This window comes from Phyllobates terribilis, unplaced genomic scaffold (genome assembly GCF_046119375.1).
Source record: "Phyllobates terribilis strain yellow unplaced genomic scaffold, ASM4611937v1 Scaffold_4__5_contigs__length_816908805, whole genome shotgun sequence".
Lineage (NCBI taxonomy): Eukaryota > Metazoa > Chordata > Amphibia > Anura > Dendrobatidae > Phyllobates > Phyllobates terribilis.
Genome location: NW_027362764.1, coordinates 329937705 through 330009793, shown reverse-complemented (window position 1 = coordinate 330009793; position 72089 = coordinate 329937705).

Here is a 72089-nt window from a genome sequence, read left to right as displayed (position 1 = left end):
TGGCATGGGGGCCCCAAGTGCGTGCCCCATATCATGGGGGCCCCAAATGCATGCAGCATGTCATAGGGGTCCCACATGCATGCCGCATGGCATGGGGGCCCTAAGTGCGTGCCCCATATCATGGGGCTCCCAAATTCATGTCGCATGTCATAGGGGCCCCAAGTGCATTCCGCATGACATGGGGGCCCCAAATGCATGCCGCATGTCATGGGGGCCCCACGTGCATGCCGCATGTAATGGGGGATTCAAATGCATGCCGCATGTCATGGGGGTCCCACATGCATGGCGCATTTCATGGGGGCCCTACATGCATGCCGCATGTCATGGGGGCCCCAAATGCATGCCTCAAGTCATGGGGGCCCAAAATGCATGCAGCATGTCATAGGGGCCCCACATGCATGGTGCATGTCATGGGGGCCCCACATGCATGCCTCAAGTCATGGGGGCCCCAAATGCATGCCACATATCATGGGGGCCCCACGTGCATGTCGCATATATTGGGAGCCTCAAATGCATGCCGCATGTCATGAGGGCCCCGCATGCAAGCTGCATGTCATTGGGGCCCAACGTGCTTGCCGCATGTCATGGGGGCCCCACGTGCATGCCTCATGTTACGGGGGCCACGAATGCATGCCGCATGTCATAGGTGCCCCACATGCATGGAGCATGTCATGGGGGCCCCAAATGCATGCGGCATGTCATAGGGGCCCCACGTGCATACCACATGTCATGGGGGCCCCAAATGCATGCCGCATGTCATGGGGGCCCCACATGCATGCCACATGTCATGGGGGCCCCAAATGAATGCCGCATGTCATGGGGGCCCCACATGCATGCCACATGTCATGGGGGCCCCAAATGCATGCCTCAAGTCATGGGGGCCCCAAATGCACGCAGCATGTCATAGGGGCCCCACATGCATGGTGCATGTCATGGGGGCCCTACATGCATGCCACATGTCATAGGGGCCCCACGTGCATACCACATGTCATGGGGGCCGCAAATGCATGCCGCATGTCATGGGGGCCCCACATGCATGCCACATGTCATGGGGGCCCCAAATGAATGTCGCATGTCAAGGGGGCCCCACGTGCATGACGCATGTCATGGGGCCCCACATGCATGCCGCATGTCATGGGGGCCCAAATGTTTGCCGCATGTCATGAGGGCCATAAATGCATGCCGCATGTCATGGGAGCCCCACATGCATGCCAAATGTCATGGGGCCCCCAAATGCATGCCGCATGTCATGGGGGCCACACGTGCATGGCGCATTTCATGAGGGCCCAAATGCATGCCGCATGTCAAGAGGCCATAAGTGCATGTCGCATGTCATGGATGCCCAAAGTGCATGCCTCATGTCACGGGGGCCCCGCAGGCATTCCACATGTCATGGGGCCCCAAATAAATGCCGCATGTCAAGGGGGCCCCACGTGCATGACGCATGTCATGGGGACCCACATGCATGCCGCATGTCATGGAGGCCCCCATGACATGTGGAATGCATTTGGGGGCCCCACATGCATGCCGCATGTCATGGGGGGCCAAATGCTTGCCGCATGTCATGAGGGCCATAAATGCATGCCGCATGTCATGGGAGCCCCACATGCATGCCACATGTCATGGGGGCCCCAAATGAATGTCACATGTCAAGGGGGCCCCACGTGCATGCCGCATGTCATGGGGGCCCCAAATGCATGCCGCATGTCATGGGGGCCCCAAATGCATGCCGCATGTCATGGGCCCCCCCAAATGCATGCCGCATGTCATGGGGGGCCAAATGCTTGCCGCATGTCATGAGGGCCATAAATGCATGCCGCATGTCATGGGAGCCCCACATGCATGCCACATGTCATGGGGGCCCCAAATGAATGTCACATGTCAAGGGGGCCCCACGTGCATGCCGCATGTCATGGGGGCCCCAAATGCATGCCGCATGTCATGGGGGCCCCAAATGCATGCCGCATGTCATGGGGCCCCCCAAATGCATGCAGCATGTCTTGGGGCCCACAAATGCATGCCGCATGTCATAGGGGTCCCACATGCATGGCGCATTTCATGGGGGTCCCACATGCATGGCGCATTTCATGGGGGCCCCAAATGCATGCCGCATGTCATAGGGGCCCCACATGCATGGCGCATGTCATGGGGGCCCCACATTCATACCGCATGTCATGGAGGCCCCAAATGCATGCCGCATGTAATCGGAGCCCCCATGCATGCCACATGTCATGGGGGCCATAAATGAATGTCGCATGTCAAAGTCGGCCCCACGTGCATGCCGCATTTCATGAGGGACGCAAATGCATGCCACATGTCATGGGGCCGCCAAATGCATGCAGCATGTCTTGGGGCCCACAAATGCATGCCGCATGTCATGGGGGCCCCACGTGCATACTGCATGTCATGGGGGCCCCAAATGCATGCTGCATGTCATGGGGGCCCCAAATGCATGCCGCATGTCATGGGGGCCCCACGTGCATGCCGCATGTCATGGGGGCCCCGCAGGCATTCCGCATGTCATGGGGGCCCCAAATTCATGCCGCATTTCATGGGGGCCCCACGTGCATGCCGCATGTCATGGGCCCCCCCAAATGCATGCAGCATGTCTTGGTGCCCTCAAATGCATGCCGCATGTCACAGGGGTCCCACCTGCATGCCGCATGTCATGGGGGAACCACCTGCATGCCGCATGGAATGGGGGATTCAAATGCATGCCGCATGTCATGGGGGTCCCACATGCATGCCTCATTTCATGGGGGCCCCAAATGCATGCCGCATAACATGGGGGCCCCGCAGGCATTCCGCATGTCATGGGGGCCTCACGTGCATGCCGCATGTCATGGGGGCCTCACATGCATGCCGCATGTATTGGGGGCCCCAACTGCATGACGCATGTCTCAGGTACCCCAAATGCATGCAGCATGTTATTCATTCCCCAAATGCATGCCGCATGTCATGGGGGCCCAAATGCATGACGCATGTCATGGGGGCTCCACGTGCATGCCGCATGTAATGGGGCTCCCAAATTCATGTCGCATGTCATAGGGGCCCCACGTGCATTCCGCATGACATGGGGGCCGCAAATGCATGCCGCATGTCATGGGGGCTCCACGTGCATGCCGCATGTAATGGGGGACTCACGTGCATTCCGCATGTCATGTGGGCCCCACGTGCATGCTGCATGTCATTGTGGCACCACGTGCATGCCGCATGTCACGGGGGCCCCGCAGGCATTCCACATGTCATGGGGGCCCCAAATAAATGCCGCATTTCATGGGGGCCCCACATGCATGCCGCATGTCACGGGGTCCCCGCAGGCATTCCGCATGTCATGGGGGCCCCAAATGCATGCCGCATTTCATGGGGGCCCCACGTGCATGCCGCATGTCATGGGGCCCCCCAAATGCATGCAGCATGTCTTGGTGCCCTCAAATGCATGCCGCATGTCACAGGGGTCCCACCTGCATGCCGCATGTCATGGGGGAACCACCTGCATGCCGCATGTAATGGGGGATTCAAATGCATGCCGCATGTCATGGGGGTCCCACATGCATGCCTCATGTCATGGGGGCCCCAAATGCATGCCGCATATCATGGGGGCCCCGCAGGCATTCCGCATGTCATGGGGGCCTCACGTGCATGCCGCATGTCATGGGGGCCTCACATGCATGCCGCATGTATTGGGGGCCCCAACTGCATGACGCATGTCTCAGGTACCCCAAATGCATGCAGCATGTTATGCAGGCCCCAAATGCATGCCGCATGTCATGGGGGCCCAAATACATGACGCATGTCATGGGGGCTCCACGTGCATGCCGCATGTAATGGGGCTCCTAAATTCATGTCGCATGTGATAGGGGCCCCACGTGCATTCCGCATGACATGGGGGCCGCAAATGCATGCCGCATGTCATGGGGGCCCCACGTGCATGCCGCATGTAATGGGGGATTCAAATGCATGCCGCATGTCATGGGGGTCCCACATGCATGCCACATGTCATTGGGGCCCCGCAGGCATTCCGCATGTCATGGGGGACTCACGTGCATTCCGCATGTCATGTGGGCCCCACGTGCATGCTGCATGTCATTGTGGCACCACGTGCATGCCGCATGTCAAGGGGGCCCCGCAGGCATTCCACATGTCATGGGGGCCCCAAATAAATGCCGCATTTCATGGGGGCCCCACATGCATGCCGCATGTCACGGGGTCCCCGCAGGCATTCAACATGTCATGGGGGCCCCAAATAAATGCCGCATTTCATGGGGACCCCATGTGCATGCCACATGTCTTGGGGCCCACAAATGCATGCCGCATGTCATAGGGGCCCCACATGCATGGCGCATTTCATGGGGGCCCCAAATGCGTGCCGCATATCATGGGGGCCCCAAATGCATGCAGCATGTCACGGGGGCCCCACGTGCATGCCACATGTCATTGGGGGCCCACATGCATGCCGCATGTCATGGGGGCCCCACTTGCATGCAGCATGTAATGGGGATCCAAATGCATGACGCATGTCATGGGGGTCCCACGTGCATGCCGCATGTCACGGGGGCCCCACATGCATGCCGCATGTCATGGGGGCACCACTTGCATGCAGCATGTAATGGGGGATCCAAATGCATGACGCATGTCATGGGGGTCCCACATGCATACCACATGTCATGGGGGAACCAAATGCATGCCGCATGTCCTGGGGGCCCCACATGCATGACACATTTCATGGGGGACCCAAATGCATGCCGCATGTCATGGGGTCCCCAAATGCATGCTGCATGTCATGAGGGCCCCACGTGCATGCTGCATGTCATGGGGCCCCACTTGCATGCCGCATGTCATGGGGGCCCCACGTGCATGTCGCATGTCATGGGGGCCCAAAATGCATGCCGCATGTCATGGGAGCCCCACATGAATGTCGCATGTCAAGGGGGCCCAACGTGCATGCCGCATGTATTGGGGGCCCCAAATTCATGCCGCATATCATGGGGGGCCCAAATGCATGCCGCATGTCATGTTGGCCCCACATGCATGTCGCATGTAATGGGGGGATTCAAATGCATGCCGCATGTCATGGGGGCCCCAAATACACGCCTCAAGTCATGGGGGCCCCAAATGCATGCCGCATGTCATGGGGTCCCCACATGCATGCCGCATGTCATGGGGGCTCAAATGCTTGCCGCATGTCATGGGGGCGATAAATGCATGCCGCATGTCATGTGAGCCCAACAAGCATGCCGCATGTATTGGGGGCCCCAAATTCATGCAGCATGTCATAGGGGCCCCACTTGCATGCAGCATGTAATGGGGGATCCAAATGCATGCTGCACGTCATGGGGGCCCCACATGCATGCCGCATGTCATGGGGGCCCCCGCAGGCATTCCACATGCCATGGGGGCCCCAAATAAATGCAGCATTTCATGGGGGCCCCACGTGCATGCTGCATGTCATGGGGCCCCCCAAATGGATGCCGAATGTCATAGGGGCCCCACATGCATGCCGCATAACTTGGGGCCCACAAATGCATGCCGCATGTCATGGGCGCCTCACATGCATGCCGCATGTCATTGGGGCACCAAATGCATGTCGCATGTCATTGGGGCCCTCAAATTCATGCCGCATGTCATAGGGGGCCCACGTGCATGGCGCATGTCATGGGTGCCCCACATTCATACCGCATGTCATGGAGGCCCCACATGCATGCCGCATGTAATGGGAGCCCCCATGCATGCCACATGTCATGGGGCGCCAAATGAATGTCGCATGTCAAGGGGGGCCCACGTGCATGCCGCATGTCATGGGGGCCATACATGCATGCGGCATGTCATAGGGGCCCCACGTGCATACCACATGTCATGGGGGCCCCAAATGCATGCCGCATGTACTGGGGCCCCCACGTGCATGCTGCATGTCATGGGGCCCCAAATGCATGCCGCATGTCATGGGGGCCCCAAATGCATGCCGCATGTCATGGGGCCCCCCAAATGCATGCAGCATGTCTTGGGGCCCACAAATGCATGCCACATGTCATAGGGGTCCCACATGCATGGCGCATTTCATGGGGGTCCCACATGCATGCGCATGTCATGGGGCCCCCAAATGCATGCCGCATATCATGGGGGCCCCAAATGCATGCCGCATGTCATAGGGGCCCCACATGCATGGCGCATGTCATGGGGGCCCCACATTCATACCGCATGTCATGGAGGTCCCAAATGCATGTCGCATGAAATGGGAGCCCCCATGCATGCCACATGTCATGGGGGCCCCAAATGAATGTCGCATGTCAAGGGGGCCCCACGTGCATGCCGCATGTCATGGGGGCCCCAAATGCATGCCGCATGTTCAGGGGGCCCCACGTGCATGACGCATTTCATGGGGGCCCCAAATGCATGCCGCATGTACTGGGGGGGCCCACGTGCATGCTGCATGTCATGGGGCCCCAAATGCATGCCGCATGTCATGGGGGCCCCAAATGCATGTCGCATGTCATGGGCCCCAAAATGCATGCAGCATGTCATAGGGGTCCCACATGCATGGCGCATTTCATGGGGTCCCACATGCATGCGCATGTCATGGGGGCCCCACGTGCATGCCACATGTCATGGGTCCCCCCAAATGCATGCAGCATGTCTTGGCGCCCTCAAATGCATGCCGCATGTCATAGGGGTCCCACATGCATGGCGCATGTCATGGGGGCCCCACATTCATACCGCATGTCATGGAGGCCCCAAATGCATGTTGCATGTAATGGGAGCCCCCATGCATGCCACATGTCATGGGGGCCCCAAATGAATGTCGCATGTCAAGGGGGCCCCACGTGCATGCCGCATGTCATGGGGGCCCCAAATGCATGCCGCATGTTCAGGGGGCCCCACGTGCATGCCGCATGTCATGGGGCCGCCCAAATGCATGCAGCATGTCTTGGCGCCCTCAAATGCATGCCGCATGTCATAGGGGTCCCACATGAATGCCGCATGGCATGGGGGCCCCAAGTGCGTGCCCCATATCATGGGGGCCCCAAATGCATGCAGCATGTCATAGGGGTCCCACATGCATGCCGCATGGCATGGGGGCCCCAAGTGCGTGCCCCATATCATGGGGCTCCCAAATTCATGTCGCATGTCATAGGGGCCCCAAGTGCATTCCGCATGACATGGGGGCCCCAAATGCATGCCACATGTCATGGGGGCCCCACGTGCATGCCGCATGTAATGGGGGATTCAAATGCATGCCGCATGTCATGGGGGTCCCACATGCATGGCGCATTTCATGGGGGCCCTACATGCATGCCGCATGTCATGGGGGCCCCAAATGCATGCCTCAAGTCATGGGGGCCCAAAATGCATGCAGCATGTCATAGGGGCCCCACATGCATGGTGCATGTCATGGGGGCCCCACATGCATGCCTCAAGTCATGGGGGCCCCAAATGCATGCCACATATCATGGGGGCCCCACGTGCATGTCGCATATATTGGGAGCCTCAAATGCATGCCGCATGTCATGAGGGCCCCGCATGCAAGCTGCATGTCATTGGGGCCCAACGTGCTTGCCGCATGTCATGGGGGCCCCACGTGCATGCCTCATGTTACGGGGGCCACGAATGCATGCCGCATGTCATAGGTGCCCCACATGCATGGAGCATGTCATGGGGGCCCCAAATGCATGCGGCATGTCATAGGGGCCCCACGTGCATACCACATGTCATGGGGGCCCCAAATGCATGCCGCATGTCATGGGGGCCCCACATGCATGCCACATGTCATGGGGGCCCCAAATGAATGCCGCATGTCATGGGGGCCCCACATGCATGCCACATGTCATGGGGGCCCCAAATGCATGCCTCAAGTCATGGGGGCCCCAAATGCACGCAGCATGTCATAGGGGCCCCACATGCATGGTGCATGTCATGGGGGCCCTACATGCATGCCACATGTCATAGGGGCCCCACGTGCATACCACATGTCATGGGGGCCGCAAATGCATGCCGCATGTCATGGGGGCCCCACATGCATGCCACATGTCATGGGGGCCCCAAATGAATGTCGCATGTCAAGGGGGCCCCACGTGCATGACGCATGTCATGGGGACCCACATGCATGCCGCATGTCATGGAGGCCCCTATGACATGCGGCATGCATTTGGGGGCCCCACATGCATGCCGCATGTCATGGGGGCCCAAATGTTTGCCGCATGTCATGAGGGCCATAAATGCATGCCGCATGTCATGGGAGCCCCACATGCATGCCAAATGTCATGGGGCCCCCAAATGCATGCCGCATGTCATGGGGGCCACACGTGCATGGCGCATTTCATGAGGGCCCAAATGCATGCCGCATGTCAAGAGGCCATAAGTGCATGTCGCATGTCATGGATGCCCAAAGTGCATGCCTCATGTCACGGGGGCCCCGCAGGCATTCCACATGTCATGGGGCCCCAAATAAATGCCGCATGTCAAGGGGGCCCCACGTGCATGACGCATGTCATGGGGACCCACATGCATGCCGCATGTCATGGAGGCCCCCATGACATGTGGAATGCATTTGGGGGCCCCACATGCATGCCGCATGTCATGGGGGGCCAAATGCTTGCCGCATGTCATGAGGGCCATAAATGCATGCCGCATGTCATGGGAGCCCCACATGCATGCCACATGTCATGGGGGCCCCAAATGAATGTCACATGTCAAGGGGGCCCCACGTGCATGCCGCATGTCATGGGGGCCCCAAATGCATGCCGCATGTCATGGGGGCCCCAAATGCATGCCGCATGTCATGGGGCCCCCCAAATGCATGCAGCATGTCTTGGGGCCCACAAATGCATGCCGCATGTCATAGGGGTCCCACATGCATGGCGCATTTCATGGGGGTCCCACATGCATGGCGCATTTCATGGGGGCCCCAAATGCATGCCGCATGTCATAGGGGCCCCACATGCATGGCGCATGTCATGGGGGCCCCACATTCATACCGCATGTCATGGAGGCCCCCCAAATGCATGCAGCATGTCTTGGTGCCCTCAAATGCATGCCGCATGTCACAGGGGTCCCACCTGCATGCCGCATGTCATGGGGGAACCACCTGCATGCCGCATGTAATGGGGGATTCAAATGCATGCCGCATGTCATGGGGGTCCCACATGCATGCCTCATTTCATGGGGGCCCCAAATGAATGTCACATGTCAAGGGGGCCCCACGTGCATGCCGCATGTCATGGGGGCCCCAAATGCATGCCGCATGTCATGGGGGCCACAAATGCATGCCGCATGTCATGGGGGCCCCACGTGCATACTGCATGTCATGGGGGCCCCAAATGCATGCTGCATGTCATGGGGGCCCCAAATGCATGCCGCATGTCATGGGGGCCCCACGTGCATGCCGCATGTCATGGGGGCCCCGCAGGCATTCCGCATGTCATGGGGGCCCCAAATTCATGCCGCATTTCATGGGGGCCCCACGTGCATGCCGCATGTCATGGGGCCCCCCAAATGCATGCAGCATGTCTTGGTGCCCTCAAATGCATGCCGCATGTCACAGGGGTCCCACCTGCATGCCGCATGTCATGGGGGAACCACCTGCATGCCGCATGTCATGGGGGTCCCACATGCATGCCTCATTTCATGGGGGCCCCAAATGCATGCCGCATAACATGGGGGCCCCGCAGGCATTCCGCATGTCATGGGGGCCTCACGTGCATGCCGCATGTCATGGGGGCCTCACATGCATGCCGCATGTATTGGGGGCCCCAACTGCATGACGCATGTCTCAGGTACCCCAAATGCATGCAGCATGTTATTCATTCCCCAAATGCATGCCGCATGTCATGGGGGCCCAAATGCATGACGCATGTCATGGGGGCTCCACTTGCATGCCGCATGTAATGGGGCTCCCAAATTCATGTCGCATGTCATAGGGGCCCCACGTGCATTCCGCATGACATGGGGTCCGCAAATGCATGCCGCATGTCATGGGGGCTCCACGTGCATGCCGCATGTAATGGGGGACTCACGTGCATTCCGCATGTCATGTGGGCCCCACGTGCATGCTGCATGTCATTGTGGCACCACGTGCATGCCGCATGTCACGGGGGCCCCGCAGGCATTCCACATGTCATGGGGGCCCCAAATAAATGCCGCATTTCATGGGGGCCCCACATGCATGCCGCATATCATGGGGGCCCCGCAGGCATTCCGCATGTCATGGGGGCCTCACGTGCATGCCGCATGTCATGGGGGCCTCACATGCATGCCGCATGTATTGGGGGCCCCAACTGCATGACGCATGTCTCAGGTACCCCAAATGCATGCAGCATGTTATGCAGGCCCCAAATGCATGCCGCATGTCATGGGGGCCCAAATACATGACGCATGTCATGGGGGCTCCACGTGCATGCCGCATGTAATGGGGCTCCTAAATTCATGTCGCATGTGATAGGGGCCCCACGTGCATTCCGCATGACATGGGGGCCGCAAATGCATGCCGCATGTCATGGGGGCCCCACGTGCATGCCGCATGTAATGGGGGATTCAAATGCATGCCGCATGTCATGGGGGTCCCACATGCATGCCACATGTCATTGGGGCCCCGCAGGCATTCCGCATGTCATGGGGGACTCACGTGCATTCCGCATGTCATGTGGGCCCCACGTGCATGCTGCATGTCATTGTGGCACCACGTGCATGCCGCATGTCAAGGGGGCCCCGCAGGCATTCCACATGTCATGGGGGCCCCAAATAAATGCCGCATTTCATGGGGGCCCCACATGCATGCCGCATGTCACGGGGTCCCCGCAGGCATTCAACATGTCATGGGGGCCCCAAATAAATGCCGCATTTCATGGGGACCCCATGTGCATGCCACATGTCTTGGGGCCCACAAATGCATGCCGCATGTCATAGGGGCCCCACATGCATGGCGCATTTCATGGGGGCCCCAAATGCGTGCCGCATATCATGGGGGCCCCAAATGCATGCAGCATGTCACGGGGGCCCCACGTGCATGCCACATGTCATTGGGGGCCCACATGCATGCCGCATGTCATGGGGGCCCCACTTGCATGCAGCATGTAATGGGGATCCAAATGCATGACGCATGTCATGGGGGTCCCACGTGCATGCCGCATGTCATGGGGGCCCCACATGCATGCCGCATGTCATGGGGGCACCACTTGCATGCAGCATGTAATGGGGGATCCAAATGCATGACGCATGTCATGGGGGTCCCACATGCATACCACATGTCATGGGGGAACCAAATGCATGCCGCATGTCCTGGGGCCCCACATGCATGACACATTTCATGGGGGACCCAAATGCATGCCGCATGTCATGGGGTCCCCAAATGCATGCCGCATGTCATGAGGGCCCCACGTGCATGCTGCATGTCATGGGGGCCCCACTTGCATGCCGCATGTCATGGGGGCCCCACGTGCATGTCGCATGTCATGGGGGCCCAAAATGCATGCCGCATGTCATGAGGGTGCCGCATGCATGCCACATGTCTTGGGACCCACAAATGCATGCCACATGTCATAGGGGCCCCACATGCATGGTGCATTTCATGAGGGCCCAAATGCATGCCGCATGTCATGGGAGCCCCACATGAATGTCGCATGTCAAGGGGGCCCAACGTGCATGCCGCATGTATTGGGGGCCCCAAATTCATGCCGCATATCATGGGGGGCCCAAATGCATGCCGCATGTCATGGGGGCCCCACATGCATGTCGCATGTAATGGGGGGATTCAAATGCATGCCGCATGTCATGGGGGCCCCAAATACACGCCTCAAGTCATGGGGGCCCCAAATGCATGCCGCATGTCATGGGTCCCCACATGCATGCCGCATGTCATGGGGGCTCAAATGCTTGCCGCATGTCATGGGGGCGATAAATGCATGCCGCATGTCATGTGAGCCCAACAAGCATGCCGCATGTATTGGGGGCCCCAAATTCATGCAGCATGTCATAGGGGCCCCACTTGCATGCAGCATGTAATGGGGGATCCAAATGCATGCTGCACGTCATGGGGGCCCCACATGCATGCCGCATGTCATGGGGGCCCCCGCAGGCATTCCACATGCCATGGGGGCCCCAAATAAATGCAGCATTTCATGGGGGCCCCACGTGCATGCTGCATGTCATGGGGCCCCCCAAATGGATGCCGAATGTCATAGGGGCCCCACATGCATGCCGCATAACTTGGGGCCCACAAATGCATGCCGCATGTCATGGGCGCCTCACATGCATGCCGCATGTCATTGGGGCACCAAATGCATGTCGCATGTAATGGGGGCCCCATGTGCATGCCGCATGTCATGGGGGCCCCAAATGCATGCAGCATGTCATTGGGGCCCTCAAATTCATGCCGCATGTCATAGGGGGCCCACGTGCATGGCGCATGTCATGGGTGCCCCACATTCATACCGCATGTCATGGAGGCCCCACATGCATGCCGCATGTAATGGGAGCCCCCATGCATGCCACATGTCATGGGGGCGCCAAATGAATGTCGCATGTCAAGGGGGCCCCACGTGCATGCCGCATGTCATGGGGGCCATAAATGCATGCGGCATGTCATAGGGGCCCCACGTGCATACCACATGTCATGGGGGCCCCAAATGCATGCCGCATGTACTGGGGCCCCCACGTGCATGCTGCATGTCATGGGGCCCCAAATGCATGCCGCATGTCATGGGGGCCCCAAATGCATGCTGCATGTCATGGGGCCCCCCAAATGCATGCAGCATGTCTTGGGGCCCACAAATGCATGCCACATGTCATAGGGGTCCCACATGCATGGCGCATTTCATGGGGGCCCCACATTCATACCGCATGTCATGGAGGTCCCAAATGCATGTCGCATGTAATGGGCGCCCCCATGCATGCCACATGTCATGGGGGCCCCAAATGAATGTCGCATGTCAAGGGGGCCCCACGTGCATGCCGCATGTCATGGGGGCCCCAAATGCATGCCGCATGTTCAGGGGGCCCCACGTGCATGACGCATTTCATGGGGGCCCCAAATGCATGCCGCATGTACTGGGGGGGCCCACGTGCATGCTGCATGTCATGGGGCCCCAAATGCATGCCGCATGTCATGGGGGCCCCAAATGCATGCCGCATGTCATGGGCCCCAAAATGCATGCAGCATGTCTTGGGGCCCACAAATGCATGCCGCATGTCATAGGGGTCCCACATGCATGGCGCATTTCATGGGGTCCCACATGCATGCGCATGTCATGGGGGCCCCACGTGCATGCCACATGTCATGGGTCCCCCCAAATGCATGCAGCATGTCTTGGCGCCCTCAAATGCATGCCGCATGTCATAGGGGTCCCACATGCATGGCGCATGTCATGGGGGCCCCACATTCATACCGCATGTCATGGAGGCCCCAAATGCATGTCGCATGTAATGGGAGCCCCCATGCATGCCACATGTCATGGGGGCCCCAAATGAATGTCGCATGTCAAGGGGGCCCCACGTGCATGCCGCATGTCATGGGGGCCCCAAATGCATGCCGCATGTTCAGGGGGCCCCACGTGCATGCCGCATGTCATGGGGCCGCCCAAATGCATGCAGCATGTCTTGGCGCCCTCAAATGCATGCCGCATGTCATAGGGGTCCCACATGAATGCCGCATGGCATGGGGGCCCCAAGTGCGTGCCCCATATCATGGGGGGCCCCAAATGCATGCAGCATGTCATAGGAGTCCCACATGCATGCCGCATGGCATGGGGGCCCCAAGTGCGTGCCCCATATCATGGGGCTCCCAAATTCATGTCGCATGTCATAGGGGCCCCAAGTGCATTCCGCATGACATGGGGGCCCCAAATGCATGCCGCATGTCATGGGGGCCCCACGTGCATGCCGCATGTAATGGGGGATTCAAATGCACGCCGCATGTCATGGGGGTCCCACATGCATGGCGCATTTCATGGGGGCCCTACATGCATGCCGCATGTCATGGGGGCCCCAAATGCATGCCTCAAGTCATGGGGGCCCAAAATGCATGCAGCATGTCATAGGGGCCCCACATGCATGGTGCATGTCATGGGGGCCCCACATGCATGCCTCAAGTCATGGGGGCCCCAAATGCATGCCACATATCATGGGGGCCCCACGTGCATGTCGCATATATTGGGAGCCTCAAATGCATGCCGCATGTCATGAGGGCCCCGCATGCAAGCTGCATGTCATTGGGGCCCAACGTGCTTGCCGCATGTCATGGGGGCCCCACGTGCATGCCTCATGTTACGGGGGCCACGAATGCATGCCGCATGTCATAGGTGCCCCACATGCATGGAGCATGTCATGGGGGCCCCAAATGCATGCGGCATGTCATAGGGGCCCCACGTGCATACCACATGTCATGGGGGCCCCAAATGCATGCCGCATGTCATGGGGGCCCCACATGCATGCCACATGTCATGGGGGCCCCAAATGAATGCCGCATGTCATGGGGGCCCCACATGCATGCCACATGTCATGGGGGCCCCAAATGCATGCCTCAAGTCATGGGGGCCCCAAATGCACGCAGCATGTCATAGGGGCCCCACATGCATGGTGCATGTCATGGGGGCCCTACATGCATGCCACATGTCATAGGGGCCCCACGTGCATACCACATGTCATGGGGGCCGCAAATGCATGCCGCATGTCATGGGGGCCCCACATGCATGCCACATGTCATGGGGGCCCCAAATGAATGTCGCATGTCAAGGGGGCCCCACGTGCATGACGCATGTCATGGGGACCCACATGCATGCCGCATGTCATGGAGGCCCCTATGACATGCGGCATGCATTTGGGGGCCCCACATGCATGCCGCATGTCATGGGGGCCCAAATGTTTGCCGCATGTCATGAGGGCCATAAATGCATGGCGCATTTCATGAGGGCCCAAATGCATGCCGCATGTCAAGAGGCCATAAGTGCATGTCGCATGTCATGGATGCCCAAAGTGCATGCCTCATGTCACGGGGGCCCCGCAGGCATTCCACATGTCATGGGGCCCCAAATAAATGCCGCATGTCAAGGGGGCCCCACGTGCATGACGCATGTCATGGGGACCCACATGCATGCCGCATGTCATGGAGGCCCCCATGACATGTGGAATACATTTGGGGGCCCCACATGCATGCCGCATGTCATGGGGGGCCAAATGCTTGCCGCATGTCATGAGGGCCATAAATGCATGCCGCATGTCATGGGAGCCCCACATGCATGCCACATGTCATGGGGGCCCCAAATGAATGTCACATGTCAAGGGGGCCCCACGTGCATGCCGCATGTCATGGGGGCCCCAAATGCATGCCGCATGTCATGGGGGCCCCAAATGCATGCCGCATGTCATGGGGCCCCCCAAATGCATGCAGCATGTCTTGGGGCCCACAAATGCATGCCGCATGTCATAGGGGTCCCACATGCATGGCGCATTTCATGGGGGTCCCACATGCATGGCGCATTTCATGGGGGCCCCAAATGCATGCCGCATGTCATAGGGGCCCCACATGCATGGCGCATGTCATGGGGGCCCCACATTCATACCGCATGTCATGGAGGCCCCAAATGCATGCCGCATGTAATCGGAGCCCCCATGCATGCCACATGTCATGGGGGCCATAAATGAATGTTGCATGTCAAAGTCGGCCCCACGTGCATGCCGCATTTCATGAGGGACGCAAATGCATGCCACATGTCATGGGGCCGCCAAATGCATGCAGCATGTCTTGGGGCCCACAAATGCATGCCGCATGTCATGGGGGCCCCACGTGCATACTGCATGTCATGGGGGCCCCAAATGCATGCTGCATGTCATGGGGGCCCCAAATGCATGCCGCATGTCATGGGGGCCCCACGTGCATGCCGCATGTCATGGGGGCCCCGCAGGCATTCCGCATGTCATGGGGGCCCCAAATTCATGCCGCATTTCTTGGGGGCCCCACGTGCATGCCGCATGTCATGGGCCCCCCCAAATGCATGCAGCATGTCTTGGTGCCCTCAAATGCATGCCGCATGTCACAGGGGTCCCACCTGCATGCCGCATGTAATGGGGGATTCAAATGCATGCCGCATGTCATGGGGGTCCCACATGCATGCCTCATTTCATGGGGGCCCCAAATGCATGCCGCATAACATGGGGGCCCCGCAGGCATTCCGCATGTCATGGGGGCCTCACGTGCATGCCGCATGTCATGGGGGCCTCACATGCATGCCGCATGTATTGGGGGCCCCAACTGCATGACGCATGTCTCAGGTACCCCAAATGCATGCAGCATGTTATTCATTCCCCAAATGCATGCCGCATGTCATGGGGGCCCAAATGCATGACGCATGTCATGGGGGCTCCACGTGCATGCCGCATGTAATGGGGCTCCCAAATTCATGTCGCATGTCATAGGGGCCCCACGTGCATTCCGCATGACATGGGGGCCGCAAATGCATGCCGCATGTCATGGGGGCTCCACGTGCATGCCGCATGTAATGGGGGACTCACGTGCATTCCGCATGTCATGTGGGCCCCACGTGCATGCTGCATGTCATTGTGGCACCACGTGCATGCCGCATGTCACGGGGGCCCCGCAGGCATTCCACATGTCATGGGGGCCCCAAATAAATGCCGCATTTCATGGGGGCCCCACATGCATGCCGCATGTCACGGGGTCCCCGCAGGCATTCCGAATGTCATGGGGGCCCCAAATGCATGCCGCATTTCATGGGGGCCCCACGTGCATGCCGCATGTCATGGGCCCCCCCAAATGCATGCAGCATGTCTTGGTGCCCTCAAATGCATGCCGCATGTCACAGGGGTCCCACCTGCATGCCGCATGTCATGGGGGAACCACCTGCATGCCGCATGTAATGGGGGATTCAAATGCATGCCGCATGTCATGGGGGTCCCACATGCATGCCTCATGTCATGGGGGCCCCAAATGCATGCCGCATATCATGGGGGCCCCGCAGGCATTCCGCATGTCATGGGGGCCTCACGTGCATGCCGCATGTCATGGGGTCCTCACATGCATGCCGCATGTATTGGGGGCCCCAACTGCATGACGCATGTCTCAGGTACCCCAAATGCATGCAGCATGTTATGCAGGCCCCAAATGCATGCCGCATGTCATGGGGGCCCAAATACATGACGCATGTCATGGGGGCTCCACGTGCATGCCGCATGTAATGGGGCTCCTAAATTCATGTCGCATGTGATAGGGGCCCCACGTGCATTCCGCATGACATGGGGGCCGCAAATGCATGCCGCATGTCATGGGGGCCCCACGTGCATGCCGCATGTAATGGGGGATTCAAATGCATGCCGCATGTCATGGGGGTCCCACATGCATGCCACATGTCATTGGGGCCCCGCAGGCATTCCGCATGTCATGGGGGACTCACGTGCATTCCGCATGTCATGTGGGCCCCACGTGCATGCTGCATGTCATTGTGGCACCACGTGCATGCCGCATGTCAAGGGGGCCCCGCAGGCATTCCACATGTCATGGGGGCCCCAAATAAATGCCGCATTTCATGGGGGCCCCACATGCATACCACATGTCATGGGGGAACCAAATGCATGCCGCATGTCCTGGGGGCCCCACATGCATGACACATTTCATGGGGGACCCAAATGCATGCCGCATGTCATGGGGTCCCCAAATGCATGCCGCATGTCATGAGGGCACCACGTGCATGCTGCATGGCATGGGGGCCCCACTTGCATGCCGCATGTCATGGGGGCCCCACGTGCATGTCGCATGTCATGGGGGCCCAAAATGCATGCCGCATGTCATGAGGGTGCCGCATGCATGCCCCACATGCATGGTGCATTTCATGAGGGCCCAAATGCATGCCGCATGTCATGGGAGCCCCACATGAATGTCGCATGTCAAGGGGGCCCAACGTGCATGCCGCATGTATTGGGGGCCCCAAATTCATGCCGCATATCATGGGGGGCCCAAATGCATGCCGCATGTCATGGGGGCCCCACATGCATGTCGCATGTAATGGGGGGATTCAAATGCATGCCGCATGTCATGGGGGCCCCAAATACACGCCTCAAGTCATGGGGGCCCCAAATGCATGTGGGTCCCCATGACATGCGTCATGCACGTGGGGCCCCCTTGACATGCGACATTCATTTGGGGCCCCCATGACATGTGGCATGCATGTGGGGCCCCCATGACATGCGGCATGCATTTGCGGCCCCCATGACATGTGGTATGCACGTGGGGCCCCTATGACATGTGGCATGCATGTAGGGCCCCCATGACATGCACCATGCATGTGGGGCCCCTATGACATGCTGCGTGCATTTGGGGCCCCCATGACTTGAGGCATGCATTTCTGGCCCCCATGACATGTGGCATGCATGTGGGGCCCCCATGACATGCGGCATTCATTTGGGGCCCCCATGACATGTGGCATGCATGTGGGGCCCCCATGACATGCGGCATGCATTTGGGGCCCCCATGACATGTGGTATGCACGTGGGGCCCCTATGACATGCCGCATGCATTTGGGGCCCCCATGACATGCTCCATGCATGTGGGGCACCTATGACATGCGGCATGCATTCGTGGCCCCCGTAACATGAGGCATGCACGTGGGGCCCCCATGACATGCGGCAAGCACGTTGGGCCCCAATGACATGCAGCTTGCATGCGGGGCCCTCATGACATGCGGCATGCATTTGAGGCTCCCAATATATGCGACATGCACGTGGGGCCCCCATGATATGTGGCATGCATTTGGGGCCCCCATGACTTGAGGCATGCATGTGGGGCCCCCATGACATGCACCATGCATGTGGGGCCCCTATGACATGCTGCATGCATTTTGGGCCCCCATGACTTGAGGCATGCATTTGGGGCCCCCATGACATGCGGCATGCATGTAGGGCCCCCATGAAATGCGCCATGCATGTGGGACCCCCATGACATGCGGCATGCATTTGAATCCCCCATTACATGCGGCATGCACGTGGGGCCCCCATGACATGCGGCATGCATTTGGGGCCCCCATGTCATGCGGAATGCACTTGGGGCCCCTATGACATGCGACATGAATTTGGGAGCCCCATGATATGGGGCACGCACTTGGGGCCCCCATGCCATGCGGCATGCATGTGGGACCCCTATGACATGCTGCATGCATTTGGGGCCCCCATGATATGGGGCACGCACTTGGGGCCCCCATGCCATGCGGCATTCATGTGGGACCCCTATGACATGCGGCATGCATTTGAGGGCGCCAAGACATGCTGCATGCATTTGGGCGGCCCCATGACATGCGGCATGCACGTGGGGCCCCCTGAACATGCGGCATGCATTTGGGGCCCCCATGACATGCGGCATGCACGTGGGGCCCCCTTGACATGCGACATTCATTTGGGGCCCCCATGACATGTGGCATGCATGGGGGCTCCCATTACATGCGACATGCATTTGGGGCCTCCATGACATGCGGTATGAATGTGGGGCCCCCATGACATGCGCCATGCATGTGGGACCCCTATGACATGCGGCATGCATTTGAGGGCGCCAAGACATGCTGCATGCATTTGGGGGGACCCATGACATGTGGCATGCACGTGGGGCCCCCATGACATGCGCATGCATGTGGGACCCCATGAAATGCGCCATGCATGTGGGACCCCTATGACATGCGGCATGCATTTGTGGGCCCCAAGACATGCTGCATGCATTTTGGGGCCCATGACATGCGGCATGCATTTGGGGCCCCCATGACATGCGGCATGCATTTGGGGCCCCATGACATGCAGCATGCACGTGGGCCCCCCCAGTACATGTGGCATGCATTTGGGGCCCCCATGAAATGCGTCATGCACGTGGGGCCCCCTGAACATGCGGCATGCATTTGGGGCCCCCATGACATGCGGCATGCACGTGGGGCCCCCTTGACATGCGACATTCATTTGGGGCCCCCATGACATGTGGCATGCATGGGGGCGCCCATTACATGCGACATGCATTTGGGACCTCCATGACATGCGGTATGAATGTGGGGCCCCCATGACATGCGCCATGCATGTGGGGCCCCTATGACATGCGGCATGCATTTGGGGCCCCCATGATATGCGGCATGCATTTGGGGCCCCCATGACATGCGCATGCATGTGGGACCCCCATGAAATGCGCCATGCATGTGGGACCCCTATGACATGTGGCATGCATTTGTGGGCCCCAAGACATGCTGCATGCATTTGGGGGGCCCCATGACATGCGGCATGCATTTGGGGCCCCCATGACATGCGGCATGCATTTGGGGCCCCATGACATGCAGCATGCACGTGGGGGCCCCAGTACATGCGGCATGCATTTGGGGCCCCCATGACATGTGGTATGCACGTGGGGCCCCTATGACATGCCGCATGCATTTATGGCCCCCATGACATGCGGCATGCACGTGGGCCCCCCTTGACATGCGACATTCATTTGGCGCCCCCATGACATGTGGCATGCATGGGGGCTCCCATTACATGCGGCATGCATGTGGGGCCTCCATGACATGCGGTATGAATGTGGGGCACCCATGACATGCGCCATGCACGTGGGCCCCCTATGACATGCGGCATGAATTTGAGGGCCCCAATGACATGCTGCATGCATTTGGGGCCCCCATGACATGCGGCATGCACATGGGGCCCCCATTACATGCGACATGCATTTGGTGCCCCAATGACATGCGGCATGCATGTGAGGCGCCCATGACATGCGGCATGCATTTGTGGGCCCCAAGTTATGCGGCATGCATGTGGGGCCCCTATGACATTCGGCATCCATTTGGGGGGCCCCATGACATGCAGCATGCACGTGGGGCCCCCATGAAATGCTGCATTTATTTGGGGCCCCCATGGCATGTGGAATGCCTGCGGGGGCCCCCATGACATGCGGCATGCATGTGGGGCCCCCATGACGTGCAGCATGCATTTGGATCCCCCATTACATGCTGCATGCAAGTGGGGCCCCTATGACATGCTGCATGAATTTGGGGCCCCCAATACATGCGGCATGCTTGTTGGGCTCACATGACATGCGGCATGCATTTATCGCCCCCATGACATGCGGCAAGCATTTGAGCCCCCATGACATGCGGCATGCATGTGGGGACCCCATGACATGCGGCATGCATTTGGGGCCCCCATGACTTGAGGCGTGTATTTGGGGCCCCCATGACATGCGGCATGCATTTGAATCCCCCCATTACATGCGACATGCATGTGGGGCCCCCATGACATGCGGCATGCATTTGGGCCCCCCATGATATGCGGCATGAATTTGGGGCCCCCAATACATGCGGCATGCACGTTGGGCCCCCTTGACATGCGACATTCATGTGGGGCTCCCATGACATGCGGCATGCATTTGGGCCCTCATGAAATGCACCATGCATGTGGGGCCCCTATGACATGCGGCATGCATTTGTGGGTCCCAAGACATGTGGCATGCATGCGGCACCCTCATGACATGCGGCATGCATTTTGGGCCCCCATGACATGCGACATGCACGTGGGGCCCCCATGACATGCGGCATGCAAGTGGGGCCCCCATGACATGCAGCATGCACGTGGGGCCCTCATGACATGCGGCATGCATTTGGGGACCCCATGACATGCGGCATGCATTTGGGTCCCCCATGAAATGTGTCATGCATGTGGGGCCCCCAGGACATGCGGCATGCATTTGGTTCCCCCATGACATGTGGTATGCATGTGGGACCCCCATGACATGCGTCATGCATTTGGATCCCCCATTACATGCTGCATGCAAGTGGTGCCCCCATGACATGCGGCATGCATGTGGGGCCCCCATGACATGCGGCATGCACGTGGGACCCCCATGACATGCGTCATGCATTTGGATCCCCATTACATGCTGCATGCAAGTGGGGCCCCCATGACATGCGGCATGCATGTGGGCCCCCAATGACATGTGGCATGCACGTGGGGCCCCCGTGACATGCTGCATGCATTTGGGGCCCCCATGATATGCGGCACGCATTTGGGGCCCCCATGAAATGCGCCATGCATGTGGGGCCCCTATGACATGCGGCATGCATTTGTGGGCCCCAAGACATGTGGCATGCACATGGGGTCCCCATGAAATGCGGCATTTATTTGGGGCCCCCATGACATGTTGAATGCCTGCGGGGACCCCGTGACATGCGGCATGCATGTGGGGCCCCCATGAAATGCGGCATTTATTTGGGGCCCCCATGACATGTGGAATGCCTGCGGGGCCCCCTTGACATGCGGCATGCACGTGGTGCCACAATGACATGCAGCATGCACGTGGGGCCCACATGACATGCGGAATGCACGTGAGTCCCCCATGACATGCGGAATGCCTGCGGGGCCCCAATGACACGTGGCATGCATGTGGGACCCCCATGACATGCGGCATGCATTTGAATCCCCCATTACATGCGGCATGCACGTGGGGCCCCCATGACATGCGGCATGCATTTGCGGCCCCCATGTCATGCGGATTGCACGTGGGGCCCCTATCACATGCGACATGAATTTAGGAGCCCCATTACATGCGGCATGCACGTGGAGCCCCCATGACATGCGTCATGTATTTGGGCCCCCATGACATGCGGCATGCATTTGGGGCCTGCATAACATGCTGCATGCATTTGGGGTACCTGAGACATGCGTCATGCAGTTGGGGCCCCCAATACATGCGGCATGCATGTGAGGCCCCCATGACATGCGGCATGCACGTGAGGCCCCCATGACATGCGGAATGCCTGCGGGGCCCCCATGATATGCGGCATGCATTTGGGGCCCCCATGACATGAGGCATGCATGTGGGACCCCCATGACATGCGGCATGCATTTGAATCCCCCATTACATGCGGCATGCAGGTGGTTCCCCCATGACATGCGGCATGCAGGTGGGACCCCTGTGACATGCGGCATGCATTTGAGGGCACCAAGACATGCTGCATGCATTTGGGGGGCCCCATGACATGCGGCATGCACGTGGGGCCCCCATGAAATGCGGCATGCATTTGGGGCCCCCATGACATGCGGAATGCCTGCGGGGACCCCGTGACATGCGGCATGCATGTGGGGCCCCCATGAAATGCGGCATTTATTTGGGGCCCCCATGACATGTGGAATGCCTGCGGGGCCCCCGTGACATGCGGCATGCACGTGGTGCCACAATGACATGCAGCATGCACGTGGGGCCCACATGACATGCGGAATGCACGTGAGTCCCCCATTACATGCGGCATGCACGTGGAGCCCCCATGACATGCGGCATGCATTTGCGGCCCCCATGTCATGCGGAATGCACGTGGGGCCCCTATGACATGGGACATGAATTTGGGAGCCCCATTACATGTGGCATGCACGTGGAGCCCCCATGACATGCGTCATGCATTTGGGCCCCCATGACATGCGGCATGCATTTGGGGAATGAATAACATGCTGCATGCATTTGGGGTACCTGAGACATGCGTCATGCAGTTGGGGCCCCCAATACATGCGGCATGCATGTGAGGCCCCCATGACATGCGGCATGCACGTGAGGCCCCCATGACATACGGAATGCCTGCGGGGCCCCCATGTTATGCGGCATGCATTTGGGGCCCCCATGAAATGAGGCATGCATGTGGGACCCCCATGACATGCGGCATGCATTTGAATCCCCCATTACATGCGGCATGCAGGTGGTTCCCCCATGACATGCGGCATGCAGGTGGGACCCCTGTGACATGCGGCATGCATTTGAGGGCACCAAGACATGCTGCATGCATTTGGGGGGCCCCATGACATGCGGCATGCACGTGGGGCCCCCATGAAATGCGGCATGAATTTGGGGCCCCCATGACATGCGGAATGCCTGCGGGGCCCCCATGACATGCGGCATGCATGTGGGGCCCCCATGACATGCGGCATGCATTTGGGGCCCCCATGACATGCAGCATGCATTTGGGGCCCCCATGACATGCAGTATGCACGTGGGGCCCCCATGACATGCGGCATGCATTTGTGGGCCCCAAGACATGCTGCATGCATTTGGCGGCCCCATGACATGTGGCATGCATTTGCGTCCCTCATGAAATGCGGCATGCACGTGGGGCCGACTTTGACATGCGACATTCATTTATGGCCCCCATGACATGTGGCATGCATGGGGGCTCCGATTACATGCGGCATGCATTTGGGGCCTCCATGACATGCGGTATGAATGTGGGGCCCCCATGACATGCGCCATGCATGTGGGGCCCCTATGACATGCGGCATGCATTTGGGGCCCCCATGAAATGCGCCATGCATGTGGGACCCCCATGAAATGCGCCATGCATGTGGGACCCCTATGACATGCGGCATGCATTTGTGGGCCCCAAGACATGCTGCATGCATTTGGGGGGGCCCATGACATGCGGCATGCATTTGGGGCCCCCATGACATGCGGCATGCATTTGGGGCCCCCATGACATGCGGCATGCACGTGGGGCCCCCTTGACATGTGACATTCATTTGGGGCCCCCATGACATGTGGCATGCATGTGGGACTCCCATGACATGCGGCATGCATTTATGGCCCTCATGACATGCGGCAAGCATTTGGCCCCCCATGACATGCGGCATGCATGTGGGGCCCCCAAATGCATTCCACATGTCATGGGGGCCTCCATGACATGCGGCATGCATGTGGGTCCCCATGACATGCGTCATGCACGTGGGGCCCCCTTGACATGCGGCATTTATTTGGGGCCCCATGACATGTGGAATGCCTGCGGGGCCCCCGTGACATGAGGCATGCACTTTGGGCATCCATGACATGCGACATGCACTTATGGCCTCTTGACATGCGGCATGCATTTGGGCCCTCATGAAATGCGCCATGCACGTGTGGCCCCCATGACATGCGGCATGCATTTGGGGGCCCCATGACATTTGGCATGCATGTGGGGCTCCCATGACATGCGGCATGCATTTATGGCCCTCATGACATGCGGCAAACATTTGGGCCCCCATGACATGCGGCATGCATGTGGGGCCCCCAAATGCATGCCGCATGTCATAGGGGCCTCCATGACATGCGGCATGCATGTGGGTCCCCATGACATGGGTCATGCACGTGGGGCCCCCTTGACATGCGACATTCATTTGGGGCCCCCATGACATGTGGCATGCATGTGGGGCCCCCATGACATGCGGCATGCATTTGCGGCCCCCATGACATGTGGTATGCACGTGGGGCCCCTATGACATGTGGCATGCATGTAGGGCCCCCATGACATGCACCATGCATGTGGGGCCCCTATGACATGCTGCGTGCATTTGGGGCCCCCATGACTTGAGGCATGCATTTGGGGCCCCCATGACATGTGGCATGCATGTGGGGCCCCCATGACATGCGGCATTCATTTGGGGCCCCCATGACATGTGGCATGCATGTGGGGCCCCCATGACATGCGGCATGCATTTGGGGCCCCCATGACATGTGGTATGCACGTGGGGCCCCTATGACATGCCGCATGCATTTGGGGCCCCCATGACATGCTCCATGCATGTGGGGCACCTATGACATGCGGCATGCATTCGTGGCCCCCGTAACATGAGGCATGCACGTGGGGCCCCCATGACATGCGGCAAGCACGTTGGGCCCCAATGACATGCAGCTTGCATGCGGGGCCCTCATGACATGCGGCATGCATTTGAGGCTCCCAATATATGCGACATGCACGTGGGGCCCCCATGATATGTGGCATGCATTTGGGGCCCCCATGACTTGAGGCATGCATGTGGGGCCCCCATGACATGCACCATGCATGTGGGGCCCCTATGACATGCTGCATGCATTTTGGGCCCCCATGACTTGATGCATGCATTTGGGGCCCCCATGACATGCGGCATGCATGTAGGGCCCCCATGAAATGCGCCATGCATGTGGGACCCCCATGACATGCGGCATGCACGTGGGGCCCCCTGAACATGCGGCATGCATTTGGGGCCCCCATGACATGCGGCATGCACGTGGGGCCCCCTTGACATGCGACATTCATTTGGGGCCCCCATGACATGTGGCATGCATGGGGGCTCCCATTACATGCGACATGCATTTGGGGCCTCCATGACATGCGGTATGAATGTGGGGCCCCCATGACATGCGCCATGCATGTGGGACCCCTATGACATGCGGCATGCATTTGAGGGCGCCAAGACATGCTGCATGCATTTGGGGGGACCCATGACATGTGGCATGCACGTGGGGCCCCCATGACATGCGCATGCATGTGGGACCCCATGAAATGCGCCATGCATGTGGGACCCCTATGACATGCGGCATGCATTTGTGGGCCCCAAGACATGCTGCATGCATTTTGGGGCCCATGACATGCGGCATGCATTTGGGGCCCCCATGACATGCGGCATGCATTTGGGGCCCCATGACATGCAGCATGCACGTGGGCCCCCCCAGTACATGCGGCATGCATTTGGGGCCCCCATGAAATGCGTCATGCACGTGGGGCCCCCTGAACATGCGGCATGCATTTGGGGCCCCCATGACATGCGGCATGCACGTGGGGCCCCCTTGACATGCGACATTCATTTGGGGCCCCCATGACATGTGGCATGCATGGGGGCTCCCATTACATGCGACATGCATTTGGGACCTCCATGACATGCGGTATGAATGTGGGGCCCCCATGACATGCGCCATGCATGTGGGGCCCCTATGACATGCGGCATGCATTTGGGGCCCCCATGATATGCGGCATGCATTTGGGGCCCCCATGACATGCGCATGCATGTGGGACCCCCATGAAATGCGCCATGCATGTGGGACCCCTATGACATGTGGCATGCATTTGTGGGCCCCAAGACATGCTGCATGCATTTGGGGGGCCCCATGACATGCGGCATGCATTTGGGGCCCCCATGACATGCGGCATGCATTTGGGGCCCCATGACATGCAGCATGCACGTGGGGGCCCCAGTACATGCGGCATGCATTTGGGGCCCCCATGACATGTGGTATGCACGTGGGGCCCCTATGACATGCCGCATGCATTTATGGCCCCCATGACATGCGGCATGCACGTGGGCCCCCCTTGACATGCGACATTCATTTGGCGCCCCATGACATGTGGCATGCATGGGGGCTCCCATTACATGCGGCATGCATGTGGGGCCTCCATGACATGCGGTATGAATGTGGGGCACCCATGACATGCGCCATGCACGTGGGCCCCCTATGACATGCGGCATGAATTTGAGGGCCCCAATGACATGCGACATGCATTTGGTGCCCCAATGACATGCGGCATGCATGTGAGGCGCCCATGACATGCGGCATGCATTTGTGGGCCCCAAGTTATGCGGCATGCATGTGGGGCCCCTATGACATTCGGCATCCATTTGGGGGGCCCCATGACATGCAGCATGCACGTGGGGCCCCCATGAAATGCTGCATTTATTTGGGGCCCCCATGGCATGTGGAATGCCTGCGGGGGCCCCCATGACATGCGGCATGCATGTGGGGCCCCCATGACGTGCAGCATGCATTTGGATCCCCCATTACATGCTGCATGCAAGTGGGGCCCCTATGACATGCTGCATGAATTTGGGGCCCCCAATACATGCGGCATGCTTGTTGGGCTCACATGACATGCGGCATGCATTTATCGCCCCCATGACATGCGGCAAGCATTTGAGCCCCCATGACATGCGGCATGCATGTGGGGACCCCATGACATGCGGCATGCATTTGGGGCCCCCATGACTTGAGGCGTGTATTTGGGGCCCCCATGACATGCGGCATGCATTTGAATCCCCCCATTACATGCGACATGCATGTGGGGCCAACATGACATGCGGCATGCATTTGGGCCCCCCATGATATGCGGCATGAATTTGGGGCCCCCAATACATGCGGCATGCACGTTGGGCCCCCTTGACATGCGACATTCATGTGGGGCTCCCATGACATGCGGCATGCATTTTGGGCCCCCATGACATGCGACATGCACGTGGGGCCCCCATGACATGCGGCATGCAAGTGGGGCCCCATGACATGCAGCATGCACGTGGGGCCCTCATGACATGCGGCATGCATTTGGGGACCCCATGACATGCGGCATGCATTTGGGTCCCCCATGAAATGTGTCATGCATGTGGGGCCCCCAGGACATGCGGCATGCATTTGGTTCCCCCATGACATGTGGTATGCATGTGGGACCCCCATGACATGCGTCATGCATTTGGATCCCCCATTACATGCTGCATGCAAGTGGTGCCCCCATGACATGCGGCATGCATGTGGGGCCCCCATGACATGTGGCATGCACGTGGGTCCCCCATGACATGCGTCATGCATTTGGATCCCCATTACATGCTGCATGCAAGTGGGGCCCCCATGACATGCGGCATGCATGTGGGCCCCCAATGACATGTGGCATGCACGTGGGGCCCCCGTGACATGCTGCATGCATTTGGGGCCCCCATGATATGCGGCACGCATTTGGGGCCCCCATGAAATGCGCCATGCATGTGGGGCCCCTATGACATGCGGCATGCATTTGGGGGGCCCCAAGACATGTGGCATGCACATGGGGTCCCCATGAAATGCGGCATTTATTTGGGGCCCCCATGACATGTTGAATGCCTGCGGGGACCCCGTGACATGCGGCATGCATGTGGGGCCCCCATGAAATGCGGCATTTATTTGGGGCCCCCATGACATGTGGAATGCCTGCGGGGCCCCCTTGACATGCGGCATGCACGTGGTGCCACAATGACATGCAGCATGCACGTGGGGCCCAAATGACATGCGGAATGCACGTGAGTCCCCCATGACATGCGGAATGCCTGCGGGGCCCCAATGACATGTGGCATGCATGTGGGACCCCCATGACATGCGGCATGCATTTGAATCCCCCATTACATGCGGCATGCACGTGGGGCCCCCATGACATGCGGCATGCATTTGCGGCCCCCATGTCATGCGGAATGCACGTGGGGCCCCTATCACATGCGACATGAATTTAGGAGCCCCATTACATGCGGCATGCACGTGGAGCCCCCATGACATGCGTCATGTATTTGGGCCCCCATGACATGCGGCATGCATTTGGGGCCTGCATAACATGCTGCATGCATTTGGGGTACCTGAGACATGCGTCATGCAGTTGGGGCCCCCAATACATGCGGCATGCATGTGAGGCCCCCATGACATGCGGCATGCACGTGAGGCCCCCATGACATGCGGAATGCCTGCGGGGCCCCCATGATATGCGGCATGCATTTGGGGCCCCCATGACATGAGGCATGCATGTGGGACCCCCATGACATGCGGCATGCATTTGAATCCCCCATTACATGCGGCATGCAGGTGGTTCCCCCATGACATGCGGCATGCAGGTGGGACCCCTGTGACATGCGGCATGCATTTGAGGGCACCAAGACATGCTGCATGCATTTGGGGGGCCCCATGACATGCGGCATGCACGTTGGGCCCCCATGAAATGCGGCATGCATTTGGGGCCCCCATGACATGCGGAATGCCTGCGGGGACCCCGTGACATGCGGCATGCATGTGGGGCCCCCATGAAATGCGGCATTTATTTGGGGCCCCCATGACATGTGGAATGCCTGCGGGGCCCCCGTGACATGCGGCATGCACGTGGTGCCACAATGACATGCAGCATGCACGTGGGGCCCACATGACATGCGGAATGCACGTGAGTCCCCCATTACATGCGGCATGCACGTGGAGCCCCCATGACATGCGGCATGCATTTGCGGCCCCCATGTCATGCGGAATGCACGTGGGGCCCCTATGACATGCGACATGAATTTGGGAGCCCCATTACATGCGGCATGCACGTGGAGCCCCCATGACATGCGTCATGCATTTGGGCCCCCATGACATGCGGCATGCATTTGGGGAATGAATAACATGCTGCATGCATTTGGGGTACCTGAGACATGCGTCATGCAGTTGGGGCCCCCAATACATGCGGCATGCATGTGAGGCCCCCATGACATGCGGCATGCACGTGAGGCCCCCATGACATGCGGAATGCCTGCGGGGCCCCCATGTTATGCGGCATGCATTTGGGGCCCCCATGAAATGAGGCATACATGTGGGACCCCCATGACATGCGGCATGCATTTGAATCCCCCATTACATGCGGCATGCAGGTGGTTCCCCCATGACATGCGGCATGCAGGTGGGACCCCTGTGACATGCGGCATGCATTTGAGGGCACCAAGACATGCTGCATGCATTTGGGGGGCCCCATGACATGCGGCATGCACGTGGGGCCCCCATGAAATGCGGCATGAATTTGGGGCCCCCATGACATGCGGAATGCCTGCGGGGCCCCCATGACATGCGGCATGCACGTGGGGCCCCCATGACATGCGGCATGCATTTGGGGCCCCCATGACATGCAGCATGCATTTGGGGCCCCCATGACATGCAGTATGCACGTGGGGCCCCCATGACATGCGGCATGCATTTGTGGGCCCCAAGACATGCTGCATGCATTTGGCGGCCCCATGACATGTGGCATGCATTTGCGTCCCTCATGAAATGCGGCATGCACGTGGGGCCGACTTTGACATGCGACATTCATTTATGGCCCCCATGACATGTGGCATGCATGGGGGCTCCGATTACATGCGGCATGCATTTGGGGCCTCCATGACATGCGGTATGAATGTGGGGCCCCCATGACATGCGCCATGCATGTGGGGCCCCTATGACATGTGGCATGCATTTGGGGCCCCCATGAAATGCGCCATGCATGTGGGACCCCCATGAAATGCGCCATGCATGTGGGACCCCTATGACATGCGGCATGCATTTGTGGGCCCCAAGACATGCTGCATGCATTTGGGGGGCCCCATGACATGCGGCATGCATTTGGGGCCCCCATGACATGCGGCATGCATTTGGGGCCCCCATGACATGCGGCATGCACGTGGGGCCCCCTTGACATGTGACATTCATTTGGGGCCCCCATGACATGTGGCATGCATGTGGGGCTCCCATGACATGCGGCATGCATTTATGGCCCTCATGACATGCGGCAAGCATTTGGCCCCCCATGACATGCGGCATGCATGTGGGGCCCCCAAATGCATTCCACATGTCATGGGGGCCTCCATGACATGCGGCATGCATGTGGGTCCCCATGACATGCGTCATGCACGTGGGGCCCCCTTGACATGCGGCATTTATTTGGGGCCCCATGACATGTGGAATGCCTGCGGGGCCCCCGTGACATGAGGCATGCACTTTGGGCATCCATGACATGCGACATGCACTTATGGCCTCTTGACATGCGGCATGCATTTGGGCCCTCATGAAATGCGCCATGCACGTGTGGCCCCCATGACATGCGGCATGCATTTGGGGGCCCCATGACATTTGGCATGCATGTGGGGCTCCCATGACATGCGGCATGCATTTATGGCCCTCATGACATGCGGCAAACATTTGGGCCCCCATGACATGCGGCATGCATGTGGGGCCCCCAAATGCATGCCGCATGTCATAGGGGCCTCCATGACATGCGGCATGCATGTGGGTCCCCATGACATGCGTCATGCACGTGGGGCCCCCTTGACATGCGACATTCATTTGGGGCCCCCATGACATGTGGCATGCATGTGGGGCCCCCATGACATGCGGCATGCATTTGCGGCCCCCATGACATGTGGTATGCACGTGGGGCCCCTATGACATGTGGCATGCATGTAGGGCCCCCATGACATGCACCATGCATGTGGGGCCCCTATGACATGCTGCGTGCATTTGGGGCCCCCATGACTTGAGGCATGCATTTGGGGCCCCCATGACATGTGGCATGCATGTGGGGCCCCCATGACATGCGGCATTCATTTGGGGCCCCCATGACATGTGGCATGCATGTGGGGCCCCCATGACATGCGGCATGCATTTGGGGCCCCCATGACATGTGGTATGCACGTGGGGCCCCTATGACATGCCGCATGCATTTGGGGCCCCCATGACATGCTCCATGCATGTGGGGCACCTATGACATGCGGCATGCATTTGGCCCCCCATGACATGCGGCATGCATGTGGGGCCCCCAAATGCATTCCACATGTCATGGGGGCCTCCATGACATGCGGCATGCATGTGGGTCCCCATGACATGCGTCATGCACGTGGGGCCCCCTTGACATGCGGCATTTATTTGGGGCCCCATGACATGTGGAATGCCTGCGGGGCCCCCGTGACATGAGGCATGCACTTTGGGCATCCATGACATGCGACATGCACTTATGGCCTCTTGACATGCGGCATGCATTTGGGCCCTCATGAAATGCGCCATGCACGTGTGGCCCCCATGACATGCGGCATGCATTTGGGGGCCCCATGACATTTGGCATGCATGTGGGGCTCCCATGACATGCGGCATGCATTTATGGCCCTCATGACATGCGGCAAACATTTGGGCCCCCATGACATGCGGCATGCATGTGGGGCCCCCAAATGCATGCCGCATGTCATAGGGGCCTCCATGACATGCGGCATGCATGTGGGTCCCCATGACATGCGTCATGCACGTGGGGCCCCCTTGACATGCGACATTCATTTGGGGCCCCCATGACATGTGGCATGCATGTGGGGCCCCCATGACATGCGGCATGCATTTGCGGCCCCCATGACATGTGGTATGCACGTGGGGCCCCTATGACATGTGGCATGCATGTAGGGCCCCCATGACATGCACCATGCATGTGGGGCCCCTATGACATGCTGCGTGCATTTGGGGCCCCCATGACTTGAGGCATGCATTTGGGGCCCCCATGACATGTGGCATGCATGTGGGGCCCCCATGACATGCGGCATTCATTTGGGGCCCCCATGACATGTGGCATGCATGTGGGGCCCCCATGACATGCGGCATGCATTTGGGGCCCCCATGACATGTGGTATGCACGTGTGGCCCCTATGACATGCCGCATGCATTTGGGGCCCCCATGACATGCTCCATGCATGTGGGGCACCTATGACATGCGGCATGCATTCGTGGCCCCCGTAACATGAGGCATGCACGTGGGGCCCCCATGACATGCGGCAAGCACGTTGGGCCCCAATGACATGCAGCTTGCATGCGGGGCCCTCATGACATGCGGCATGCATTTGAGGCTCCCAATATATGCGACATGCACGTGGGGCCCCCATGATATGTGGCATGCATTTGGGGCCCCCATGACTTGAGGCATGCATGTGGGGCCCCCATGACATGCACCATGCATGTGGGGCCCCTATGACATGCTGCATGCATTTTGGGCCCCCATGACTTGAGGCATGCATTTGGGGCCCCCATGACATGCGGCATGCATGTAGGGCCCCCATGAAATGCGCCATGCATGTGGGACCCCCATGACATGCGGCATGCATTTGAATCCCCCATTACATGCGGCATGCACGTGGGGCCCCCATGACATGCGGCATGCATTTGGGGCCCCCATGTCATGCGGAATGCACTTGGGGCCCCTATGACATGCGACATGAATTTGGGAGCCCCATGATATGGGGCACGCACTTGGGGCCCCCATGCCATGCGGCATGCATGTGGGACCCCTATGACATGCTGCATGCATTTGGGGCCCCCATGATATGGGGCACGCACTTGGGGCCCCCATGCCATGCGGCATTCATGTGGGACCCCTATGACATGCGGCATGCATTTGAGGGCGCCAAGACATGCTGCATGCATTTGGGCGGCCCCATGACATGCGGCATGCACGTGGGGCCCCCTGAACATGCGGCATGCATTTGGGGCCCCCCATGACATGCGGCATTCACGTGGGGCCCCCTTGACATGCGACATTCATTTGGGGCCCCCATGACATGTGGCATGCATGGGGGCTCCCATTACATGCGACATGCATTTGGGGCCTCCATGACATGCGGTATGAATGTGGGGCCCCCATGACATGCGCCATGCATGTGGGACCCCTATGACATGCGGCATGCATTTGAGGGCGCCAAGACATGCTGCATGCATTTGGGGGGCCCCATGACATGTGGCATGCACGTGGGGCCCCCATGACATGCGCATGCATGTGGGACCCCATGAAATGCGCCATGCATGTGGGACCCCTATGACATGCGGCATGCATTTGTGGGCCCCAAGACATGCTGCATGCATTTTGGGGCCCATGACATGCGGCATGCATTTGGGGCCCCCATGACATGCGGCATGCATTTGGGGCCCCATGACATGCAGCATGCACGTGGGCCCCCCCAGTACATGCGGCATGCATTTGGGGCCCCCATGAAATGCGTCATGCACGTGGGGCCCCCTGAACATGCGGCATGCATTTGGGGCCCCCATGACATGCGGCATGCACGTGGGGCCCCCTTGACATGCGACATTCATTTAGGGCCCCCATGACATGTGGCATGCATGGGGGCTCCCATTACATGCGACATGCATTTGGGACCTCCATGACATGCGGTATGAATGTGGGGCCCCCATGACATGCGCCATGCATGTGGGGCCCCTATGACATGCGGCATGCATTTGGGGCCCCCATGATATGCGGCATGCATTTGGGGCCCCCATGACATGCGCATGCATGTGGGACCCCCATGAAATGCGCCATGCATGTGGGACCCCTATGACATGTGGCATGCATTTGTGGGCCCCAAGACATGCTGCATGCATTTGGGGGGCCCCATGACATGCGGCATGCATTTGGGGCCCCCATGACATGCGGCATGCATTTGGGGCCCCATGACATGCAGCATGCACGTGGGGGCCCCAGTACATGCGGCATGCATTTGGGGCCCCCATGACATGTGGTATGCACGTGGGGCCCCTATGACATGCCGCATGCATTTATGGCCCCCATGACATGCGGCATGCACGTGGCCCCCCCTTGACATGCGACATTCATTTGGCGCCCCCATGACATGTGGCATGCATGGGGGCTCCCATTACATGCGGCATGCATCTGGGGCCTCCATGACATGCGGTATGAATGTGGGGCACCCATGACATGCGCCATGCACGTGGGCCCCCTATGACATGCGGCATGAATTTGAGGGCCCCAATGACATGCTGCATGCATTTGGGGCCCCCATGACATGCGGCATGCACATGGGGCCCCCATTACATGCGACATGCATTTGGTGCCCCAATGACATGCGGCATGCATGTGAGGCGCCCATGACATGCGGCATGCATTTGTGGGCCCCAAGTTATGCGGCATGCATGTGGGGCCCCTATGACATTCGGCATCCATTTGGGGGGCCCCATGACATGCAGCATGCACGTGGGGCCCCCATGAAATGCTGCATTTATTTGGGGCCCCCATGGCATGTGGAATGCCTGCGGGGGCCCCCATGACATGCGGCATGCATGTGGGGCCCCCATGACGTGCAGCATGCATTTGGATCCCCCATTACATGCTGCATGCAAGTGGGGCCCCTATGACATGCTGCATGAATTTGGGGCCCCCAATACATGCGGCATGCTTGTTGGGCTCACATGACATGCGGCATGCATTTATCGCCCCCATGACATGCGGCAAGCATTTGAGCCCCCATGACATGCGGCATGCATGTGGGGACCCCATGACATGCGGCATGCATTTGGGGCCCCCATGACTTGAGGCGTGTATTTGGGGCCCCCATGACATGCGGCATGCATTTGAATCCCCCCATTACATGCGACATGCATGTGGGGCCCCCATGACATGCGGCATGCATTTGGGCCCCCCATGATATGCGGCATGAATTTGGGGCCCCCAATACATGCGGCATGCACGTTGGGCCCCCTTGACATGCGACATTCATGTGGGGCTCCCATGACATGCGGCATGCATTTGGGCCCTCATGAAATGCACCATGCATGTGGGGCCCCTATGACATGCGGCATGCATTTGTGGGTCCCAAGACATGTGGCATGCATGCGGCACCCTCATGACATGCGGCATGCATTTTGGGCCCCCATGACATGCGACATGCACGTGGGGCCCCCATGACATGCGGCATGCAAGTGGGGCCCCCATGACATGCAGCATGCACGTGGGGCCCTCATGACATGCGTCATGCATTTGGGGACCCCATTACATGCTGCATGCAAGTGGTGCCCCCATGACATGCGGCATGCATGTGGGGCCCCCCATGACATGCGGCATGCACGTGGGACCCCCATGACATGCGTCATGCATTTGGATCCCCATTACATGCTGCATGCAAGTGGGGCGCCCATGACATGCGGCATGCATGTGGGCCCCCAATGACATGTGGCATGCACGTGGGGCCCCCGTGACATGCTGCATGCATTTGGGGCCCCCATGATATGCGGCACGCATTTGGGGCCCCATGAAATGCGCCATGCATGTGGGGCCCCTATGACATGCGGCATGCATTTGTGGGCCCCAAGACATGTGGCATGCACATGGGGTCCCCATGAAATGCGGCATTTATTTGGGGCCCCCATGACATGTTGAATGCCTGCGGGGACCCCGTGACATGCGGCATGCATGTGGGGCCCCCATGAAATGCGGCATTTATTTGGGGCCCCCATGACATGTGGAATGCCTGCGGGGCCCCCTTGACATGCGGCATGCACGTGGTGCCACAATGACATGCAGCATGCACGTGGGGCCCACATGACATGCGGCATGCATTTGAATCCCCCATTACATGCGGCATGCACGTGGGGCCCCCATGACATGCGGCATGCATTTGCGGCCCCCATGTCATGCGGAATGCACGTGGGGCCCCTATCACATGCGACATGAATTTAGGAGCCCCATTACATGCGGCATGCACGTGGAGCCCCCATGACATGCGTCATGTATTTGGGCCCCCATGACATGCGGCATGCATTTGGGGCCTGCATAACATGCTGCATGCATTTGGGGTACCTGAGACATGTGTCATGCAGTTGGGGCCCCCAATACATGCGGCATGCATGTGAGGCCCCCATGACATGCGGCATGCACGTGAGGCCCCCATGACATGCGGAATGCCTGCGGGGCCCCCATGATATGCGGCATGCATTTGGGGCTCCCATGACATGAGGCATGCATGTGGGACCCCCATGACATGCGGCATGCATTTGAATCCCCCATTACATGCGGCATGCAGGTGGTTCCCCCATGACATGCGGCATGCAGGTGGGACCCCTGTGACATGCGGCATGCATTTGAGGGCACCAAGACATGCTGCATGCATTTGGGGGGCCCCATGACATGCGGCATGCACGTGGGGCCCCCATGAAATGCGTCATGCATTTGGGGCCCCCATGACATGCGGAATGCCTGCGGGGACCCCGTGACATGCGGCATGCATGTGGGGCCCCCATGAAATGCGGCATTTATTTGGGGCCCCCATGACATGTGGAATGCCTGCGGGGGCCCCGTGACATGCGGCATGCACGTGGTGCCACAATGACATGCAGCATGCACGTGGGGCCCACATGACATGCGGAATGCACGTGAGTCCCCCATGACATGCGGAATGCCTGCGGGGCCCCAATGACATGTGGCATGCATGTGGGACCCCCATGACATGCGGCATGCATTTGAATCCCCCATTACATGCGGCATGCACGTGGGGCCCCCATGACATGCGGCATGCATTTGCGGCCCCCATGTCATGCGGAATGCACGTGGGGCCCCTATGACATGCGACATGAATTTGGGAGCCCCATTACATGCGGCATGCACGTGGAGCCCCCATGACATGCGTCATGCATTTGGGCCCCCATGACATGCGGCATGCATTTGGGGCCTGAATAACATGCTGCATGCATTTGGGGTACCTGAGACATGCGTCATGCAGTTGGGGCCCCCAATACATGCGGCATGCATGTGAGGCCCCCATGACATGCGGCATGCACGTGAGGCCCCCATGACATGCGGAATGCCTGCGGGGCCCCCATGATATGCGGCATGCATTTGGGGCCCCCATGACATGAGGCATGCATGTGGGACCCCCATGACATGCGGCATGCATTTGAATCCCCCATTACATGCGGCATGCAGGTGGTTCCCCCATGACATGCGGCATGCAGATGGGACCCCTGTGACATGCGGCATGCATTTGAGGGCACCAAGACATGCTGCATGCATTTGGGGGGCCCCATGACATGCGGCATGCACATGGGGCCCCCATGAAATGCGGCATGAATTTGGGGCCCCCATGACATGCGGAATGCCTGCGGGGCCCCCATGACATGCGGCATGCACGTGGGGCCCCCATGACATGCGGCATGCATTTGGGGCCCCCATGACATGCAGCATGCATTTGGGGCCCCCATGACATGCAGCATGCATTTGGGGCCCCCATGACATGCAGTATGCACGTGCGGTCCCCATGACATGCGGCATGCATTTGTGGGCCCCAAGACATGCTGCATGCATTTGGCGGCCCCATGACATGCGGCATGCATTTGCGTCCCCCATGAAATGCGGCATGCACGTGGGGCCCCCTGTACATGCGGCATGCATTTGGGGCCCCCATGACATGCGGCATGCACGTGGGGCCCCCTTGACATGCGACATTCATTTGGGGCCCCCATGACATGTGGCATGCATGGGGGCTCCCATTACATGCGGCATGCATTTGGGGCCTTCATGACATGCGGTATGAATGTGGGGCCCCCATGACATGCGCCATGCATGTGGGGCCCCTATGACATGCGGCATGCATTTGGGGCCCCCATGAAAAGCGCCATGCATGTGGGACCCCCATGAAATGCGCCATGCATGTGGGACGCCTATGACATGCGGCATGCATTTGTGGGCCCCAAGACATGCTGCATGCATTTGGGGGGCCCCATGACATGCGTCATGCACGTGGGGCCCCCTTGACATGCGACATTCATTTGGGGCCCCCATGACATGTGGAATGCATGTGGGGCCCCCATGAAATGCGGCATTTATTTGGGGCCCCATGACATGTGGAATGCCTGCGGGGCCCCCGTGACATGAGGCATGCAATTTGGGCATCCATGACATGCGACATGCATTTATGGCCTCTTGACATGCGGCATGCATTTGGGCCCTCATGAAATGCGCCATGCACGTGTGGCCCCCATGACATGCGGCATGCATTTGGGGGCCCCATGACATTTGGAATGCATGTGGGGCTCCCATGACATGCGGCATGCATTTATGGCCCTCATGACATGCGGCAAGCATTTGGGCCCCCATGACATGCGGCATGCATGTGGGGCCCCCAAATGCATGCCGCATGTCATGGGGGCCTCCATGACATGCGGCGTGCATTTGGGGCCCCCATGACTTGAGGCATGCATTTGGGGCCCCCATGACATGCGGCATGCATGTAGGGCCCCCATGAAATGCGCCATGCATGTGGGGCCCCTATGACATGCGGCATGCATTTGTGGGCCCCAAGACATGTGGCATGCACATGGGGCCCCCATGAAATGCGGCATTTATTTGGGGCCCCCATGACATGTGTAATGCCTGCGGGGCCCCCGTGACATGCGGCATGCACGTGGGGCCCCCATGAAATGCGGCATTTATTTGGGGCCCCCATGACATGAGGAATGCCTGCGGGGCCCCCGTGACATGAGGCATGCACTTTGGGCACCCATGACATGCGACATGCATTTATGGCCTCATGACATGCGGCATGCATGTGGGTCCCCATGACATGCGTCATGCACGTGGGGCCCCCTTGACATGCGACATTCATTTGGGGCCCCCATGACATGTGGCATGCACGTGGGGCCCCTATGACATGCCGCATGCATTTGGGGCCCCCATGACATGCTCCATGGATGTGGGGCCCCTATGACATGCGGCATGCATTCGTGTCCCCCGTAACATGAGGCATGCACGCGGGGCCCCCATGACATGCGGCAAGCACGTGGGGCCCCAATGACATGCAGCATGCACGTGGGACCCCCATGACATGCGGAATGCACGTGAGGCCCCCATGACATGCGGAATGCCTGCGGGGCCCCAATGACATGCGGCATGCACGTGAGGCCCCCATGACATGCGGAATGCCTGCGGGGCCCCAATGACATGCGGCATGCATGCGGGGCCCTCATGACATGCGGCATGCATTTGAGGCCCCCAATATATGCGGCATGCATGTGGGGCCCCCATGGTATGTGGCATGCATTTGGGGCCCTCATGACTTGAGGCATGCATGTGGGGCCCCCATGACATGCACCATGCATGTGGGGCCCCTATGACATGCTGCATGCATTTGGGGCCCCCATGACTTGAGGCATGCATTTGGGGCCCCCATGACATGCGCAATGCCTGCGGGGCCCCAATGACATGTGGCATGCATGTGGGACCCCCATGACATGCGGCATGCATTTGAATCCCCCATTACATGTGGCATGCACGTTGGGCCCCATGACATGCGGCATGCATTTGGGGCCCCCATGACATGCGGAATGCACGTGGGGCCCCTATGACATGCGACATGAATTTGGGAGCCACATTACATGCGGCATGCACGTGGAGCCCCCATGACATGCGTCATGCATTTGGGCCCCCATGACATGCGGCATGCATTTGGGGCCCAAATGCTTGCCGCATGTCATGGGGGCCTCCATGACATGTGGCATGCATGTGGGGCTCCCATGACATGCGGCATGCATTTATAGCCCTCATGACAAGCGGCAAGCATTTGGGCCCCCATGACATGCGGCATGCATGTGGGGCCCCCATGACATGCGGCATGCATTTGGGGGCCCCATGGCATGCGGCATGCATGTGGGGCCCAAATGCCTCCCACATGTCATGGGGGCCTCCATGACATTTGGCATTCATGTGGGTCCCCATGACATGCATCATGCACGTGGGTCCCCCTTGACATGCGACATTCATTTGGGCCCCCATGACATGTGGCATGCATGTGGGGCTCCCATGACATGCGGCATGCATTTGGGGCCCCCATGACATGTGGTATGCACGTGGGGCCCCTATGACATGCCGCATGCATTTGGGGCCCCCATGACATGCTCCATGCATGTGGGGCCCCTATGACATGCGGCATGCATTCGTGGCCCCCGTAACATGAGGCATGCACATGGGGCCCCCATGACATGCGGCAAGCACGTGGGGCCCCAATGACATGCAGCATGCACGTGGGACCCTCCATGACATGCGGAATGCACGTGAGGCCCCCATGACATGCGGAATGCCTGCGGGGCCCCAATGACATGCAGCATGCACGTGGGGCCTGCATAACATGCTGCATGCATTTGGGGTACCTGAGACATGCGGCATGCAGTTGGGGCCCCATGACATGCGGTATGAATGTGGGGCCCCCATGACATGCGCCATGCATGTGGGGCCACTATGACATGTGGCATGCATTTGGGGCCCCCATGATATGCAGCACGCATTTGGGGCCCCCATGACATGCGCATGCATGTGGGACCCCCATGAAATGCGCCATGCATGTGGTACCCCTATGACATGCGGCATGCATTTGTGGGCCCCAAGACATGCTGCATGCATTTGGGGGGTCCCATGACATGCGGCATGCACGTGGGGCCCCTATGACATGCCGCATGCATTTATGGCCCCCATGACATGCGGCATGCACGTGGGGCCCCCTTGACATGCAACATTTATTTGGGGCCCCCATGACATGTGGCATGCATGGGGGCTCCCATTACATGCGGCATGCATTTGGGGCCTCCATGACATGCGGTATGAATGTGGGGCCCCCATGACATGCGCCATGCACGTGGGGCCCCTATGACATGCTGCATGCATTTGGGGGCCCCAATGACATGCTGCATGCATTTGGGGCCCCCATGACATGCGGCATGCACGTGGGGCCCCCATTACATGCGGCATGCATTGGGGGCCCCCGTGACATGCGGCATGCACGCGGGGCCCCCATTACATGCGGCATGCATTTGGGGCCCCAATGACATGCGGCATGCATGTGGGGCACCCATGACATGCGGCATGCATTTGTGGGCCCCAAGACATGCGGCATGCATGTGGCGCCCTCATGACATGCGGCATGCATTTTGGGCCCCCATGACATGCGACATGCACGTGGGCCCCCATGACATGCGGCATGCATTTGGGGGCCCCATGACATGCAGCATGCACGTGGGGCCCTCATAACATGCAGCATGCATTTGGGGACCCCGTGACATGCGGCATGCATTTGGGTCCCCCATGAAATGTGTCATGCATGTGGGGCCCCCAGGACATGCGGCATGCATTTGGTTCCCCCATGACATGTGGTATGCATGTGGGACCCCCATGACATGCGTCATGCATTTAGATCCCCCATTACATGCTGCATGCAAGTGGTTCCCCCATGACATGCGGCATGCATGTGGGGCCCCCATGACATGGGGGCCCCACGTGCATGCTGCATGTCATGGGGCCCCCCAAATGGATGCCGAATGTCATAGGGGCCCCACATGCATGCCGCATAACTTGGGGCCCACAAATGCATGCCGCATGTCATGGGCGCCTCACATGCATGCCGCATGTCATTGGGGCACCAAATGCATGTCGCATGTAATGGGGGCCCCATGTGCATGCCGCATGTCATGGGGGCCCCAAATGCATGCAGCATGTCATTGGGGCCCTCAAATTCATGCCGCATGTCATAGGGGGCCCACGTGCATGGCGCATGTCATGGGTGCCCCACATTCATACCGCATGTCATGGAGGCCCCACATGCATGCCGCATGTAATGGGAGCCCCCATGCATGCCACATGTCATGGGGGCGCCAAATGAATGTCGCATGTCAAGGGGGGCCCACGTGCATGCCGCATGTCATGGGGGCCATAAATGCATGCGGCATGTCATAGGGGCCCCACGTGCATACCACATGTCATGGGGGCCCCAAATGCATGCCGCATGTACTGGGGCCCCCACGTGCATTCTGCATGTCATGGGGCCCCAAATGCATGCCGCATGTCATGGGGGCCCCAAATGCATGCCGCATGTCATGGGGCCCCCCAAATGCATGCAGCATGTCTTGGGGCCCACAAATGCATGCCACATGTCATAGGGGTCCCACATGCATGGCGCATTTCATGGGGGTCCCACATGCATGCGCATGTCATGGGGGCCCCAAATGCATGCCGCATATCATGGGGGCCCCAAATGCATGCCGCATGTCATAGGGGCCCCACATGCATGGCGCATGTCATGGGGGCCCCACATTCATACCGCATGTCATGGAGGTTCCAAATGCATGTCGCATGTAATGGGAGCCCCCATGCATGCCACATGTCATGGGGGCCCCAAATGAATGTCGCATGTCAAGGGGGCCCCACGTGCATGCCGCATGTCATGGGGGCCCCAAATGCATGCCGCATGTTCAGGGGGCCCCACGTGCATGACGCATTTCATGGGGGCCCCAAATGCATGCCGCATGTACTGGGGGGCCCACGTGCATGCTGCATGTCATGGGGCCCCAAATGCATGCCGCATGTCATGGGGGCCCCAAATGCATGCCGCATGTCATGGGCCCCAAAATGCATGCAGCATGTCTTGGGGCCCACAAATGCATGCCGCATGTCATAGGGGTCCCACATGCATGGCGCATTTCATGGGGTCCCACATGCATGCGCATGTCATGGGGGCCCCACGTGCATGCCACATGTCATGGGTCCCCCCAAATGCATGCAGCATGTCTTGGCGCCCTCAAATGCATGCCGCATGTCATAGGGGTCCCACATGCATGCAGCATGTCATGGAGGCCCAACGTGCATGCCGCATGTATTGGGGGCCCCAAATGCATGCCGCATGTCATGGGCGAACCACCTGCATGCCGCATGGCATGGGCGAACCACCTGCATGCCGCATGTAATGGGGGATTCAAATGCATGCCGCATGTCATGGGGGTCACACATGCATGCTGCATGTCATGGGGGCACCAAATGCATGCCGCATATCATGGGGGCCCCGCAGGCATTCCGCATGTCATGGGTGCCTCACGTGCATGCCGCATGTCATGGGGGCCTCACGTGCATGCCGCATGTATTGGGGGCCCCAACTTGCATGCCGCATGTCTCAGGTACCCCAAATGCATGCAGCATGTTATGCAGGCCCCAAATGCATGCCGCATGTCATGGGGGCCCAAATGCATGACGCATGTCATGGGGGCTCCACGTGCATGCCGCATGTAATGGGGCTCCCAAATTCATGTCGCATGTCATAGGGGCCCCACGTGCATTCCGCATGACATGGGGGCCCCAAAATGCATGCCGCATGTCATGGGGGCCCCACGTGCATGCCGCATGTAATGGGGGATTCAAATGCATGCTGCATGTCATGGGGGTCCCACATGCATGGCGCATTTCATGGGGGCCCCGCAGGCATTCCGCATGTCATGGGGGCCTCACGTGCATTCCGCATGTCATGGGGGTCCCACGTGCATGCTGCATGTCATTGGGGCCCAACGTGCTTGCCGCATGTCATGGGGGCCCCACGTGCATGCCTCATGTTACGGGGGCCACGAATGCATGCCGCATGTCATAGGTGCCCCACATGCATGGAGCATGTCATGGGGGCCCCAAATGCATGCGGCATGTCATAGGGGCCCCACGTGCATACCACATGTCATGGGGGCCCCAAATGCATGCCGCATGTCATGGGAGCTCCACATGCATGCCACATGTCATGGGGGCCCCAAATGAATGTCGCATGTCAAGGGGGACCCACATGCATGCCGCATGTCATGGAGGCCCCCATGACATGCGGCAAGCATTTGGGCCCCACATGCATGGCGCATGCCATGGGGCCCCCAAATGCATGCTGCATGTCATGGGGGCCCCACATGCATGCCGCATGTCATGGGGGCCCCACCTGCATGGCACATTTCATGAGGGCCCAAATGCATGCCGCATGTCATGAGGCCATAAATGCATGTCACATGTCATGGGTGCCCAACGTGCATGCCTCATGTCAAGGGGGCCCCGCAGGCATTCCACATGTCATGGGGGCACCAAATAAATGCCGCATTTCATGGGGGCCCCACGTGCATGCCGCATGTCACGGGGGCCCCGCAGGCATTCCACATGTCATGGGGGCCCCAAATAAATGCCGCATTTCATGGGTGCCCCATGTGCATGCCACATGTCTTGGGGCCCACAAATGCATGCCGCATGTCATAGGAGCCCCACATGCATGGCGCATTTCATGGGGGCCCTACATGCATGCCGCATGTCATGGGGGCCCCAAATGCATGGCGCATTTCATGGGGGCCCTACATGCATGCCGCATGTCATGGGGGCCCCAAATGCATGCCTCAAGTCATGGGGGCCCCACATGCATGCCGCATATATTGGGGGCCTCAATTGCATGCCGCATGTCATGAGGGCCCCGCATGCATGTCGCATGTCATTGGGGCCCCGCAGTCATGGAGCATGTCATGGGGGCCCCAAATGCATGCCGCATGTCATGGGAGCCCCACATGCATGCCACATGTCATGGGGGCCCCAAATGAATGTCGCATGTCAAGGGGGCCCCACGTGCATGACGCATGTCTTGGGGACCCACATGCATGCTCCATGCCATGGGGCCCCCAAATGCATGCCGCATGTCATGGGGGCCCCACATGCATGCCGCATGTCATGGGGGCCCAAATGCTTGCCGCATGTCATGAGGGCCATAAATGCATGCCGCATGTCATGGGAGCCCCACATGCATGCCACATGTCATGGAGGCCCCCATGACATGCGGCAAGCATTTGGGCCCCACATGCATGCCGCATGTCATGGGGCCCCCAAATGCATGCCGCATGTCATGGGGGCCCCACATGCATGGAGCATGTCATGGGGGCCCCAAATGCATGCGGCATGTCATAGGGGCCCCATTTGCATACCACATGTCATGGGGGCCCCAAATGCATGCCGCATGTCATGGGAGCTCCACATGCATGCCACATGTCATGGGGGCCCCAAATGAATGTCGCATGTCAAGGGGGACCCACATGCATGCCGCATGTCATGGAGGCCCCCATGACATGCGGCAAGCATTTGGGCCCCACATGCATGGCGCATGCCATGGGGCCCCCAAATGCATGCTGCATGTCATGGGGGCCCCACATGCATGCCGCATGTCATGGGGGCCCCACCTGCATGGCACATTTCATGAGGGCCCAAATGCATGCCGCATGTCATGAGGCCATAAATGCATGTCACATGTCATGGGTGCCCAACGTGCATGCCTCATGTCAAGGGGGCCCCGCAGGCATTCCACATGTCATGGGGGCACCAAATAAATGCCGCATTTCATGGGGGCCCCACGTGCATGCCGCATGTCACGGGGGCCCCGCAGGCATTCCACATGTCATGGGGGCCCCAAATAAATGCCGCATTTCATGGGTGCCCCATGTGCATGCCACATGTCTTGGGGCCCACAAATGCATGCCGCATGTCATAGGAGCCCCACATGCATGGCGCATTTCATGGGGGCCCTACATGCATGCCGCATGTCATGGGGGCCCCAAATGCATGGCGCATTTCATGGGGGCCCTACATGCATGCCGCATGTCATGGGGGCCCCAAATGCATGCCTCAAGTCATGGGGGCCCCACATGCATGCCGCATATATTGGGGGCCTCAATTGCATGCCGCATGTCATGAGGGCCCCGCATGCATGTCGCATGTCATTGGGGCCCCACAGTCATGGAGCATGTCATGGGGGCCCCAAATGCATGCCGCATGTCATGGGAGCCCCACATGCATGCCACATGTCATGGGGGCCCCAAATGAATGTCGCATGTCAAGGGGGCCCCACGTGCATGACGCATGTCTTGGGGACCCACATGCATGCTCCATGCCATGGGGCCCCCAAATGCATGCCGCATGTCATGGGGGCCCCACATGCATGCCGCATGTCATGGGGGCCCAAATGCTTGCCGCATGTCATGAGGGCCATAAATGCATGCCGCATGTCATAGGGGCCCCACATGCATGGCGCATTTCATGGGGGCCCTACATGCATGCCGCATGTCATGGGGGCCCCAAATGCATGCCTCAAGTAATGGGGGCCCCAAATGCATGCCACATATCATGGGGGCCCCACATGCATGCCGCATATATTGGGGGCCTCAATTGCATGCCGCATGTCATGAGGGCCCCGCATGCATGCCGCATGTCATTGGGGCCCTGTAGGCATTCCGCATGTCATGGGGGCCTCACGTGCATTCCGCATGTCATGGGGGTCCCACGTACATGCTTCATGTCATTGGGGCCCCACGTGCTTGCCGCTTGTCATGGGGGCCCCACGTGCATGCCTCATGTTACGGGGGCCACGAATGCATGCCGCATGTCATAGGGGCCCCACGTGCATACCACATGTCATGGGGGCCCCAAATGCATGCCGCATGTCATGGGGGCCCCACATGCATGCCACATGTCATGGGGGCCCCAAATGAATGTCGCATGTCAAGGGGGCCCCACGTGCATGACGCATGTCATGGGGACCCACATGCATGCCGCATGTCATGGAGGCCCCCATGACATGCGGCATGCATTTGGGGGCCCCACATGCATGCCGCATGTCATGGAGGCCCCCATGACATGCGGCATGCATTTGGGGGCCCCACATGCATGCCGCATGTCATGGGGGCCCAAATGCTTGCCGCATGTCATGAGGGCCATAAATGCATGCCGCATGTCATGGGAGCCCCACATGCATGCCAAATTCATGGGCCCCCAAATGCATGCCGCATGTCATGGGGGCCCCACGTGCATGGCGCATTTCATGAGGGCCCAAATGCATGCCGCATGTCAAGAGGCCATAAATGCATGTCGCATGTCATGGGTGCCCAAAGTGCATGCCTCATGTCACGGGGGCCCGCAGGCATTCCACATGTCATGGGGGCCCCAAATAAATGCCGCATTTCATGGGGGCCCCACGTGCATGCCGCATGTCACGGGGGCCCCGCAGGCATTCCACATGTCATGGGGGCCCCAAATAAATGCAGCATTTCATGGGGGCCCCATGTGCATGCCACATGTCTTGGGGCCCACAAATGCATGCCGCATGTCATAGGGGCCCCACATGCATGGCGCATTTCATGGGGGCCCTACATGCATGCCGCATGTCATGGGGGCCCCAAATGCATGCCTCAAGTCATGGGGCCCCAAATGCATGCAGCATGTCATAGGGGCCCCACATGCATGGTGCATGTCATGGGGGCCCCACATGCATGCCTCAAGTCACGGGGGCCCCAAATGCATGCCACATATTATGGGGGCCCCACATGCATGCCGCACATATTCGGGGCCTCAATTGCATGCCGCATGTCATGAGGACCCCGCATGCATGCCGCATGTCATTGGGGCCCCGTAGACATTCTGCATGTCATGGGGGCCTCACGTGAATTCCGCATGTCATGGGGGTCCCACGTGCATGCTTCATGTCATTGTGGCACCACGTGCATGCCGCATGTCACGGGGGCCCCGCAGGCATTCCACATGTCATGGGGGCCCCAAATAAATGCAGCATTTCATGGGGGCCCCATGTGCATGCCACATGTCTTGGGGCCCACAAATGCATGCCGCATGTCATAGGGGCCCCACATGCATGGCGCATTTCATGGGGGCCCTACATGCATGCCGCATGTCATGGGGGCCCCAAATGCATGCCTCAAGTCATGGGGCCCCAAATGCATGCAGCATGTCATAGGGGCCCCACATGCATGGTGCATGTCATGGGGGCCCCACATGCATGCCTCAAGTCACGGGGGCCCCAAATGCATGCCACATATCATGGGGGCCCCACATGCATGCCGCATATATTCGGGGCCTCAATTGCATGCCGCATGTCATGAGGACCCCGCATGCATGCCGCATGTCATTGGGGCCCCGTAGACATTCCGCATGTCATGGGGGCCTCACGTGCATTCCGCATGTCATGGGGGTCCCACGTGCATGCTTCATGTCATTGGGGCCCCAAGTGCTTGCCGCTTGTCATGGGGGCCCCACGTGCATGCCTCATGTTACGGGGGGCCACGAATACATGCCGCATGTCATAGGGGCCCCACGTGCATACCACATGTCATGAGGGCCCCAAATGCATGCCGCATGTCATGGGGGCCCCACATGCATGCCACATGTCATGGGGGCCCCAAATGAATGTCGCATGTCAAGGGGGCCCCACGTGCATGACGCATGTCATGGGGACCCACATGCATGCCGCATGTCATGGAGGCCCCCATAACATGCGGCATGCATTTGGGGTCCCCACATGCATGCCGCATGTCATGGAGGGCCAAATGCTTGCCGCATGTCATGAGGGCCATAAATGCATGCCGCATGTTATGGGAGCCCCACATGCATGCCACATGTCATGGGGGCCCCAAATGAATGTCGCATGTCAAGGGGGCCCCACGTGCATGCCGCATGTCATGGGGGCCCCAAATGCATGCCGCATGTCATGGGGGCCCCAAATGCATGCCGCATGTCATGGGGCCCCCCAAATGCATGCAGCATGTCTTGGGGCCCACAAATGCATGCCGCATGTCATAGGAGTCCCACATGCATGGCGCATTTCATGGGGGTCCCACATGCATGGCGCATTTCATGGGGGCCACAAATGCATGCCGCATGTCATAGGGGCCCCACATGCATGGCGCATGTCATGGGGCCCCCACATTCATACCGCATGTCATGTAGGCCCCAAATGCATGCCGCATGTAATGGGAGCCCACATGCATGCCACATGTCATGGGGGCCCCAAATGAATGTCGCATGTCAAGGGGGCCCCACGTGCATGCCGCATGTCATGGGGGCCCCAAATGCATGCCACATTTCATGGTGGACGCAAATGCACGCAAATGCATGCCGCATGTCATGGGGGCCCCACGTGCATACCACATGTCATGGGGGCCCCAAATGCATGCCGCATGTACTGGGGGGCCCCACGTGCATGCAGCATGTCTTGGTGCCCTCAAATACATGTCATGGGGGCCCAACGTGCATGCCGCATGTATTGGGGGCCCCGCAGGCATTCCGCATGTCATGGGGCCTCACGTGCATGCCGCATGTCATGGGGGCCCCACATGCGTGCCGCATGTCATGGGGGCCCCACTTGCATGCAGCATGTAATGGGGATCCAAATGCATGACGCATGTCATGGGGGTCCCACGTGCATGCCGCATGTCATGGGGGCCCCACATGCATGCCGCATGTCATGGGGGCACCACTTGCATGCAGCATGTAATGGGGGATCCAAATGCATGACGCATGTCATGGGGGTCCCACATGCATACCACATGTCATGGGGGAACCAAATGCATGCCGCATGTCCTGGGGGCCCCACATGCATGACACATTTCATGGGGGACCCAAATGCATGCCGCATGTCATGGGATCCCCAAATGCATGCCGCATGTCATGAGGGCCCCACGTGCATGCTGCATGTCACGGGGGCCCCAAATGCATGCCGCATGTCATGGGGGCCCAAATGCATGCCGCATGTCATGGGGGCCCCATTTAAATGCCGCATGTCATGGGGGCCCCATTTAAATGCCGCATGTCATGGGGGCCCCACGAGCATGTCGCATGTCATGGGGGCCCAAAATGCATGCCGCATGTCATGAGGGCGCCGCATGCATGCCGCATGTCTTGGGACCCACAAATGCATGCCGCATGTCATAGGGGCCCCACATGCATGGCACATTTCATGAGGGCCCAAATGCATGCCGCATGTCATGAGGCCATAAATGCATGTCGCATGTCATGGGGGCCCCACATGCATGCTGCATGTCATGGGGCCCAAAAGCTTGCCGCATGTCATGGGGGCCATAAATGCATGCCGCATGTCATGGGAGCCCCACATGAATGTCGCATGTCAAGGGGGCCCAACGTGCATGCCGCATGTATTGGGGGCCCCAAATTCATGCCGCATATCATGAGGGCCCTGCATGCATGCCGCATGTCATGGGTGCCCCACATTCATACCGCATGTCATGGAGACCCCACATGCATGCCGCATGTAATTGGAGCCCCCATGCATGCCACATGTCATGGGGGGCGCCAAATGAATGTCGCATGTCAAGGGGGCCCCACGTGCATGCCGCATGTCATGGGGGCCATAAATGCATGCGGCATGTCATAGGGGCCCCACGTGCATACCACATGTCATGGGGCCCCCAAATGCATGCCGCATGTACTGGGGGCCCCACGTGCATGCTGCATGTCATGGGGCCCCAAATGCATGCCGCATGTCATGGGGGGCCCCAATGCATGCCGCATGTCATAGGGGTCCCACATGCATGTCGCATGTCATGGGGGCCCAACGTGCATGCCGCATGTATTGGGGGCCCCGCAGGCATTCCGCATGTCATGGGGCCTCACGTGCATGCCGCATGTCATGGGGGCCCCTCATGCATGGCGCATTTCATGGGGGCCCCAAATGCGTGCCGCATGTCATGGGGGCCCCACTTGCATGCAGCATGTAATGGGGATCCAAATGCATGACGCATGTCATGGGGGTCCCACGTGCATGCCGCATGTCATGGGGGCCCCACATGCATGCCGCATGTCATGGGGGCACCACTTGCATGCAGCATGTAATGGGGGATCCAAATGCATGACGCATGTCATGGGGGTCCCACATGCATACCACATGTCATGGGGAACCAAATGCATGCCGCATGTCATGGGGGCCCCACATGCATGACACATTTCATGGGGGACCCAAATGCATGCCGCATGTCATGGGATCCCCAAATGCATGCCGCATGTCATGAGGGCCCCACGTGCATGCTGCATGTCATGGGGGCCCCAAATGCATGCCGCATGTCATGGGGGCCCCAAATGCATGCCGCATGTCATGGGGGCCCCATTTAAATGCCGCATGTCATGGGGGCCCCACGAGCATGTCGCATGTCATGGGGGCCCAAAATGCATGCCGCATGTCATGAGGGCGCCGCATGCATGCCGCATGTCTTGGGGCCCACAAATGCATGCCGCATGTCATGGGGCCCCACATGCATGGTACATTTCATGAGGGCCCAAATGCATGCCGCATGTCATGAGGCCATAAATGCATGTCGCATGTCATGGGGGCCCCACATGCATGCCGCATGTCATGGGGCCCAAAAGCTTGCCGCATGTCATGGGGGCCATAAATGCATGCCGCATGTCATGGGAGCCCCACATGAATGTCGCATGTCAAGGGGGCCCAACGTGCATGCCGCATGTATTGGGGGCCCCAAATTCATGCCGCATATCATGAGGGCCCTGCATGCATGCCGCATGTCATGGGTGCCCCACATTCATACCGCATGTCATGGAGACCCCACATGCATGCCGCATGTAATTGGAGCCCCCATGCATGGTACATTTCATGAGGGCCCAAATGCATGCCGCATGTCATGAGGCCATAAATGCATGTCGCATGTCATGGGGGCCCCACATGCCACATGTCATGGGGGCGCCAAATGAATGTCGCATGTCAAGGGGGCCCCACGTGCATGCCGCATGTCATGGGGGCCATAAATGCATGCGGCATGTCATAGGGGCCCCACGTGCATACCACATGTCATGGGGCCCCCAAATGCATGCCGCATGTACTGGGGGCCCCACATGCATGCTGCATGTCTTGGGGCCCACAAATGCATGCCGCATGTCATAGGGGTCCCACATGCATGGCGCATTTCATGGGGGTCCCACATGCATGCACATGTCATGGAGGCCCCAAATGCATGCCGCATATCATGGGGGCCCCAAATGCATGCCGCATGTCATATTGGCCCCACATGCATGGCGCATGTCATGGGGGCCCCACATTCATACCGCATGTCATGGGGCCCCCCAAATGCATGCAGCATGTCTTGGTGCCCACAAATGCATGCCGCATGTCATAGGGGTCCCACATGCATGGCGCATTTCATGGGGGTCCCACATGCATGCGCATGTCATGGAGGCCCCAAATGCATGCCGCATATCATGGGGGCCCCAAATGCATGCCGTATGTCATAGGGGCCCCACATGCATGGCGCATGTCATGGGGGCCCCACATTCATACCGCATGTCATGGAGGCCCCAAATGCATGTCGCATGTAATGGGAGCCCCCATGCATGCCACATGTCATGGGGGCCCCAAATGAATGTCGCATGTCAAGGGGGCCCCACGTGCATGCCGCATGTCATGGGGGCCCCAAATGCATGCCGCATGTTCAGGGGGCCCCACGTGCATGCCGCATGTCATGGGGCCGCCCAAATGCATGCAGCATGTCTTGGCGCCCTCAAATGCATGCCGCATGTCATAGGGGTCCCACATGAATGCCGCATGGCATGGGGGCCCCAAGTGCGTGCCCCATATCATGGGGGCCCCAAATGCATGCAGCATGTCATAGGGGTCCCACATGCATGCCGCATGGCATGGGGGCCCCAAGTGCGTGCCCCATATCATGGGGCTCCCAAATTCATGTCGCATGTCATAGGGGCCCCAAGTGCATTCCGCATGACATGGGGGCCCCAAATGCATGCCGCATGTCATGGGGGCCCCACGTGCATGCCGCATGTAATGGGGGATTCAAATGCATGCCGCATGTCATGGGGGTCCCACATGCATGGCGCATTTCATGGGGGCCCTACATGCATGCCGCATGTCATGGGGGCCCCAAATGCATGCCTCAAGTCATGGGGGCCCAAAATGCATGCAGCATGTCATAGGGGCCCCACATGCATGGTGCATGTCATGGGGGCCCCACATGCATGCCTCAAGTCATGGGGGCCCCAAATGCATGCCACATATCATGGGGGCCCCACGTGCATGTCGCATATATTGGGAGCCTCAAATGCATGCCGCATGTCATGAGGGCCCCGCATGCATGCTGCATGTCATTGGGGCCCAACGTGCTTGCCGCATGTCATGGGGGCCCCACGTGCATGCCTCATGTTACGGGGGCCACGAATGCATGCCGCATGTCATAGGTGCCCCACATGCATGGAGCATGTCATGGGGGCCCCAAATGCATGCGGCATGTCATAGGGGCCCCACGTGCATACCACATGTCATGGGGGCCCCAAATGCATGCCGTATGTCATGGGGGCCCCACATGCATGCCAAATGTCATGGGGGCCCCAAATGAATGTCGCATGTCAAGGGGGCCCCACGTGCATGACGCATGTCATGGGGACCCACATGCATGCCGCATGTCATGGAGGCCCCTATGACATGCGGCATGCATTTGGGGGCCCCACATGCATGCCGCATGTCATGGGGGCCCAAATGTTTGCCGCATGTCATGAGGGCCATAAATGCATGCCGCATGTCATGGGAGCCCCACATGCATGCCAAATGTCATGGGGCCCCCAAATGCATGCCGCATGTCATGGGGGCCACACGTGCATGGCGCATTTCATGAGGGCCCAAATGCATGCCGCATGTCAAGAGGCCATAAGTGCATGTCGCATGTCATGGATGCCCAAAGTGCATGCCTCATGTCACGGGGGCCCCGCAGGCATTCCACATGTCATGGGGCCCCAAATAAATGCCGCATGTCAAGGGGGCCCCACGTGCATGACGCATGTCATGGGGACCCACATGCATGCCGCATGTCATGGAGGCCCCCATGACATGTGGAATGCATTTGGGGGCCCCACATGCATGCCGCATGTCATGGGGGGCCAAATGCTTGCCGCATGTCATGAGGGCCATAAATGCATGCCGCATGTCATGGGAGCCCCACATGCATGCCACATGTCATGGGGGCCCCAAATGAATGTCACATGTCAAGGGGGCCCCACGTGCATGCCGCATGTCATGGGGGCCCCAAATGCATGCCGCATGTCATGGGGGCCCCAAATGCATGCCGCATGTCATGGGCCCCCCCAAATGCATGCAGCATGTCTTGGGGCCCACAAATGCATGCCGCATGTCATAGGGGTCCCACATGCATGGCGCATTTCATGGGGGTCCCACATGCATGGCGCATTTCATGGGGGCCCCAAATGCATGCCGCATGTCATAGGGGCCCCACATGCATGGCGCATGTCATGGGGGCCCCACATTCATACCGCATGTCATGGAGGCCCCAAATGCATGCCGCATGTAATCGGAGCCCCCATGCATGCCACATGTCATGGGGGCCATAAATGAATGTCGCATGTCAAAGTCGGCCCCACGTGCATGCCGCATTTCATGAGGGACGCAAATGCATGCCACATGTCATTGGGCCGCCAAATGCATGCAGCATGTCTTGGGGCCCACAAATGCATGCCGCATGTCATGGGGGCCCCACGTGCATACTGTATGTCATGGGGGCCCCAAATGCATGCTGCATGTCACAGGGGTCCCACCTGCATGCCGCATGTCATGGGGGAACCACCTGCATGCCGCATGTTATGGGGGATTCAAATGCATGCCGCATGTCATGGGGGTCCCACATGCATGCCTCATTTCATGGGGGCCCCAAATGCATGCCGCATATCATGGGGGCCCCACAGGCATTCCGCATGTCATGGGGGCCTCACGTGCATGCCGCATGTCATGGGGGCCTCACATGCATGCCGCATGTATTGGGGGCCCCAACTGCATGACGCATGTCTCAGGTACCCCAAATGCATGCAGCATGTTATTCATTCCACAAATGCATGCCGCATGTCATGGGGGCTCCACGTGCATGCCGCATGTAATGGGGCTCCCAAATTCATGTTGCATGTCATAGGGGCCCCACGTGCATTCCGCATGACATGGGGGCCGCAAATGCATGCCGCATGTCATGGGGGCTCCACGTGCATGCCGCATGTAATGGGGGACTCACGTGCATTCCGCATGTCATGTGGGCCCCACGTGCATGCTGCATGTCATTGTGGCACCACGTGCATGCCGCATGTCACGGGGGCCCCGCAGGCATTCCACATGTCATGGGGGCCCCAAATAAATGCCGCATTTCATGGGGGCCCCACATGCATGCCGCATGTCACGGGGTCCCCGCAGGCATTCCGCATGTCATGGGGGCCCCAAATGCATGCCGCATTTCATGGGGGCCCCATGTGCATGCCGCATGTCATGGGGCCCCCCAAATGCATGCAGCATGTCTTGGTGCCCTCAAATGCATGCCGCATGTCATGGGGGTCCCACATGCATGCCTCATGTCATGGGGGCCCCAAATGCATGCCGCATATCATGGGGGCCCCGCAGGCATTCCGCATGTCATGGGGGCCTCACGTGCATGCCGCATGTCATGGGGGCCTCACATGCATGCCGCATGTATTGGGGGCCCCAACTGCATGACGCATGTCTCAGGTACCCCAAATGCATGCAGCATGTTATGCAGGCCCCAAATGCATGCCGCATGTCATGGGGGCCCAAATACATGACGCATGTCATGGGGGCTCCACGTGCATGCCGCATGTAATGGGGCTCCTAAATTCATGTCGCATGTCATAGGGGCCCCACGTGCATTCCGCATGACATGGGGGCCGCAAATGCATGCCGCATGTCATGGGGGCCCCACGTGCATGCCGCATGTAATGGGGGATTCAAATGCATGCCGCATGTCATGGGGGTCCCACATGCATGCCACATGTCATTGGGGCCCCGCAGGCATTCCGCATGTCATGGGGGACTCACGTGCATTCCGCATGTCATGTGGGCCCCACGTGCATGCTGCATGTCATTGTGGCACCACGTGCATGCCGCATGTCACGGGGGCCCCGCAGGCATTCCACATGTCATGGGGGCCCCAAATAAATGCCGCATTTCATGGGGGCCCCACATGCATGCCGCATGTCACGGGGTCCCCGCAGGCATTCAACATGTCATGGGGGCCCCAAATAAATGCCGCATTTCATGGGGACCCCATGTGCATGCCACATGTCTTGGGGCCCACAAATGCATGGCGCATGTCATAGGGGCACCACATGCATGGCGCATTTCATGGGGGCCCCAAATGCGTGCCGCATATCATGGGGGCCCCAAATGCATGCAGCATGTAATGGGGGATCCAAATGCATGACGCATGTAATGGGGATCCAAATGCATGACGCATGTCATGGGGGTCCCACGTGCATGCCGCATGTCATGGGGGCCCCACATGCATGCCGCATGTCATGGGGGAACCACTTGCATGCAGCATGTAATGGGGGATCCAAATGCATGACGCATGTCATGGGGGTCCCACATGCATACCACATGTCATGGGGGAACCAAATGCATGCCGCATGTCCTGGGGGCCCCACATGCATGACACATTTCATGGGGGACCCAAATGCATGCCGCATGTCACGGGGTCCCCAAATGCATGCTGCATGTCATGAGGGCCCCACGTGCATGCTGCATGTCATGGGGGGCCCCCAAATGCATGCCGCATGTCATGGGGCCCCACTTGCATGCCGCATGTCATGGGGGCCCCACGTGCATGTCGCATGTCATGGGGGCCCAAAATGCATGCCGCATGTCATGAGGGCGCCACATGCATGCCGCATGTCTTGGGGCCCACAAATGCATGCCGCATGTCATGGGTGCCCCACATGCATGCCGCATGTCATTGGGGCCCAAATGCATGCCGCATGTAATGGGGGCCCCGTGTGCATGCCGCATGTCACGGGGGCCCCAAATGCATGCCGCATGTAATGGGGGCCCCACGTGCATGCCACATGTCATGGGGGCCCCAAATGCATGCAGCATGTCATTGGGGCCCCCAAATGCATGCAGCATGTCATAGGGGCCCCACGTGCATGGCGCATGTCATGGGGGCCCCACATTCATACCGCATGTCATGGAGGCCCCAAATGCATGCCGCATGTAATGGGAGCCCCCATGCATGCCACATGTCATGGGGGCCCCAAATGAATGTCGCATGTCAAGGGGGCCCCACGTGCATGCCGCATGTCATGGGGCCATAAATGCATGCGGCATGTGATAGGGGCCCCACGTGCATGCCGCATGTCATGGGGCCCCCCAAATGCATGCAGCATGTCTTGGGGCCCACAAATGCATGCCGCATGTCATAGGGGTACCACATGCATGGCGCATTTCATGGGGGTCCCACATGCATGCGTATGTCATGGGGGCCCCAAATGCGTGCCGCATATCATGGGGGCCCCAAATGCATGCCGCATGTCATAGTGGCCCCACATGCATGGCGCATGTCATGGGGGCCCCACATTCATACCGCATGTCATGGAGGCCCCAAATGCATGCCGCATGTAATGGGAGCCCCCATGCATGCCACATGTCATGGGGGCCCCAAATGAATGTCGCATGTCAAGGGGGCCCCAAATGCATGCCGCATGTACAGGGGGCCCCACGTGCATGCCGCATTTCATGGGGGACCCAAATGCATGCCACATGTCATGGGGGCCATAAATGCATGCGGCATGTCATAGGGGCCCCACGTGCATACCACATGTCATGGGGGCCCCAAATGCATGCCGCATGTACTGGGTGGGCCCCCGTGCATGCTGCATGTCATGGGGCCCCAAATGCATGCCGCATGTCATGGAAGCCCCACGTGCATGCCGCATGTCATGGGGCCCCCCAAATGCATGCAGCATGTCTTGGCGCCCTCAAATGCATGCCGCATGTCATAGGGGTCCCACATGCATGCCACATGTCATGGGGGCCATAAATGCATGCGGCATGTCATATGGGCCCCACGTGCATACCACATGTCATGGGGGCCCCAAATGCATGCCGCATGTACTGGGTGGGCCCACGTGCATGCTGCATGGCATGGGGGCCCCAAGTGCGTGCCCCATATCATGGGGGCCCCAAATGCATGCAGCATGTCATGGGGGCCCATCGTGCATGCCACATGTATTGGGGGCCCCAAATGCATGACGCATGTCATGGGGGAACCACCTGCATGCCGCATGTCATGGGGGAACCACCTGCATGCCGCATGTAATGGGGGATTCAAATGCATGCCGCATGTCATGGGGGTCCCACATGCATGCTGCATGTCATGGGGGCCCCAAATGCATGCCGCATATCATGGGGCCCCGCAGGCATGCCGCATGTCATGGGGGCCTCACGTGCATGCTGCATGTATTGGGGGCCCCAACTGCATGCCGCATGTCTCAGGTACCCCAAATGCATGCAGCATGTTATGCAGGCCCCAAATGCATGTCGCATGTCATGGGGGCCCAAATGCATGACGCATGTCATGGGGGCTCCACGTGCATGCCGCATGTAATGGGGCTCCCAAATTCATGTCGCATGTCATAGGGGCCCCACGTGCATTCCGCATGACATGGGGGCCCCAAATGCATGCCGCATGTCATGTGGGCCCCACGTGCATGCCGCATGTAATGGGGGATTCAAATGCATGCCGCATGTCATGGGGGTCCCACATGCATGCCACATGTCATTGGGGCCCCGCAGGCATTCCGCATGTCATGGGGGACTCACGTGCATTCCGCATGTCATGTGGGCCCCACGTGCATGCTGCATGTCATTGTGGCCCCACGTGCATGCCGCATGTCACGGGGGCCCCGCAGGCATTCCACATGTCATGGGGGCCCCAAATAAATGCCGCATTTCATGGGGGCCCCAAATGCATGCAGCATGTCATAGGGGCCCCACATGCATGGTGCATGTCATGGGGGCCCCACATGCATGCCTCAAGTCATGGGGGCCCCAAATGCATGCCACATATCATGGGGGCCCCACATGCATGCCGCATATATTGGGGGCCTCAAATGCATGCCACATGTCATAGGGGTACCACATGCATGGCGCATTTCATGGGGGTCCCACATTCATACCGCATGTCATGGAGGCCCCAAATGCATGCCGCATGTAATGGGAGCCCCCATGCATGCCACATGTCATGGGGGCCCCAAATGAATGTCGCATGTCAAGGGGGCCCCAAATGCATGCCGCATGTACAGGGGGCCCCACGTGCATGCCGCATTTCATGGGGGACCCAAATGCATGCCACATGTCATGGGGGCCATAAATGCATGCGGAATGTCATAGGGGCCCCACGTGCATACCACATGTCATGGGGGCCCCAAATGCATGCCGCATGTACTGGGTGGGCCCACGTGCATGCTGCATGTCATGGGGCCCCAAATGCATGCCGCATGTCATGGAAGCCCCACGTAAATGCCGCATGTCATGGGGCCCCCCAAATGCATGCAGCATGTCTTGGCGCCCTCAAATGCATGCCGCATGTCATAGGGGTCCCACATGCATGCCGCATGGCATGGGGGCCCCAAGTGCGTGCCCCATATCATGGGGGCCCCAAATGCATGCAGCATGTCATGGGGGCCCCAACTGCATGCCGCATGTCTCAGGTACCCCAAATGCATGCAGCATGTTATGCAGGCCCCACGTGCATGCTGCATGTCATTGTGGCCCCACGTGCATGCCGCATGTCACGGGGGCCCCGCAGGCATTCCACATGTCATGGGGGCCCCAAATAAATGGCGCATTTCATGGGGACCCCATGTGCATGCCACATGTCTTGGGGCCCACAAATGCATGCCGCATGTCATAGGGGCCCCACATGCATGGCGCATTTCATGGGGGCCCTACATGCATGCCGCATGTCATGGGGGCCCCCAATGCATGCCTCAAGTCATGGGGGCCCCAAATGCATGCAGCATGTCATAGGGGCCCCACATGCATGGTGCATGTCATGGGGGCCCCACATGCATGCCTCAAGTCATGGGGGCCCCAAATGCATGCCACATATCATGGGGGCCCCACATGCATGCAGCATATATTGGGGGCCTCAAATGCATGCCGCATGTCATGAGGGCCCCGCATGCATGCCACATGTCATTGGGGCCCCGCAGGCATTCTGCATGTCATGGGGGCCTCACGTGCATTCCGCATGTCATGGGGGTCCCACGTGCATGCTGCATGTCATTGGGGCCCCACGTGCTTGCCGCATGTCATGGGGGCCCCACGTGCATGCCGCATGTTACGGGGGCCACGAATGCATGCCGCATGTCATAGGGGCCCCACATGCATGGAGCATGTCATGGGGGCCCCAAATGCATGCGGCATGTCATAGGGGACCCACGTGCATACCACATGTCATGGGGGCCCCAAATGCATGCCGCATGTCATGGGAGCCCCAAATGCATGCCACATGTCATGGGGGCCCCAAATGAATGTCGCATGTCAAGGGGGACCCACGTGCATGACGCATGTCATGGGGACCCACATGAATGCCAAATGTCATGGAGGCCCCCATGACATGCGGCAAGCATTTGGGCCCCACATGCATGCCGCATGCCATGGGGCCCCCAAATGCATGCCGCATGTCATGGGGGCCCCACATGCATGCCGCATGTCATGGGGGCCCAAATGCTTGCCGCTTGTCATGAGGGCCATAAATGCATGCCGCATGTCATGGGAGCCCCACATGCATGCCACATGTCATGGAGGCCCCCATGACATGCGGCAAGCATTTGGGCCCCAAATGCATGCCGCATGTCATGGGGGCCCAAATGCATGACGCATGTCATGGGGGCTCCACGTGCATGCCGCATGTAATGTGGCTCCCAAATTCATGTCGCATGTCATAGGGGCCCCACGTGCATTCCGCATGTCATGGGGGCCCCAAATGCATGCCGCATGTCATGGGGCCCAACGTGCATGCCACATGTAATGGGGGATTCAAATGCATGCCGCATGTCATGGGGGTCCCACATGCATGCCACATGTCATTGGGGCCCCGCAGGCATTCCGCATGTCATGGGGGCCCCAAATGTATGCAGCATGTCATAGGGGCCCCACATGCATGGTTCATGTCATGGGGGCCCCACATGCATGCCTCAAGTCATGGGGGCCCCAAATGCATGCCACATACCATGGGGGCCCCACATGCATGCCGCATATATTGGGGGCCTCAAATGCATGCCGCATGTCATGAGGGCCCCGCATGCATGCCGCATGTCATTGGGGCCCCGCAGGCATTCCGCATGTCATGGGGGCCTCACGTGCATGCCGCATGTCATTGGGGCCCCGCAGGCATTCCGCATGTCATGGGGGCCTCACGTGCATTCCGCATGTCATGGGGGTCCCACGTGCATGCTGCATGTCATTGGGGCCCCACATGCTTGCCGCATGTCATGGGGGCCCCGCGTGCATGCCTCATGTTACGGGGGACACGAATGCATGCCGCATGTCATAGGGGCCCCACATCCATGGAGCATGTCATGGGGGCCCCAAATGCATGCGGCATGTCATAGGGGCCCCACGTGCATGCCACATGTCATGGGGGCCCCAAATGAATGTCGCATGTCAAGGGGGCCCCACGTGCATGACGCATGTCATGGGGACCCACATGCATGCCGCATGTCATGGAGGCCCCCATGACATGTGGAATGCATTTGGGGGCCCCACATGCATGCCGCATGTCATGGGGGGCCAAATGCTTGCCGCATGTCATGAGGGCCATAAATGCATGCCGCATGTCATGGGAGCCCCACATGCATGCCACATGTCATGGGGGCCCCAAATGAATGTCGCATGTCAAGGGGGCCCCACGTGCATGCCGCATGTCATGGGGGGCCAAATGCTTGCCGCATGTCATGAGGGCCATAAATGCATGCCGCATGTCATGGGAGCCCCACATGCATGCCACATGTCATGGAGGCCCCCATGACATGCGGCAAGCATTTGGGCCCCACATGCATGCCGCATGTCATGGGGGCCCCACGTGCATGGCGCATTTCATGAGGGCCCAAATGCATGCCGCATGTCATGAGGCCATAAATGCATGTCGCATGTCATGGGTGCCCAAAGTGCATGGCTCATGTCACGGGGGCCCCGCAGGCATTCCTCATGTCATGGGGGCCCCAAATAAATGCCGCATTTCATGGGGGCCCCACGTGCATGCCGCATGTCACGGGGGCCCCGCAGGCATTACACATGTCATGGGGGCCCCAAATAAATGCCGCATTTCATGGGGGCCCCATGTGCATGCCACATGTCTTGGGGCCCACAAATGCATGCCGCATGTCATAGGGGCCCCACATGCATGGCGCATTTCAGGGGGGCCCTACATTCATGCCGCATGTCATGGGGGCCCCAAATGCATGCCTCAAGTCATGGGGGCCCCAAATGCACGCAGCATGTCATAGGGGCCCCACATGCATGGTGCATGTCATGGGGGCCCTACATGCATGCCACATGTCATAGGGGCCCCACGTGCATACCACATGTCATGGGGGCCGCAAATGCATGCCGCATGTCATGGGGGCCCCACATGCATGCCACACGTCATGGGGGCCCCAAATGAATGTCGCATGTCAAGGGGGCCCCACGTGCATGACGCATGTCATGGGGACCCACATGCATGCCGCATGTCATGGAGGCCCCCATGACATGCGGCATGCATTTGGGGGCCCCACATGCATGTCGCATGTCATGGGGGCCCAAATGCTTGCCGCATGTCATGAGGGCCATAAATGCATGCCGCATGTCATGGGAGCCCCACATGCATTCCAAATGTCATGGGGCCCCCAAATGCATGCCGCATGTCATGGGGGCCACACGTGCATGGCGCATTTCATGAGGGCCCAAATGCATGCCGCATGTCAAGAGGCCATAAATGCATGTCGCATGTCATGGATGCCCAAAGTGCATGCCTCATGTCACGGGGGCCCCGCAGGCATTCCACATGTCATGGGGCCCCAAATAAATGCCGCATTTCATGGGGGCCCCACATGCATGCCACATGTCATGGGGGCCCCAAATGCATGTCGCATGTCAAGGGGGCCCCACGTGCATGACGCATGTCATGGGGACCCACATGCATGCCGCATGTCATGGAGGCCCCCATGACATGCGGAATGCATTTGGGGGCCCCACATGCATGCCGCATGTCATGGGGGGCCAAATGCTTTCCGCATGTCATGAGGGCCATAAATGCATGCCGCATGTAATGGGAGCCCCCATGCATGCCACATGTCATGGGGGCCCCAAATGAATGTCGCATGTCAAGGGGGCCCCACGTGCATGCCGCATGTCATGGGGGCCCCAAATGCATGCCGCATGTCATGGGGGCCCCAAATGCATGCCGCATGTCATGGGGCCCCCCAAATGCATGCAGCATGTCTTGGGGCCCACAAATGCATGCCGCATGTCATAGGGGTCCCACATGCATGGCGCATTTCATGGGGGTCCCACATGCATGGCGCATTTCATGGGGGCCCCAAATGCATGCCGCATGTAATGGGAGCCCCCATGCATGCCACATGTCATGGGGGCCCCAAATGAATGTCGCATGTCAAGGGGGCCCCACGTGCATGCCGCATGTCATGGGCTCCCCAAATGCATGCCGCATGTACAGGGGGCCCCACGTGCATGCCGCATTTCATGGGGGACGCAAATGCATGCCGCATGTCATGGGGCCGCCAAATGCATGCCGCATGTCATGAGGGCGCCACATGCATGCCGCATGTCTTGGGGCCCACAAATGCATGCCGCATGTCATGGGTGCCCCACATGCATGCCGCATGTCATTGGGGCCCAAATGCATGCCGCATGTAATGGGGGCCCCGCGTGCATGCCGCATGTCACGGGGGCCCCAAATGCATGCCGCATGTAATGGGGGCCCCACGTGCATGCCGCATGTCATGGGGGCCCCAAATGCATGCAGCATGTCATTGGGGCCCCCAAATGCATGCAGCATGTCATAGGGGCCCCACGTGCATGGCGCATGTCATGGGGGCCCCACATTCATACCGCATGTCATGGAGGCCCCAAATGCATGCCGCATGTAATGGGAGCCCCCATGCATGCCACATGTCATGGGGGCCCCAAATGAATGTCGCATGTCAAGGGGGCCCCACGTGCATGCCGCATGTCATGGGGGCCATAAATGCATGCGGCATGTCATAGGGGCCCCACGTGCATGCCGCATGTCATGGGGCCCCCCAAATGCATGCAGCATGTCTTGGGGCCCACAAATGCATGCCACATGTCATAGGGGTACCACATGCATGGCACATTTCATGGGGGTCCCACATGCATGCGTATGTCATGGGGGCCCCAAATGCGTGCCGCATATCATGGGGGCCCCAAATGCATGCCGCATGTCATAGTGGCCCCACATGCATGGCGCATGTCATGGGGCCCCACATTCATACCGCATGTCATGGAGGCCCCAAATGCATGCCGCATGTAATGGGAGCCCCCATGCATGCCACATGTCATGGGGGCCCCAAATGAATGTCGCATGTCAAGGGGGCCCCAAATGCATGCCGCATGTACAGGGGGCCCCACGTGCATGCCGCATTTCATGGGGGACCCAAATGCATGCCACATGTCATGGGGGCCATAAATGCATGCGACATGTCATAGGGGCCCCACGTGCATACCACATGTCATGGGGGCCCCAAATGCATGCCGCATGTACTGGGTGGGCCCACGTGCATGCTGCATGTCATGGGGCCCCAAATGCATGCCGCATGTCATGGAAGCCCCACGTGCATGCCGCATGTCATGGGGCCCCCCAAATGCATGCAGCATGTCTTGGCGCCCTCAAATGCATGCCGCATGTCATAGGGGTCCCACATGCATGCCACATGTCATGGGGGCCATAAATGCATGCGGCATGTCATAGGGGCCCCACGTGCATACCACATGTCATGGGGGCCCCAAATGCATGCCGCATGTACTGGGTGGGCCCACGTGCATGCTGCATGGCATGGGGGCTCCAAGTGCGTGCCCCATATCATGGGGGCCCCAAATGCATGCAGCATGTCATGGGGGCCCAACGTGCATGCCGCATGTATTGGGGGCCCCAAATGCATGACGCATGTCATGGGGGAACCACCTGCATGCCGCATGTCATGGGGGAACCACCTGCATGCCGCATGTAATGGGGGATTCAAATGCATGCCGCATGTCATGGGGGTCCCACATGCATGCCACATGTCATGGAGGCCCCCATGACATGTGGAATGCATTTGGTGGCCCCACATGCATGCCGCATGTCATGGTGGGCCAAATGCTTGCCGCATGTCATGAGGGCCATAAATGCATGCCGCATGTCATGGGAGCCACACATGCATGCCACATGTCATGGGGGCCCCAAATGAATGTCGCATGTCAAGGGGCCCCACGTGCATGCCGCATGTCATGGGGGGCCAAATGCTTGCCGCATGTCATGAGGGCCATAAATGCATGCCGCATGTCATGGGAGCCCCACATGCATGCCACATGTCATGGAGGCCCCCATGACATGCGGCAAGCATTTGGGCCCCACATGCATGCCGCATGTCATGGGGCCACCAAATGCATGCCGCATGTCATGGGGGCCCCACGTGCATGGCGCATTTCATGAGGGCCCAAATGCATGCCGCATGTCATGAGGCCATAAATGCATGTCGCATGTCATGGGTGCCCAAAGTGCATGCCTCATGTCACGGGGGCCCCGCAGGCATTCCTCATGTCATGGGGGCCCCAAATAAATGCCGCATTTCATGGGGGCCCCACGTGCATGCCGCATGTCACGGGGGCCCCGCAGGCATTACACATGTCATGGGGGCCCCAAATAAATGCCGCATTTCATGGGGGCCCCATGTGCATGCCACATGTCTTGGGGCCCACAAATGCATGCCGCATGTCATAGGGGCCCCACATGCATGGCGCATATCATGGGGGCCCTACATGCATGCCGCATGTCATGGGGGCCCCAAATGCATGCCTCAAGTCATGGGGGCCCCAAATGCACGCAGCATGTCATAGGGGCCCCACATGCATGGTGCATGTCATGGGGGCCCTACATGCATGCCACATGTCATAGGGGCCCCACGTGCATACCACATGTCATGGGGGCCGCAAATGCATGCCGCATGTCATGGGGGCCCCACATGCATGCCACATGTCATGGGGGCCCCAAATGAATGTCGCATGTCAAGGGGGCCCCACGTGCATGACGCATGTCATGGGGACCCACATGCATGCCGCATGTCATGGAGGCCCCCATGACATGCGGCATGCATTTGGGGGCCCCACATGCATGTCGCATGTCATGGGGGCCCAAATGCTTGCCGCATGTCATGAGGGCCATAAATGCATGCCGCATGTCATGGGAGCCCCACATGCATTCCAAATGTCATGGGGCCCCCAAATGCATGCCGCATGTCATGGGGGCCACACGTGCATGGCGCATTTCATGAGGGCCCAAATGCATGCCGCATGTCAAGAGGCCATAAATGCATGTCGCATGTCATGGATGCCCAAAGTGCATGCCTCACAATCAAGGGGGCCCCACAGGCATTCCACATGTCATGGGGCCCCAAATAAATGCCGCATTTCATGGGGGCCCCACATGCATGCCACATGTCATGGGGGCCCCAAATGAATGTCGCATGTCAAGGGGGCCCCACGTGCATGACGCATGTCATGGGGACCCACATGCATGCCGCATGTCATGGAGGCCCCCATGACATGCGGAATGCATTTGGGGGCCCCACATGCATGCCGCATGTCATAGGGGTCCCACATGCATGGCGCATTTCATGGGGGTCCCACATGCATGGCGCATTTCATGGGGGCCCCAAATGCATGCCGCATGTCATAGGGGCCCCACATGCATGGCGCATGTCATGGGGGCCCCACATTCATACCGCATGTCATGGACGCCCCAAATGCATGCCGCATGTCATGGGGGGCCAAATGCTTTCCGCATGTCATGAGGGCCATAAATGCATGCCGCATGTCATGGGAGCCCCACATGCATGCCACATGTCATGGGGGCCCCAAATGAATGTCGCATGTCAAGGGGGCCCCACGTGCATGCCGCATGTCATGGGGGCCCCAAATGCATGCCGCATGTCATGGGGGCCCCAAATGCATGGCGCATTTCATGGGGGTCCCACATGCATGGCGCATTTCATGGGGGCCCCAAATGCATGCCGCATGTAATGGGAGCCCCCATGCATGCCACATGTCATGGGGGCCCCAAATGAATGTCGCATGTCAAGGGGGCCCCACGTGCATGCCGCATGTCATGGGCTCCCCAAATGCATGCCGCATGTACAGGGGGCCCCACGTGCATGCCGCATTTCATGGGGGACGCAAATGCATGCCGCATGTCATGGGGCCGCCAAATGCATGCCGCATGTCATGAGGGCGCCACATGCATGCCGCATGTCTTGGGGCCGCCAAATGCATGCCGCATGTCATGAGGGCGCCACATGCATGCCGCATGTCTTGGGGCCCACAAATGCATGCCGCATGTCATGGGTGCCCCACATGCATGCCGCATGTCATTGGGGCCCAAATGCATGCCGCATGTAATGGGGGCCCCGCGTGCATGCCGCATGTCACGGGGGCCCCAAATGCATGCCGCATGTAATGGGGGCCCCACGTGCATGCCGCATGTCATGGGGGCCCCAAATGCATGCAGCATGTCATTGGGGCCCCCAAATGCATGCAGCATGTCATAGGGGCCCCACGTGCATGTCGCATGTCATGGGGGCCCCACATTCATACCGCATGTCATGGAGGCCCCAAATGCATGCCGCATGTAATGGGAGCCCCCATGCATGCCACATGTCATGGGGGCCCCAAATGAATGTCGCATGTCAAGGGGGCCCCACGTGCATGCCGCATGTCATGGGGGCCATAAATGCATGCGGCATGTCATAGGGGCCCCACGTGCATGCCGCATGTCATGGGGCCCCCCAAATGCATGCAGCATGTCTTGGGGCCCACAAATGCATGCCACATGTCATAGGGGTACCACATGCATGGCACATTTCATGGGGGTCCCACATGCATGCGTATGTCATGGGGGCCCCAAATGCGTGCCGCATATCATGGGGGCGCCAAATGCATGCCGCATGTCATAGTGGCCCCACATGCATGGCGCATGTCATGGGGCCCCACATTCATACCGCATGTCATGGAGGCCCCAAATGCATGCCGCATGTAATGGGAGCCCCCATGCATGCCACATGTCATGGGGGCCCCAAATGAATGTCGCATGTCAAGGGGGCCCCAAATGCATGCCGCATGTACAGGGGGCCCCACGTGCATGCCGCATTTCATGGGGGACCCAAATGCATGCCACATGTCATGGGGGCCATAAATGCATGCGGCATGTCATAGGGGCCCCACGTGCATACCACATGTCATGGGGGCCCCAAATGCATGCCGCATGTACTGGGTGGGCCCACGTGCATGCTGCATGTCATGGGGCCCCAAATGCATGCCGCATGTCATGGAAGCCCCACGTGCATGCCGCATGTCATGGGGCCCCCCAAATGCATGCAGCATGTCTTGGCGCCCTCAAATGCATGCCGCATGTCATAGGGGTCCCACATGCATGCCACATGTCATGGGGGCCATAAATGCATGCGGCATGTCATAGGGGCCCCACGTGCATACCACATGTCATGGGGGCCCCAAATGCATGCCGCATGTACTGGGTGGGCCCACGTGCATGCTGCATGGCATGGGGGCCCCAAGTGCGTGCCCCATATCATGGGGGCCCCAAATGCATGCAGCATGTCATGGGGGCCCAACGTGCATGCCGCATGTATTGGGGGCCCCAAATGCATGACGCATGTCATGGGGGAACCACCTGCATGCCGCATGTCATGGGGGAACCACCTGCATGCCGCATGTAATGGGGGATTCAAATGCATGCCGCATGTCATGGGGGTCCCACATGCATGCCACATGTCATGGAGGCCCCCATGACATGTGGAATGCATTTGGTGGCCCCACATGCATGCCGCATGTCATGGTGGGCCAAATGCTTGCCGCATGTCATGAGGGCCATAAATGCATGCCGCATGTCATGGGAGCCACACATGCATGCCACATGTCATGGGGGCCCCAAATGAATGTCGCATGTCAAGGGGCCCCACGTGCATGCCGCATGTCATGGGGGGCCAAATGCTTGCCGCATGTCATGAGGGCCATAAATGCATGCCGCATGTCATGGGAGCCCCACATGCATGCCACATGTCATGGAGGCCCCCATGACATGCGGCAAGCATTTGGGCCCCACATGCATGCCGCATGTCATGGGGCCCCCAAATGCATGCCGCATGTCATGGGGGCCCCACGTGCATGGCGCATTTCATGAGGGCCCAAATGCATGCCGCATGTCATGAGGCCATAAATGCATGTCGCATGTCATGGGTGCCCAAAGTGCATGCCTCATGTCACGGGGGCCCCGCAGGCATTCCTCATGTCATGGGGGCCCCAAATAAATGCCGCATTTCATGGGGGCCCCACGTGCATGCCGCATGTCACGGGGGCCCCGCAGGCATTACACATGTCATGGGGCCCCAAATAAATGCCGCATTTCATGGGGGCCCCATGTGCATGCCACATGTCTTGGGGCCCACAAATGCATGCCGCATGTCATAGGGGCCCCACATGCATGGCGCATATCATGGGGGCCCTACATGCATGCCGCATGTCATGGGGGCCCCAAATGCATGCCTCAAGTCATGGGGGCCCCAAATGCACGCAGCATGTCATAGGGGCCCCACATGCATGGTGCATGTCATGGGGGCCCTACATGCATGCCACATGTCATAGGGGCCCCACGTGCATACCACATGTCATGGGGGCCGCAAATGCATGCCGCATGTCATGGGGGCCCCACATGCATGCCACATGTCATGGGGGCCCCAAATGAATGTCGCATGTCAAGGGGGCCCCACGTGCATGACGCATGTCATGGGGACCCACATGCATGCCGCATGTCATGGAGGCCCCCATGACATGCGGCATGCATTTGGGGGCCCCACATGCATGTCGCATGTCATGGGGGCCCAAATGCTTGCCGCATGTCATGAGGGCCATAAATGCATGCCGCATGTCATGGGAGCCCCACATGCATTCCAAATGTCATGGGGCCCCCAAATGCATGCCGCATGTCATGGGGGCCACACGTGCATGGCGCATTTCATGAGGGCCCAAATGCATGCCGCATGTCAAGAGGCCATAAATGCATGTCGCATGTCATGGATGCCCAAAGTGCATGCCTCACAATCAAGGGGGCCCCACAGGCATTCCACATGTCATGGGGCCCCAAATAAATGCCGCATTTCATGGGGGCCCCACATGCATGCCACATGTCATGGGGGCCCCAAATGAATGTCGCATGTCAAGGGGGCCCCACGTGCATGACGCATGTCATGGGGACCCACATGCATGCCGCATGTCATGGAGGCCCCCATGACATGCGGAATGCATTTGGGGGCCCCACATGCATGCCGCATGTCATGGGGGGCCAAATGCTTGCCGCATGTCATGAGGGCCATAAATGCATGCCGCATGTCATGGGAGCCCCACATGCATGCCACATGTCATGGGGGCCCCAAATGAATGTCGCATGTCAAGGGGGCCCCACGTGCATGCCGCATGTCATGGGGGCCCCAAATGCATGCCGCATGTCATGGGGGCCCCAAATGCATGCCGCATGTCATGGGGCCCCCCAAATGCATGCAGCATGTCTTGGGGCCCACAAATGCATGCCGCATGTCATAGGGGTCCCACATGCATGGCGCATTTCATGGGGGTCCCACATGCATGGCGCATTTCATGGGGGCCCCAAATGCATGCCGCATGTCATAGGGGCCCCACATGCATGGCGCATGTCATGGGGGCCCCACATTCATACCGCATGTCATGGACGCCCCAAATGCATGCCGCATGTAATGGGAGCCCCCATGCATGCCACATGTCATGGGGGCCCCAAATGAATGTCGCATGTCAAGGGGGCCCCACGTGCATGCCGCATGTCATGGGGGCCCCAAATGCATGCCGCATGTACAGGGGGCCCCACGTGCATGCCGCATTTCATGGGGGACGCAAATGCATGCCGCATGTCATGGGGACCCCACGTGCATGCCGCATGTCATGGGGGCCCCGCAGGCATTCCGCATGTCATGGGGGCCCCAAATTCATGCCGCATTTCTTGGGGGCCCCACGTGCATGCCGCATGTCATGGGGCCCCCCAAATGCATGCAGCATGTCTTGGTGCCCTCAAATGCATGCCGCATGTCACAGGGGTCCCACCTGCATGCCGCATGTCATGGGGGAACCACCTACATGCCGCATGTAATGGGGGATTCAAATGCATGCCGCATGTCATGGGGGTCCCACATGCATGCCTCATGTCATGGGGGCCCCAAATGCATGCCGCATATCAT